This window comes from Tachysurus fulvidraco, chromosome 22, assembly GCF_022655615.1.
Source record: "Tachysurus fulvidraco isolate hzauxx_2018 chromosome 22, HZAU_PFXX_2.0, whole genome shotgun sequence".
Taxonomy (NCBI): domain Eukaryota; kingdom Metazoa; phylum Chordata; class Actinopteri; order Siluriformes; family Bagridae; genus Tachysurus; species Tachysurus fulvidraco.
Window position 1 is genome coordinate 12,163,871 of NC_062539.1, and position 66,748 is coordinate 12,230,618.

The window sequence follows — 66,748 nt, forward strand, 5'->3', positions numbered from 1 at the left end:
CGCCCATTCATGAAATTATTGGATTGATTAATGCGCTTTGTGTACGGAAAGGAAGAGCATGATTTTATCTATGAAAGACCTCATGAAATGTGATGACAATGCTCCACAAGTGCGTTCAATGTTGACATCTTTAAAATATTTAAGGGATGATGTATCTATGTTGCACAAAAAGATACTTGTTTCTCCCTCCTGATGAACTAAATAAACAAACGGATTGGTTTGCATCAATATGTAAGCGCAGTGATGGATTTGTGGAAGATGTGGAACAATGGCTGAATGAAGTGGAGAATACCAGGCAAAGTGCTCAAACTACAGAATCAAGTTCTACTCAAATCTTGGCTCATCACTCTCTGTTCTACATTATACGAAGCCAATGGATAATCTTCTTATACCTCCATCTTCAGTTGAACCAGTTTCACCATCTCACAATATGCATGTTCAAAGTGAATATCAGAACCTTAATGCTGGCTATGATAAAGTACAGAATCAAATGCAACCAACAGACAGGGTGTCTAACGTGAGCAGGAAAATGTCGTCTAGTACGGATCTCAATCCAGTCGATATTCTATTGCATGTGCTCGTCTTAAGACAGAGGCCGAAATGGCAGCCTTGTTGGCACGTCAGAAAATGTTACAGCAAAAACATGCACTGCAGAAAGAAGAGGATGATCTGAGGAAGAAAAAGGAACAAATGGAGCTTGACACTGAAATTGCTGTATCAGTGGCCAAGATGAAAGTAGATAACAACTCGAGATCGAAATCAAGTATATCTACTATGCCTCCTGATACCAATGTTTTAAACAAGAAACAGAATGGAACTGAATCTTTTAATCCTAATGTGGAATATTTTTTTCCTTCAGGTTCATGTGTACTGTCACAACATCCACCTGCATCTTATTCAGAGACTCGTGCTACCCAAGAGGATTTAATGCATTTCCCAACTCAGTCAGTTCAACAACCGCAATATACTGTTCGATCTAATACAAGGCAGACACCTTCTGCATTACCCAGCACCAGTCATGATAATGGACATGTACATGGTCCTAGAGTGCAGGGTGCACATGGATCAAGTTCACATGATGGCTTGGAAGGAGGAAGTGTTTTTTTTTTTTTTTTTAATTGCTGCCCTATTAATTCAGCAACATAATGCGGCTTCGCTTCCACCAAGGGAGGTCTTATTCTTTGATGGTGATCCATTAGTTTACTATGATTTTATACGACATTTGAAGAGGTAGTGGAAAGGAAAGCAGTTGGTGACGCAGATTGTTTACATTTTCTGGAGCAGTTCACTAGAGGACAACCTAAGGAGCTTGTTAGGAGCTGTCAGCACATGATTCCTTCTCAAGGGTACATAAGGGCCAAAGCTTTGCTAAGGATAAGGTAAGGATAACCTCAACTTACATGGAGAAGGCACTCTTATGGAAAACAAAGTCTGAGGATGCTAAAGCTCTGCAGGATTATGGCTTGTTTCTCAGAAGTTGTTGTAATGTTATGCAGAATATTCATTACATGAATGAGTTGAATCTTGCCACCAATATGCGAGTCATTCTTGCGAAACTTCCTTATAAGTTGAGAAAAATGGAGGATAGTGGCATATGATTTACAGGAGACACAATCACCCAGCTTGTTTTTCTGACATTGTGAATTTCATAGAAAGACAAGTGAAAATAGTCACAGATCCAGTATTTGGAAACATTCAAGATGTTCTGCCTAGTGGGGGTAGAAACCTGAATGTAAACTTACCTCGTTCCAAATCTAGAAGCAGTTTTGCCACCACAGTCACTGCAACTGATGTGAAGGACTGTAGTGGGAAGACTGTAAACAGAATCTGTCTTTACTGTGAAGGGCAACACAAATTGGACTTCTGTAAAAGGCTCGCTGAAAAATCTCATGGAGAAAAGATGAATTTTCTGAAGAAGAATGGGATTTGTTTCGGGTGCTTATGTACAGGGCATGTCAGCCATGATTACAAGGAGAGAAGCATATGTAAGATATGTCACCTCAAGTCGTCTTCATATTTCTTCATCAGAGAAAAAGAGCATTCAGTACACTAGGAAAGAAGAATCAAAGCCAACACTGGGTAGTGCTTTGGTCTCGCTTCAATCCAGTGCTCTTACTGGGGCTGGTAAAGACAAGTGTGCATTGTCTGTTATTCCTGTATGTGTAAAATCTAAGAAGGGAAGTAAAGTGGTGATCACCTATGCATTCCTGGATTCTGGAAGTTCTGCAACTTTCTGCACAGAGAGTTTAATGTCAAAGCTCAATCTCTCTGCCAAGAAAATCAACATACTAATAAGAACCATGAATCAGGATAAATCCATCTTTTGTCATGTTCTTAAGGATTTGGAAGTGTCAGGATTGAATCAAGAGCTTTACTGTACTTTGCCAGAAGTATACACTCAGAAGATCATGCCTGTAAACAAAGCTAACATTGCCAAACAAAATGATCTTGCTTGTTGGCCTCATTTAAATCACATCTGTTTGCCGTCAATTGATGCTGGTGTAGAGCTGTTGATTGGAGCTAATGTGCCAGAGGCATTGGAGCCATGGCAGATTATTCGTAGTCAAAATAATATCCCATATGCTACAAAAAGCATGTTTGGGTGGACAGTTATTGGACCAATGAACCTACTTGAGAAGCATGCTGTTGAGGATTATCCTCATACGACTGTTAATAGGATCACAGTTATGAAGTTGGATGAGTTGTGGCAGCGACAGTTCAAGACAGACTTTCCTGAATGCATTCAAGAGGAACAACAAGGATTGTCAAAGGAAGATCATCGATTTATGGATTTTGTTTCTCGATCAGCAAGACTGATGAATGAACATTATTATATTGGTCTTCCACTCAAAAATGAAACTGTTGTCATGCCAAGAAATAGAGCGATAGTGGAACAACGTGCTCTGGATCTCCAAAGAAAGCTTTGAAGAAACGCCTTTTTTCATTCTGATTACGTTAATTTCATGGAGAATGTCATCTCTAACATAGAATCAATGTTTCATCAGGTCAAGGTGCATCCTAATGATTGCGATCTGTTGATTTCTTTGGTGTTCAGGAGGAAACATTGATGGTGATCTGGAAGAATACAGAATGGTTGTGTGTTTGTTTGGAGTGACATCGTCTCCGAGTTGCGCTAGCTAAGCATTGAGAAGGTGTGCAGAGGATCATAAGGATCTGTATGATGCCAAGACTGTAGACGTTGTCTTCAATAACTTTTATGTAGACGATTGTCTTGTATCTTTGCCTACAAATTCAGATGCTTTGCAGCTGTACAAAAGTCTCACCGAAATATGTGCCGAAGGTGGATGTCATTAGTTCTATTTATGATCCTCTTAAGAACCATGAACCTGTGATCTTGCATGGCAAAATTATACTTCAAGATCTGTGTCGAGAGAAAATTGGATGGGACAGCACTATTCCAACAGTGTACATTCAGCGATGGACAAGTTAGTTGGACGAACTTTATGAATTGGATAAATTTAAGGTTCGCAGGTGTTTTAAGCCCGACAATTTTGGAAAAGTTACATTTGCCCAATTACATCACTTTTCAGATGCCAGCGAGAGAGGTTATGGCACTGTATCGTATTTGTTGCTTCACAATGATCAGAGAATTGCCCATTCTACTCTGCTAATGAGTAAAGCAAGAGTGACACCTTTTGAGAGTAATCTCTATCCCTCGTCTGGAGCTCACTGCTGCTACGCTTGCAAGTCGTATGGACAAGTTGTGGAAAAGAGAGCTGAACATAAATCTTCAGGATTCTGTATTCTGGACAGACAGCACCTCTGTTCTTAAATACATCCAAAATGAGACTATTAGGTTCAAATGTTGGGTTAGGGTTAAACCTGGGCTTGGGTTAGGGTTAAACCTGGGCTTGGGTTAGGGTTAAACCTGGGCTTGAATGGAGTCCGGCCGTTCTCATACACATCTGGAGCTACTCATTAGTGACCCTGGAACAATATTTAGATTTGATTATGTTCATTGTAGAGAAAGCTGCCTCGCAGTTGTATGTAGAGCCAAACATGGTCAGGATGTATAGGGCTACTTTCCTCAGACCTGGGAAAGCTCTCAGGGACGCTGTCTTCAGATTTGAGAGGATACAGTATGTTTGTTCAAAACCTGTATGTTTTGTCTCATAATGGCGTTTCACATTGCCACTTTTAATGAGACAAACTGGTTTAGTGGGAAGTGGGAACAGAAATGAGTCTGTCCATTCTGGAGTAAATGTTTTCACTGTCCACTTTTCTTATTTTGGAGAGCGTCATTTGTTCTTTATTCTTTCTTTTTCTCTCTCACTCATCTGTTTCTCTCCCTTTCTCTCTCTCAGTCTCACTCGTCTGTTTCTCTCCCTTCAGGAATGCACAGATTTGATTGGCTGAGTGGTATCACGTGGGATGACTTAACTCGCATGCAATTGGTCTGTGCGTTTCCACTACCACTACCATAAAGATGGCAAAAGCTGCACCGGTTAAAATAGAAGCATCCCGTCAAGTTTTAAAGCATAACCTTTTGTTTTGGCTGTAGGTCCGGGTGCGTATTGGACAGCTTCTGGTTTACGTTATGGAGTAATCTTCACGTGTTTGACCATAAGAGCTGTTCATCTTGAAATATTATCTTCACTTGATACAGACTCTCTTATTCATGGATTAAGACGATTTATTGCACGTCGAGGACAAGTAGTCAAGATACGTTCAGACAATGGTACTAACTTTGTCGGTGCCCAACGTGAGTTGCAGGAAGCCAAAAACAACTGGAATCATAAATCAGTTTCAATCCTCCGTCTGGTTCACACTTTGGAGGAATTTGGGAACGGCTTATAAGGTCTGTAAGAGAGATTCTAAACGCTATCCTTGGAAGACAAAGTTTGGATGAGGAGGGTCTACACACACTAATTTGTGAAATTGAATCAATCCGTAACAATCGCCCTATATCTAGAGCATCAATGGATGTTAATGATTTGGAAGCCCTTACTCCTAACCATCTCCTTTTGCTGAAGACTCAGCCATCTTTACCACCTGGACTGTTTGAGAAGGATGATTTGTATTCACGTCGAAGGTGGCGACAGGTCCAGTACATGGCGGATCTATTTTGGAAAAGGTGGATCAGGGAGTATCTACTGGAACTACAAGAACACCAGAAGTGACTGGTGAAGAAACGCAATTTTCAAGTGGGTGATATTGTGCTTGTAGTGGATGATACTGCAAATGATATGATGATGATGATACGGCAAAATTATTCATGTCATACAAGATATAAAGGGATTGATACGTCAAGTAAAAATCAAGACCAAGAGACCTACCTCACTCACTCACTCATTTTCTACCGCTTTATCCGAACTACCTCGGGTCACGGGGATCCTGTGCCTATCTCAGGCGTCATCGGGCATAAAGGCAGGATACACCCTGGACGGAGTGCAAACCCATCGCAGGGCACACACACTCTCCAGACCTATTACTAAAATTTGCCTTCTCGAAACTGATAACTTTTAGTTGTTTAATGACTGTTTACCTAAACTGAGAGCTCTCAAATGACATTCTGAAGGCTTAGTTGGATTGGGTCGCATGTTCTTTTCAATTACAGTTATTGTTCATACATTGAAGAACTGGACATTTACACCCACACACGCACACATGCACATTTGTGTATACATTGTGTGTCTGTAAAATAAGATTTAATGATTTCATGTGTACAGATAAATCTTCATTGTGTAGTCTGCTGTGATTGTATTGTATTATGATTATTACCTTTTTTCTGGGTGTAATAATCAGGGGCTGGTGTGTAAGTGCCCGGTAAGGTTTTGATGACTTTTTATTTTGAAATTGCCACTTTTCGTTTGTTACTTCAATTGGTGTCCACAGTTGCATATAATCTGTGAGTGTGGATGCAGGTTGGAAGGGGGTGAGTAGCTGGGACGCTCACTTTCTGTTGACCGTTTCGTTTCTTTTGGACGTTTCTTTGGATATACGTTTCCTTTGAACGTTTCTTTTTGATTTACAGTTACTTCTTTTTCCATTTATTGGAGATCATCTTATCTTGCCATCATTCTGCTAAACATTATAATCTGACTTCTAAATAAACCACCTGTATGCAACTGAAACGCGTCATCTTTAACTCCCTCTACTCAGCCTCTTAGCGGCTACTGGTTGCTGCTACAGGGAGTGTGGTGTTTGTATGTGGGATTTAAGTGGCAATAGTTTTTGTGACTTATCTCATTGTATTTGACTATCTATAGATTTGTCAACATTTTATCTAAGATATGAAAATTATTAGCTTTAGATGTTTACAACCTTTAGTGAAAATTCAAGATGGCTTCAAAAATTTAAATCTTAAAATATTTATTTCAGTATTTCTTTTAAAAAGCAAAAAGTTTTTTTAATCAAACCCTGCATGAGTTTCACATGTAGATGAATATATAATGTTTAAAATGGTTAGAAATGTAAATGCAGTTGATGTATTTCTCAATTTAAAAATAAAAAAAATTCATATTTCTATCAGTGTAGTTATAAAATTTTCCCACAATTAACCATGTAGTCTCTAAGCTTTAAATGAATAATTACATATGCGATAGGAAAATGTGTATACACACACACATAATTACAAAAAAACAGTTATTGATAAATATATAAAATGAACGTATAAGTGGGTTCATGGAGAACATCTGATGTGACACAGAGCTTTGTACTGAGCCTCACAGTTCATGTCTTTCCAGCTGTAGCTCTGTGGAACGACGGCACCGCAGTGCTGAGAGAGTTGATGCTCAGGCTGTTTCCCTTCATCCCAGTTGGAGTACGGAAACACAGCTTTCCCATCAGGCCAAATCCAGAACCCGAAGAGCTGGCTCTGTCTAAGCCCCACCCACACAGGCTCAGAGACACGCCTCCTTCTGAGCTCATTCTCCAGATCAGTCTGGTCATGTTCAGACTCAATCTGCAACAATCCAGCTCTGTTCCCTTTATCACAGTAATCCAGCGCTTTCTCCCAGCTCAGAGCCTCTTCACTCACATGGATGTAATCTGATAGAGACACAAAACACCAAAAGGAGGAGGATTGTTTAGAGTGATATCAGAGACAGAGACTCACACCAGCTGTGTTCTAGTCATCATACAGAAGATTGCTGAGATGATTTTACTCTTCAGGAAGTCGACACTTACTGTTGTAGCACAAAGCAGATTGATGATTACTGCAAGGGACTGAGTACCATCTCTCTCCTCTCACTGCTGCACAGTTTTCTTGTGGTTGAGGTTGATTGCGCTCCCAGTTTCTGTAGGCAGAGATTCCTCCGTCACTCCACTGCCAGTTATCACACAGCAGGGTGTGGTGTAGCCTTCACAGTAGCACAGTAGCTTGATGTCCCACAATCTCCTGTCATATTTCTGTATGTTACAGGATCACCATTAGACCATTAAACCATTTGCCCATCACATAATTTTTTATTTTATATTACCTGCTTAAATAACACCTAACCATTCCAAAGAGCAAATGAATGCTGTATTAACCATAACTTTCTTAAGAATAATGTTCAACAGCTTCAGAAATAGTCTGTAGTTCTTCTTTGTCTGCTCCTGTAGACTGAGCAGTAAAACTAAACCTCTCATCACCAGCAGGTGGCAGTGTGAGTCCTCGGAGCTCAGTCGCTGGTACAAGTACAAAACAAATAATCATAATAATAATAATAATAGGGTAACTAGCATGGATTATCTGCGGTCGTTAACCAAGGACTGAAACAAACCAACGTAACAAGAAATATAATTTCCTAACATTCAGTACCATAAAACACATTCTCACTTGTGAAATGTAATCCCTTGCTGTCTGGCTTTTATATCTCGTTCAGCTGAACATCCAAACGCAGCACAGAAGTCCGGCACCTGTACCAAGATGGTGGCGGTTTTGGCATTTTTAGAAACCCCAAGGCTATACGAGATGTTGCCTTGGGGTCCTTTCACATTATGTTCCTCTCAAATTTGTGATTTGCTTCCACCTGCAAATTGCTTTGTGTATCATATTTAATAAACCGATACAATTTAAATGTTTAAATTAACATGTGTAGTCACACCATTGTAGCAGTGTTGCATGCAGTAGGGCTATAAGGTAAGTAGTGATTGTTCATTTAATGTTTACTCAAGGGGAATAATGTAAATAATAAACTTGCACCTACTAGCACTATGCATTATATTTTGAAAAAGTAGATTATCTTAATATCAAAACCCTAAATTGTCTCTGGACTCAAAGAGCCCTCTGGATAAATACATGTCTGACCCTTTGGAACGAACCAAAAAAAATAGAAAATTGCATTCATGACGATTTATGGTGATTTTATTTCTTTGCCAACATTGACGCTGATGCATTAAGAGGAGGGGGTCCCCTGTACCAAGATGGCGGCTCAATTGACGCATTCGTTCCAATGTACTGCCGTACCCAAGGCGACATCTAGTGTATATATCTACAGTGTGGCTCGAAAGTTTGGGCACCCCAGGTAAAAATTTGTATTAATGTGCAAAAAAAAATTCCCATTCTTCCTTACAAAAGTCTTCCAGTTGTTTGAGATTTCTGGGCTGTCTGTCATGCACTGCTCTTTTAAGGTATATCCTTAAAAAAAAGAAAAAAAGATTTTCAATTATGTTGAGGTCAGGAGATTGTGAAGGCCATTGCAAAACCTTTAGTTTATGCCTCTTGATGTAATCCACCGTGGATTTTGAGGTGTGTTTAGGATCATTATCCATTTGTAGAAGCCATCCTATCTTTAACTTTGGCTTCTTCACAGATGGCATCAAGTTAGCGTCCAAAATTTGCTAAAATTTGATTGAATACATTTTTCCTTCTACTCGTGAAATGTTCCCTGTGCCACTGGCTGCAATACAACCCCAAAGCATGATTTATCCACCCCCATGCTTAACAGTTGGACAGAGGTTCTTTTCATTAAGTTCTGTGCCCTTTCTTCTCCAAATGTGACCTTTGCTCATTCCGGCCAACAAGTTCCATTTTAAACTCATCGGTCCACAGAAATTGTTTCCAAAATTTGTAAAAGTATCTCTTTATAGTGGAATGGTGTACCACAACTCCAGTGTCTGCCAGATCTTTCTGGAGGGATCGTGCAGTCAAATGTGGGTTTTGACTTGCTTTTCTCACAATCCTGCGAGCTGTCCTGTCTGATATTTTTCTTGGTCTTCCAGATCTTGCTTTAACTTCCAATGTTCCTGATGACTGCCATTTCTTAATTACATTCCGAACAGAGGACATTGGCATCTGAAAATGCTTTGCTATCTTCTTATAGCCTTCTCCTGCTTTGTGAGCGTCAACTATTTTTAGTTTCAGTTTTTTAGACAACTGCTTATAAGAACCCATGGTGCTGTTTGTTGGGGAAAAGTCAGATGAGTGGGCTTTTAAAACCTTTGAGATTGACAATCCATGACACTGTCAGGTCTCAGCTTTTCAAAGGGGGTGGTGCATGCTATAAACTTTGCAGGGTTCCCAAACTTTTGCAGACACCATTTTTTTGTTTTTTCTTATTTTGAAAGTGTAAATAATGGAAATAAATCTAACTTTTTTTGACAAATTATAGGAACGTTTAATCTGTAATTTGATGCCTTTTGGAGATTTTCCCATCTTTTCTTGGCTTCTTTATGCACATTAATACAAATTTTTACCTGGGGTGCCCAAACTTTCAAGCCCCACTGTATGGGCATCACAAAAATAATGTGTTTCTTTTATTATGTTTTGTTTGCTGATGTATAAGGTTGTGCTCACAGCTGCTACAGCCTGAGTAGGGGCGGAGTTAAGCAGCATTGAGGGTGTGGCTATAAATTGACATGAGTCTCATAAACAACAGCACTTTCCTCAGCCTCAAACAGAGAAAAACATTTCCAGGTGAATGTATAAAATCATACACAATTCTGTCAACAATGAGATACTTAAATACTTTTAAAATACTTTCTCAGTAATCTGTGGTGTTTAATTTGAATGGTTCACTTTTTTGTCCAGTCTCCTCTGTGCTGAGCTACCAAACTCAGTCACGTAGTAAACAGTTCGATATATAGGATAAATATCATCCTGACCACATCATCATAGCCACTGACTTTATTATTTCTATCCATCATAAAGCAGCAATAACTGTGAAGAGTTTATTTATTAAAACAGATGTCAGGGTCTTTCATTCTGTAATCAGATAGTCTCACACATACTGTTTAAAATGATGAGACTTTCACTCTGAATATTTTCACAGTTCAAAATGTACAACAATCATTACATCTGAAATATTTTAACAACGCTTATTAATTATAATAAAACAATTACCTGAGAACAGAAGAAATAGGACTGACATGGTTACCATGGTGACAGCAGTGCTGAGGTGATGCCCTGTGTGTTAAAAAAAATCCAAAATCAGATGATGATAATAATAATAATAATAATAACAATAATAATAATAATAATAATAATAATGATAAAATGCCCTGTACACAGAAGAAGGGTTTTTTGTCAGAGAGCAGCTCGCTGTGTGTTTGTGTGAAGTGTAAATGATAAAAGCCGTGTGTGAATCAGTGAGAAAGAGATCAGGTGAACAGATCCAGGTAAAGTGCTGCAGTCTTACCTGATGAGCTGCTCGCTGCTGAATGGAGGCTTAACGGTCAATTCGAACCCCTTTAACATCCACATGATCACGTGTTCAAGGTCAACAGGAGCTGATGAGCTGATATGTGCATCATTTACAGAAAAAAGGAAGAAAGGTTTAACCTTCTTCAGGTAAAAGATGAAGTGCCCCTGCGTCATGGCGTTATGGTCGCTGCAGACTGGATTAATTATTAAACATAAATATCATCATAAACAACACTGTCCCTTGTCCTGATAAATTCCACAGAAGTGATGAAGAAATAAAACAGGACAGAGAGTTTTATTAACTGTCCTGTCTGCATTTTAACATTTGCATGTGGTTTGTGCTGCAACTTCTGTTTTATCAGAGGCTAGAAAAGTAAGGAATAATTTTTATTTATAATCTCCAGATGAGTCCAACCTGAATGTGTGCGAGCTGTAATAATGTCATCACACAGGTTAAGGCTCGGTTCTTATACAGGTCTAAAGTAAGAAAGAAAAAATAAACCCCACTGTCCCTTGTCCTGATACAACACTGCAGAAATTCCACAGTGGTTCCTGAAAATTTCCTATCATTTAACATTATTAATTCGGTGCATTAAAAAATCAGTAAGCGATGTAATCAGTGGTCTAAACTATTATTAATACAGATATGGATATTGGGAGAATCGGTCAAGTTCTGTTTTTTTTTTTTTTGTTTTAGTCAGTTCTGTCGAAATCTTGCCCACATACAGTATGGCATCTGGATGAGATTAAAGTTGCACATCGTGTGAAAACTGCACAAGATTTTTACATTCACATGAGCACGACTGAGACGTCAGATGAAACCTGTGGCACAAAGAAAGACTATGTTCAATAATATGAACATGAGCCTTAACATGAAGAGAAATAGTAACAATATAGCAGTCATGTGTGATGTTGCTTGATGTCTGATTTCCATGATGTAAATCCCTCTGTGTTTATGATATTCTCTCTCCATCAGTTCATCTGCTTTCATCCAGAAACATTTGCATGTGGTTTGTTCTGCAGCTTCAGTTTTCTCTATAACTTCATTTCCTGTATGTTAGATCTCTGCTGAAGAAATAATCAACATTTATATGTTTTGTAACAGACTTTATGCGTTTCTTGGATTATTGGAGGTATTATCGAGCAGAACAAAGGGTCATACTGTATCTTCTTAATACAGTACAGGATTCAGTGGGAATAACTCAGTGGTTGAATAATTCAGAACTTTTATTAGTTATGTTTGAGGAGATAGACGTGTAATGTCTAGACCCAGATTAAAGTCCAGCTCCACTTGCTTTCAGACAAAATCTGTACACAATTTACTGAACAGAACCGAATTGAATGTAGTTGTGTTTTTAGTATTCTCCTGTCCATTGGTTCATCTACAGAACCATTCTGTTTCTCTGTTTCATACCAGATGAGTGATCAAGCCAACATCCTTGTAGACTTCAGGTGCACAGTTTGCCTAGAAAGCATTTTGATTTAATGTCCCACTAACTGAGTTAACATCAGTTCACTCGATCAGTGTGGCTCTTCCTGCTTCCTGAGCATCACCTCCACACCATTTAATCAGGTGTGTGGAGAAAAAGGCTGTCATATTTTTGAACCATCAGCAAAAACTCCTCTTGACATTATCTTTATCCTCTTGGAAAGGGAATCCTTTATGAAGAAAGCACTGCACTTTGCTCAGGAACGCATTCACTGCAACGAGCTGCACGTTTCACAGCCACGACTACAGACATGACGTGTCTGAGGAACCATCAGCTCTCCTACTGTCCACAACTCCACTATGTTTACGTGTGTGTAAACATAGTGTGTGACAGTATTTACAAACATACGTGTGTGACAGTATTTACATCACATACTACATGTACAGTCACACTGGGAGTTTGTTGAAGATCTCAGTGCTTCTGCTGGTTAGGAGTTAGGAGTTACACACATTCTATCAAACATTATGCTCCAAACCAATCCAAATCTCACTCACATTTACTTTTTCAGTTCTGTTTTCTCTCAGTTTTTTTACTTTAAAAAGATTCACCTTTATTTATCCCTCTAGCATGTGTGTGCACCATTGTTAGTTAGAACAATACTGTTGTGTGCTCGAGCTTTATGTGACTCATTATCAAAGCAGATCTTTCTCCTGTATCAACCTCCACATATTTGTTTATCAGTTCTCATCCATCTTTATCATGTGACATCACCACAGTGACGGACATTAAAGGGGTTCGATGTGAACATTAAGCCTCCATTCAGCAGCGAGCAGCTCATCAGGTAAGAATGCAGCGCTTTACCTGGATCTGTTCACCTGATCTCTTTCTCATATCACTGATTCATTATCTGCACATTCACACTTTTTACTTCTGGGATACTTGTGAGTAAATGATGCTGTGTGTACATTCTTGACACATTTTATGACAATTATAGATAAACTGCTTGCCAGGGTTATAACACCCCAACAGTATGTCTTGAATAAATGTAATTACAGGTGCTGTTTATCTCCTACCATGTCATACTGAGCACAAGGGTCTTCGTTGTAGTAGTAGTAGTAGTAGTAGTAGCAGTAGTAGTAGCAGTAGTAGTAATAGTACAGTAATAGTAGTAGTAGTAGTAGTAGTATTGTTATTATTATTAATGCAGTTTTGTTCCTTAATCACACAGGCACCAATAACACACCTCCTCATTGGCATCACCATGGTAACTGTGCCAGTTCTCCTTCTTTTTGTATAAGTAAATAAATTATATTTAGATTTAAATGATTAAGTAATGTTTAGTTTAAGTTGAAAGTCTCTGTGTTAAAGAGGAGATTCTTAGGATATATCATCAGTCCAGAAATGGATTTATGGACAAAGACCAAAACTCTTGTTTGAACTCCTCAACAAGTAAACATTCTTAATAGTTCATAAGACTTTTTTAGCTTTAGATAAGCTTTTTTAAAGATAGCTTTTTTAAAGTCCCTGATCGTTCGAGCCTCAGAAACATGACACTGAGGTTTGGAGAGGAGCCCAAGTGCCACTCTGCAGCCTTCTTTTCCATAAACCTTTACTTTAGCAACAGATAGCTACTTGCTATGAAATAGGCCTTGCAGAAATGCTGCCACTATTTGGGGGGACCCTCATCCATCCAAAATTTTTACAGATCACAAGAACTAGCGTTGTAGTCTAGTGGATAAGATGTAGAACATCGAAAGGTCATGAGCTTGAATCCCAGGTCCACCAAATTGCCTTGTGCTGAGCCCCTGAGCAAAGCCCTTAACCCTTGATTTAAAATGTAATAAAAATGTAAGTCACTCTGGATAAGGGTGTCTGTCTTGATTTTCTTCCACAGCTTCTATATCTCCAGTCCACAGTCACCTCACTTCATTTCATTTCGTCGCATGAATCAGACTGAGGCTCGACAAGCTTGCAGAGATAATTACACCGACCTCGTCACTGTGTACTCTGATGAAGACAACACTGAACTTGCTAAGCTGGTGATAAAGGCTGGTGTGGGTTCTGGCTGGATCGGACTCTCTCGCAATAATTTAAGTGAGAAATGGTCTAATGGTGATCCTGTAACATACAGAAATCTGACAAGGGATTGTGGGACATCGAGCTGCTGTGCTACTATGAAGGCCGATGGTTCATGGGAAAGTCTTCAGTGCACAGTGACAAGACATTTCATGTGCTATGAACAAGGTAACTTTTGGCCTATTATACATTTATGATGTAGATCTGTACTTATTGTAATATTTCTGTCTGACAGGCTGTGTATTCTTTTATGTCTTTAGATGCTACCTCACCGACTCGTAATTATCATCTTATCCTTGAGAATAAGACCTGGTATGAAGCTCAGCGTTACTGTAGACAGAGATACACTGACCTGGTCAGCATCAGAGATCAGCAGCACAATGAAGAGGTGATGATTAAAGGGTTAAACAGCACCACACCCTTCTGGATCGGCCTGCTGTGTGATGACTGGCAGTGGATTGATGGAAGAATCTCTGCCTATAGAAACTGGCATTGGCAGAGCTGTGAACCTTATCCATCACCATACAACTGTGTAGTACTGAGTGGATTGAGATGGTACTCATGGCTATGCAATAATTCATATCCTGCTTTGTGCTACTACAGTAAGTGTCGACTTCCTGAACAGTAAAATCATCTCAGCAATCTTCTGTATGATGACTAGAGCTGGGAGAAAGCGCTGGATTACTGTGATAAAGGGAACAGAGCTGGAATTCTGATCATCGATTCTCAAGATGAACAGGAACAGTTAGAGTCTGAGGTCATGAGGAGACGTGTCCCTCCAGGGTCTCTGTGGGTGGGGCTTGGACCAAACCGTCTCTCTGAGCTGAAGGTGTCCTCTGGTCCGCTGACCTGCGAGGACATACAGAGACAGAGCGAAGCTGACACACACACTGCAGACGCAGCACCAGATTATGTGATGGACTCCACTGAACTTCGAGTCGTGTGTAAACTGAAGTAAAGTTGTTTCATACATTAATGAAAGTTATTGTGAAATGTTTACTGTTTTAATATTTTTAATCTTATATTACCAACATAAAAACCTTGAATAAACACTACTGTTCTTTAATTAATAATATTTTTTTATTATTTTAAAATAATAACTAAACAATTACTTTGTATTTGGTTAAATTGCGGTCAGCGATCCTTACCAAACACAACAACTCCCCTATTATTTTTATTTATTTATTTTTGTTTTTTTATGGTTAGATGACGCTTGCCTGTCTTTAAAACTTGAGAGCCCTGATAATTACATATGCAAATAATTGTTTTTTTTAAAAAAAAGATTGGTAAATATATAAAATGTATGTATAGTGGGTTCATGGAGAACATCTGATGTGACACAGAGCTTTGTACTGAGCCTCACTGTTGTCTTGTGGTAGAGGTTGATTGCTCTCCCAGTTTCTATAGGCAGAGATTCCTCCATCAACCCACTGCCAGTCATCACACAGCAGGCCGATCCAGAAGGGTGTGCTGCTGTTTAACCCTTTAATCATCACCTCTTCATTGTGCTGCTGATCTCTGATGCTGACCAGGTCAGTGTATCTCTGTCTACAGTAATGCTGAGCTTCATACCAGGTCTTATTCTCAAGGATTAGATGATAATTACGAGTCTGTGAGGAAGCATCTGTGGAAAGTGCAAAAATAAAAATGTCATCTTATTTATCTATATTACATTTATATTTCATAGTTATGCTGTAATGAAGTCACCTTGAGTTACCTTGTTCACAGCATATGAAATGTTTAGTCTCTGTGCACTGCAGACTTTCCCATGAACCATCAGCCTTCATAACAGCACAGTAGCTTTGAAATTAGATTTAAAGTAGATTTTGAATATTTACTTACAAATAAAATAACATGTAAACGTGAATGTGTTTCTCTCTTTCTCACAGCCCAACACACACACACACACACACACACACACACACACACACACACACACACACACACACACAGAGAGAGAGAGAGAGAGAGAGAGAGAGAGAGAGAGAGAGAGAGAGAGAGAGAGAGAGAGAGAGAGAGAGAGAGAGAGATTTTGCAGCTTTATCCTGGCTACTGATTGGAGCTCGATACACTGCAGGAAAAACTGCAGCTTTCGTACTGATTAAACAATAAATAAACACATTTCATTGTATTTTGTTTAACAAATAACTAAAATCATACACAGAGACACACAGACTTGCAATTCTGTTGACAATGAGATACTTAAATACTTTTAAAATACTTTCTCAGTAATCTGTAGTGTTTAATTTGAATGGTTCACTTTTTTGTCCAATCTCCTCTGTGCTGAGCTACCAAACTCAGTCACGTAGTAAACAGTTCGATATATAGGATAAATATCATCCTGACCACATCATCACAGCCACTGACTTTATTATTTCTATCCATCATAAAGCAGCAATAACTGTGAAGAGTTTATTTATTAAAACAGATGTCAGGGTCTTTCATTCTGTAATCACATAGTCTCACACATACTGTTTAAAATGATGAAACTTTCACTCTGAATATTTTCACAGTTCAAAATATACAACAATTATTAAATCTCAAATATTTTAACAACGCTTATTAATTATAATAAAACAATTACCTGAGAGCAGGAAAGCCAGGACTGCCAGAGTTACCATGGTGACAGCAGTGCTGAGGTGATGCCCTGTGTGTTAAAAATCCAACATAATAATAATAATAATAATAATAATAATAATAATAATAATAATAATAATAATAAATAATTCCCTGTACACACAAGAAGGGCTTTTTGTCAGAGAGCAGCTCACTGTGTCTTTGTGTGTGAAGTGTAAATGATAAAAGCCGTGTGTGTGTGAATCAGTGAGAAAGAGATCAGGTGAACAGATCCAGGTAAAATGCTGCAGTTTTACCTGATGAGCTGCTCGCTGCTGAATGGAAGCTTAACGTTTAACTCAACCGTCTTTAACGTCCGTCACTTTGGTGATGTCGTGATGAATTTAGATGATGACTGATAAACAAATATGTGAGGGTTAAAACATATGTGTGAATCAAACTATAAACAGTGTACATTTACACTTCTTTATGTAAAATCTCTATTTTTAGCAGTACTGGCTAAATGATCTGTTATCATACAGACAAAGCACTCAGTTCAATCTATAACACTGACCATAACATAATAATAGCTGTATTGAGAAGCTAATCAGTAGTCAACATTAGAGTTATCGCTAACATTAGCCAGTCTCAGTGTCTTGTGCTAGTGTGTAGGAGTCCAGCACTCAGACAGATAGTGGAATTGTTGACAGTAGGAGAGCTGATGCTTCCTCAGACACGTCATGTCTGTAGCCATGGCTGTGAAACGTGCAGTTCGTTGCAGTGAATGCAGGGCTGTCAAGTGTCATGCAATGAGAGTGACAGTCACTCCTTTCAGTCTTTTGTCACACTCTCCTGCCACACATCGTATTTCGTTTGGAGATGTCACGCTTGCCTGTCTTCAACACTTGAGAGCCCTGGAATGTGTTCCTGAGCAAAGTGCAGTGCTTTCTTCACAAAGGATTCTTGTTGCAAGAGGATTAAGATAATGTCAAGAGGAGTTTTTGCTGATGGTTCAAAAATATGACAGCATTTTTCTTCACACACCTGATTAAATGGTGTGGAGGTGATGCTCAGGAAGCAGGAAGAGCCACACTGATCGAGTGAACTGCTGTTAACTCAGTTAGCAGGACATTAAATCAAAATGCACTTAAATAATAATTTACTACATTAAAGAGTAACAATCTTGAGCATTAAACGGCCAAAGTGCTGATGAGTGTGTTATCACTCTCTCGCCTTTACTTTCACACCTTTTTCTAACACGTAAGCCATGCCTTCTTTTATAGATGAGACAACATCGGTCTGGCTGCCTGTGGGTTCTTTTTTATTTTTGCTTGTTTTTTTGGGTGGAAGAGGAAATGTTTGCAAACCAAATGCAAAAGTGCGTGTTGTGACATCCTCACAATGTGGCCCACACACACCTTGTGATTTCAGCCCCTATACTTTTATAATTAGCGCTGTGCGCACTGCACTATGGGGTTTGAAATTTGACAAGGTGTGTAAATAAGCATCTCCTTTGATTTGATTTATTCTGTCAATCCTATGTGTTTATCACTTACATCCAGTCCCCTTGGTCACATGGTTACAGATGTACGTGTGCTGATAGTCGTGCTGATAGATGACATGCAGTCGAGCTCCATTCACGTCCACTTTAGTTTCAGACCAGTTTAACAAAGCGCATCTTAGGGCTCTTATTAAAGTCATTTTAAATCACAGCAGTCAGAGTCAGTCACAGAGTCAGTCACGGCATAGAGCCGTGATATCAGCACGTGTTTGTGGAGTTTCCAGGATTTACACCAGAAAGGAGAATGTGAACACAGTCAGTGACTTACAGTAGCTTTGTGGCAGACGATGCAGAGGAAGGTGTATGGAGATGAGGCGCAGGAGTGTTGAGCATCTCAATGGTTTAAGATGAAATGTATTAGTGCAGTGTGGATCATCACAGGTTTAGATGTCAGTTCAAATACAATCACAATCCCATCACATCCTTTCACAGCTTTAACTTTCCACAGTAATGATAATTGTAGAGTATCGTGATTTATATCGTATAGGCCAGTAGGAAAGTGCAAGTTTAAAAAAAGGTTGCTTTTAAAGTTTTAGACTTTTACACAGACACAAGCTACATTTTCATAGCAGAACCCTGATATTATGCTTTTTTTCCCCTCTTACAGTAGATTTTAAGTAGCTTTGTGTATCCAGGAGTCAGTTCTTTGCTCTGCAAACTCACATTTGAATACACACACACACACACACACACACACACACACACACACACACACACACACACACACACAGACACATATATATATACATTGAGGAAAATAAGTATTTGAACACCCTGCTATTTTACAAGTTCTCCCACTTGGAAATCATGGAGGGGTCTGAAATTGTCATCGTAGGTGCATGTCCACTGTGAGAGACATAATCTAAAAAAATAAAATCCAGAAATCACAATATATGATATGAACTATTTATTTATATGATACAGCTGTGAATACGTATTTGAACACCTGTCTATCAGCTAGAATTCTGACCCTCAAAGACCTGTTAGTCTGCCTTTAAAATGTCCACCTCCACTCCATTTATTATCCTAAATTAGATGCACCTGTTTGAGGTCGTTAGCCCTATAAAGACACCTGTCCACTCCATACAATCAGTAAGAATCCAACTACTAACATGGCCAAGACTAAAGAGCTGTCCAAAGACACTAGAGACAAAATTGTACACCTCCAAAAGGCTGGAAAGGGCTACGGGGAAATTGCCAAGCAGCTTGGTGAAAAAAGGTCCACTGTTGGAGCAATCATTAGAAAATGGAAGAAGCTAAACATGACTGTCAATCCCCCTCATATATTTAATAAGCCGCAGCACCCAAAATGTATATATATATCAGCATATATATATATATATATATATATATATATATATATATATATATATATATATATATACACAGTGGTGTAGTCTAATTTTTTGTAGTGAGTATACTGTGATTTTTTTCCCCCTCCCAGCCTCATACGCACCCATCCTAGAGCGACACCCCATATGCACCACCACACTCACTAATGCGTAAATTATGCATCTACATGTAATTGAGAGCATTATTAAAGACTGCTTATGTGTTATCAACATTCCAATTTATTGTAAGCAACAAAAGACAGAGCTGATAAAAACCTGTGCTCCATGTCCCATATTCATATAACATTTAAGGCTAAATGTAATCAGACAGTTGGCAGCACCCATTGACTTTCACAGTAGGAAAAAATATAGACTATGAAAGTCAGTGGGTGCTGCCAACTGTCTGATTACCAACATTTTTCAAAATATCATCTTTTGTGTTAAACAGAAGAAAGAAACATACAGTTTTGGAACAAATTGAGTGTGAGGAAATAACACAATTATCATTTTTGGGTGAACTGTACCTTTAAGAGCTACATTTAGCCTTAAATGTTATATGAATATGGGACCTGGAGCACAGGTTTTATCAGCTGTCAATTTTCAATTACATTTAAGAGTGAACAATAAACATTTGTTCAGTTCTATCACCAAAACTCTTTCATTGCAGAATATTATGAACTGAATGAACTGGTAGTTTACAAAGCTTTCCAAATACATTTGTATTCGGGCTGTGGGTGAAATGTCACCCGAAGCTGCTGTAGCTTTAGGCGCAGGCTTCCGAAAACACTCAGAGTGTAGTTTGTGTCTGCTTTTGTTTCAGATCTTCTTTTACATTAGTTAGTTAATTTCAAATTTTCGCCACAAAACACTGCCAAGCAACTCATTTTCCTCCTTGGTAGGTGACGTCAGATCAGGTCACAGGCCACAGAAGCCCCAATGGTCCAAAAACGTTAGTGATTCGCAATCGCAACCAAAGTCTGTGTTCGCGGGGTGAATTTATGACTGAAAGTTCTGTCACAAAACGATATTGTTACGTATCCTCATGCTTTTTAAGTGGGTATACGGAAATCCTTGGCATTTCCTAGTGGGTATACGGCGTATACCTGCGTGTCACGTAGACTACACCACTGTGTATATATATATATATATATATATATATATATATATATATATATATATATATATATATATATATATATATATATACACACACGTATATATGCATATATACGTGTATATGTATATATATATATATATATATGTGTTTTAGTATTTTTGTTTTAATGTTTATTTGCTGTGTGTGTATAAAAGTACACACACACACACACACACACAAACACACACACAGCAGTGTGTCTCTGGACATTCCCTGATAATTGACGTTGAATTTTTACATCTTTTAAATCTTTTAATGTCTGTTGTGTTCTCATTACATTGCTAATTAATAGATGTACACTAGATGGAGCTAGTGTGTGATAGCTAGAAGGGTAGCAGGAGAAAAGAAGTGAAGTTGCACATGTAAAGAAACCTGTTTGGTACTCGGTGTATGGCCTTATTATCTCACGCGAATACACAACAAATTGGCGACGAGGATGGTGGTTCATCTTCCTCCTACATACTTACAGTGTCCGGGTGAGCCTGCAGTTCCGTTTGGGATATGGACGCAAATATTTGAGAACTACTTGTTGGCGATTCATGCCGAGGGAGATGACTGGCCTGATACTCGCAAGCGTGCTATACTACTTCACTGCCTGGGCACAGAAGCACAGAGAATTTTCTACACTCTTCCTAATACGGGTACGACCTATGATTATGCTCTTACTGCTCTCAGAACGCATTTTGTACCAAAAGTAAATGCCATTGCTGAGCGACATAAATTTCGTCAAAGGGAGCAAAGACATGACGAAAATATACTCCAGTATGTTGCTGCGCTTCGTGATATGGTGTCATTATGTGCATTTGGTGACAAAGAGGATGAAATGCTAAGAGATCAAATCGTAGAGAAAGTACACAGCAGTCGAATTCGTGAACGCTTACTACTGGAGGCGGATTTGACGTTAGACAGAGCAGTACAAGTGGCTGTTCAAGTGGAAAATGCCATGGCTAATGCAAGTGAATTTACAAAACCTGCCAACTTACCAATTCAACGGCTATATGTTAGAAAAAAAGAAACCACCATGCGTGGGACCTCACAAGGTAAAACTCAGAGCCATTCTGCACGCAAATGTTATCACTGTGATTCCAGTTGCCATTTAGCAAATTCCAAGCAGTGCCCTGCTTTAAATAAGACGTGTAAATCATGTGGTAAAATGGGACATTTTGCAAAAGTGTGCCGCTCTGGACGGAGACAGGACGTTAGAGAAATCGAAGTTCCTGAACTGACTGTTTTGTACATGACTAACACGTTGGCTGCAAACAAAATTGTATGTGACATTGAAATGGGTACATATGCTGGTACTACAATGCAAGAACTAATTGTTGATACTGGATCATCCGTGTCTTTGCTTCCAGAGCATATATATAAGCAATACTTTTCTGAACAACCTTTGGAACAATCAGATGTGCGTCTTGTCACATATTCAAAGGATGACCTTCCAGTGCTGGGATGTATTAAGACGTCTGCGCGACATGGTGCACATTCAGTACCTGCCACATTCTATATTGTGAAAAGTGGAAATGCACTTATGGGTATGGACTTAATATATTCCTTAAATCTGTGCATAACGGGAAATAAAGTACTCACCTCCAAACAGCGACTGCAACAAGTGTCTCATACTGCTATGCCATCCAGTGGCTGTGCAAGGAACTTTGTACACAAAGTAAAAATGCATGAAAATTTTATTCCTGTGCAACAGAAGCTACGCAGACTACCTTTTGCTGTACGTGATGCTGTGTCTACAGAGCTGAACCGCCTACTAGCAGCCAATATTATTGAAAGAGTGGATGCTTCGCCTTGGGTTTCACCCATCGTAGTTACTCAAAAGAAATCCGGTGACATCAGAATGTGTGTGGATCTCAGGGAGCCCAACAAAGCAATCGTTGTGGACAGCTACCCCATTCCACACATTGAAGAACTCTTTTCACAGTTGAGAGGTGCTGTTATGTTTTCTACAATCGATCTGGCAAATGCTTACCATCAGGTACCACTACATGAGGACAGTAGGGACCTCACTGCCTTTATAACACATGATGGTTTGTTTCGTTTCAAAAGAGTTTGCTACGGATTTGCTACGGATTAAACTCTTTCAAAAGAGTTTGCTACGGATTAGCATCGGCTCCAGAGGCGTTTCAAAAATTGATGTCTACTATTCTCAGGGGTGTTACAGGTGTTCAGTGTTATCTGGACGACATAATTGTGTTTGGTGACTCTGTTACTAGCCATGATGCTCATCTAAAAATAGTGCTGCACAAACTACAGAAGCAGGTCTGCATTTAAATGAGAAGAAATGTACATTTCGCCAGGAGAAGCTCACATTTCTGGGACATACTATCTCCAAAGAAGGATTGATGCCAGATCACAGTCACTTGGAAGCAATACGTAATGCTCCACTACCTTCGGATGCGTCCACAGTCAGATCATTTCTGGGTCTCACCGCTTGGTATGCTAAATTCATTCCAAACTACGCAGCAGTTGTTGAGCCTATGAGAGACGCTCTTAGAGGAAATTCTAATTTTGCATGGAATAATAAAGCACACAAAAGTTTCCAGGAAGTGAAAGAACTGATTGCACAGAGCCCTGCATTGGCTTTATTTGATCCTGCTTTGCCCACAATTGTTACAACAGATGACATTGATTCTAACTTCTGAACCTGAAACCGTTGCTGCTATCACTACACTTCTGTCAGCTGTTCCTGTGGCTGTGTTCGCAGCTGAAAGTGCCGCATGTCCTGAGCTTGCCAAACTTCGTCATTATATCGAGCATGGTTGGCCCACTACATCCAAAGCCCTGCAACCTGACGTGTTCAGTTACTTTCCAATACGAGATGAACTGTCTATTTTGGACTCGTATGTGCTAAGAGGACCACACAGACTGATTGTGCCACATAATCTACGTTCACGTTTGGTCACCCTTGCTCATGATGGCCATAAAGGTATTGTGAGAACCAAGCAACGGCTTAGGGAGTTATACTGGTGGCCTAAGATGGATTCGCAGGTACAGTCCACAATTGCAACCTGTGTCACATGCCAACTTAAATGATAAAACTGCTAAAACAACACATGCACCACTTACCCCAGTCGACTATCCAGTAGGTCCGTGGCAGAAACTGGGTATTGACGTGGTGGGTCCGTTTGACATTGGCCCTGCTAGTTGTAGATACGCCATCACATTGATTGACTACCATTCAAAATGGCCAGAGGTTGCTTTTGCACCTCATGTGACTGCATCTACCATTAATTGTTTTCTGAGTTCAGTGTTCAGCCAAAAATGTAACCCTCTGGAGATTGTTACCGATAATGGATCTCAGTTCCTGTCAACAGAGTTCAAACTATTTTTACAAGAAAGAGATTTAAAGCACATCCGTACTTCTATATATCACCCGGAAGGAAATGGAGCTGTGGAGCGTTGGAACAAGGTACTAAAGGAGACGATTCTGACTGCAGAAAGAGAGAGAGCTCAGTGGACATCGTTCATTGCGGACTTTCTACAAACGTATCGAGCTACACCTCACGCTGCTACAGGAATTTCTCCTTTTGAGCTGATGTTCGGAAGGAAAATGAGAACGAAATTGACAATTCTTCCAAAGGGCAATGTGAATCCTGCTATGGAAAAGGTGAAAACAAAAGTGATGCAACACCAGTGGAAAATGAAAGCGTACGTGGATACAAAGCGCAATGCAACGACTCCGGGACTCAAGGAAGGTGATTTTGTACGGGTGAGAAAACCTGTGCGTGTGAGAAAAGGGAAATAAAAATTCAGCAACCCCATGCAGATTGTTAGACGGAAGGGGACATATAGTTTTGAGCTGAGTGATGGACGAACTTGGGACATATCTCATCTGGCACCACTGAACACAGAATTTGCTCAGGTTCCTGAACACTCTGAACAATCCACTACTGCACCACCTGGACGTAGTAACAACCAGTTGGAAGGGCATTGTAGAAGGAAACCAGCATGGTTGAAAGACTATGTAACTTAAACTGCCATAGTAGGAAAAAGAAGAGAGTGATGGTGAAAAGGAATGATACAGAAGTTGAATTTGGACAAGTTGTTGTTTTAAATTGAAAGGATGTTCACGTAACTATTCATGCTATATGTGGTTGTCAATAGACATTGGTAGAAATTGTTTTTCTTAATCTGAGTAAAAATTACTGTTAAGCAACTGTAACTGCTGAGGAAAAACAAATTAAGTAAGGGGGGGATGTTGTGTTCTCATTACATTGCTAATTAATAGATGTACACTAGATGGAGCTAGTGTGTGATAGCTAGAAGGGTAGCAGGAGAGAAGAAGTGAAGTTGCACATGTTGCTAATGTTCAGTAAAAGAAACCTGTTTGGTACTCGGTGTATGGCCTTATTATTTCATGCGAATACACAACAATGTCTCACTTTAGGAGAATAAATAAAAAGAAACAAAACCCATTTTATTGTAATTGGTATGTTATAAAAAATTTTTTAAAAGGACTGCCTAATTTGGCTTATACAATACATACCCCCCCCCCTTAACCCCCAAAACTGTGTGTTTCTTTTCTTGAAATAATTACTGTGTGTATTATATAGTTTGAGTAATTAGTGTGTGATGTGCTGCTGTTCCTCGGGGAAGTGGAAGATGGTAGAAGTGTTGAATTCTCAGCTGAACCGGATGAACACCTAAACTCACGTCACTGGATTTTTTTCTTTTAATATTCCTTATGTTTACCTTCTGCTCTATGTTTATGTTCTGTAAAACTGTTTTGAGACAATGTCTATTGTAAAAAGCGCTATACGAATAAACTTGAATTGAATAAGTCTCAGAGTTTAGTGACCTCTGTGGTGCAGGGCCAAGTACACTCTCATGTAGTGAATAAAGTTTATACGATAGATTATCTGTACAGTCCTCACTGTCAGCTACAGAATCTTAGAGTCATAAATGCTGTCATTTCTAAAGCAGGCAGTGATCCAGCTGCTCTAGATGCTTGTTTGGCAATAAATATAGAAACCTGTTCTGTATCCAGGGCAGACTGTTTATTTGGGTTTAATGGGTGGGTATTTTTTACTTTTCGTTTGTTACGTCACTTGGTGTCCACAGGTGCATATAATCTGTGAGTTTGCGTGTGGATGCAGGTTGGAAGGGGGTGAGTAGCTGGGACGCTCACTTTCTGTTGATCGTTTCATTTCTTTTGGACATTTCTTTGGATATACGTTTCCTTTGAACGTTTCTTTTTGATTTACAGTTACATCTTTTTCCATTTATTGGAGATCATCTTATCTTGCCATCATTGCCATCATACCAATGTTTTAAACAAGAAACAGCCAGGAATTGAATCTTTTATTCCTAATGTGGAATATTTTTTTCCTTCAGGTTCATGTGTACTGTCACAACATCCACCTGCATCTTATTCAGAGACTCATGCTACCCAAGAGGATTTAATGCATTTCCCAACTCAGTCAGTTCAACAACCACAATATACTGTTCGATCTAATACAAGGCAGACACCTTCTGCATTACCCAGCACTAGTCATGATAATGGACATGTACATGGACCTAGAGTGCAGGGTGCACATGGATCAAGTTCACATGATGGCTTGGAAGGAGGAAGTGTTTTTTTTTTTTTTAATTGCTGCCCTATTAATTCAGCAACATAATGCGGCTTCGCTTCCACCAAGGGAGGTCTCATTCGTTGATGGTGATCCATTAGTTTACTATGATTTTATACGGACATTTGAAGATGTAGTGGAAAGGAAAGCAGTTGGTGATGCAGATTGTTTACATTTTCTGGAGCAGTACACTAGAGGACAACCTAAGGAGCTTGTTAGGAGCTGTCAGCACATGATTCCTTCTCAAGGGTACATAAGGGCCAAAGCTTTGCTAAGGATAAGGTAAGGATAACCTCAACTTACATGGAGAAGGCACTCTTATGGAAAACAAAGTCTGAGGATGCTAAAGCTCTGCAGGATTATGGCTTGTTTCTCAGAAGTTGTTGTAATGTTATGCAGAATATTCATTACATGAATGAGTTGAATCTTGCCACCAATATGCGAGTCATTCTTGCGAAACTTCCTTATAAGTTGAGAAAAATGGAGGATAGTGGCATATGATTTACAGGAGAGATGTAATCACCCAGCTTGTTTTTCTGACATTGTGAATTTCATAGAAAGACAAGTGAAAATAGTCACAGATCCAGTATTTGGAAACATTCAAGATGTTCTGCCTAGTGGGGGTAGAAACCTGAATGTAAAGTTACCTCGTTCCAAATCTAGAAGCAGTTTTGCCACCACAGTCACTGCAACTGATGTGAAGGACTGTAGTGGGAAGACTGTAAACAGAATCTGTCTTTACTGTGAAGGGCAACACAAATTGGACTTCTGTAAAAGGCTCGCTGAAAAATCTCATGGAGAAAAGATGAATTTTCTGAAGAAGAATGGGATTTGTTTCGGTTGCTTATGTACAGGGCATGTCAGCCATGATTACAAGGAGAGAAGCATATGTAAGAGATGTCACCTCAAGCACCCAAGTCTTCTTCATATTTCTTCATCAGAGAAAAAGAGCATTCAGTACACTAGGAAAGAAGAATCAAAGCCACTGGGTAGTGCTTTGGTCTCGCTTTAATCCAGTGCTCTTACTGGGGCTGGTAAAGACAAGTGTGCCTTGTCTGTTGTTCCTGTATGTGTAAAATCTAAGAAGGGAAGTAAAGTGGTGATCACCTATGCATTCCTGGATTCTGGAAGTTCTGCAACTTTCTGCACAGCTCAATCTCTCTGCCAAGAAAATCAACATACTAATAAGAACCATGAACCTGTGATCTTGCATGGCAAAATTATACTTCAAGATCTGTGTCGAGAGAAAATTGGATGGGACAGCACTATTCCAACAGTGTACATTCAGCGATGGACAAGTTAGTTGGACGAACTTTATGAATTGGATAAATTTAAGGTTCGCAGGTGTTTTAAGCCCGACAATTTTGGAAAAGTTACATTTGCCCAATTACATCACTTTTCAGATGCCAGCGAGAAAGGTTATGGCACTGTATCGTATTTGTTGCCTCTCAATGATCAGAGAATTGCCCATTCTACTCTGCTAATGAGTAAAGCAAGAGTGACACCTTTTGAGAGTAATCTCTATCCCTCGTCTGGAGCACACTACTGCTATGCTTGCAAGTCGTATGGACAAGTTGTGGAAAAGAGAGCTGAACATAAATCTTCAGGATTCTGTATTCTGGACAGACAGAACCTCTGTTCTTAAATACATCCAAAATGAGACTATTTGGTTCAAATGTTGGGTTAGGGTTAAACCTGGGCTTGGGTTAGGGTTAGGGTTAAACCTGGGCTTGGGTTATTGTTAAACCTGGGCTTGAATGGAGTCAGGGCCGTTCTCATACACATCTGGAGCTACTCATTAGTGACTCTGGAACAATATTTAGATTTGATTATGTTCATTGTAGAGAAAGCTGCCTCGCAGTTGTATGTAGAGCCAAACATGGTCAGGATGTATAGGGCTACCTTCCTCAGACCTGGGAAAGCTCTCAGGGACGCTGTCTTCAGATTTGAGTGGATACAGTATGTTTGTTCAAAACCTGTATGTTTTGTCTCATAATGGCGTTTCACATTGCCACTTTTAATGAGACAAACTGGTTTAGTGGGAAGTGGGAACAGAAATGAGTCTGTCCATTCTGGAGTAAATGTTTTCGCTGTCCACTTTTCTTATTTTGGAGAGCGTCATTTGTTTGTTTATTCTTTCTTTTTCTCTCTCACTCGTCTGTTTCTCTCCCTTTTTCTCTCTCAGTCTCACTCGTCTGTTTCTCTCCCTTCAGGAATGCACAGATTTGATTGGCTGAGTGGTATCACGTGGGATGACTTAACTCGCATGCAATTGGTCTGTGCGTTTCCACTACCACTACCATAAAGATGGCAAAAGCTGCACCGGTTAAAATAGAAGCATCCCGTCAAGTTTTAAAGCATAACCTTTTGTTTTGGCTGTAGGTCCGGGTGCGTATTGGACAGCTTCTGGTTTACGTTATGGAGTAATCTTCACGTGTTTGACCATAAGAGCTGTTCATCTTGAAATATTATCTTCACTTGATACAGACTCTCTTATTCATGGATTAAGACGATTTATTGCACGTCGAGGACAAGTAGTTAAGATACGTTCAGACAATGGTACTAACATTGTCGGTGCCCAACGTGAGTTGCAGGAAGCCAAAAACAACTGGAATCATAAATCAATTTCAATCCTCCGTCTGGTTCACACTTTGGAGGAATTTGGGAGCGGCTTATAAGGTCTGTAAGAGAGATTCTAAACGCTTTCCTTGGAAGACAAAGTTTGGATGAGGAGGGTCTACACATACTAATTTGTGAAATTGAATCAATCCTTAACAGTCGCCCTGTATCTAGAGCATCAATGGATGTTAATGATTTGGAAGCCCTTACTCCTAACCATCTCCTTTTGCTGAAGACTCAGCCATCTTTACCACCTGGACTGTTTGAGAAGGATGATTTGTATTCACGTCGAAGGTGGCGACAGGTCCAGTACATGGAGGATCTATTTTGGAAAAGGTGGATCGGGGAGTATCTACTGGAACTACAAGAACACCAGAAGTGACTGGTGAAGAAAGACTGCTCTTTGGAATGGTTAGGTGTTATATATGCAGGTAATATATAGTATACAATGATGTGATGGGCAAATCATGTTATTTTTTGTTCATTTAAAGATTTATATTCATTTATAGAACACTTTTTTAAATGAACCCCATTATTTGATAAATGATTAATGTCATTAATCAAATATACATATAAACAAATTAATGATACATCAAAAGATTAATGTCTGCATTCATCACATCACATTTTAGTCCTTTTATCTCTGTCCTGCTACATTAACAGGAGAAATTTCTTCCACAGCTTTTACTCCTCCAGTCCAGAGTCAAATCACTTCTCTCCATATCATTCCGGGTGACATGAATCAGACTGAGGCTCGACAAGCTTGCAGAGAAAATTACACCGACCTCATCACTGTGTACTCTGATGAAAACAACACTGAACTTGCTAAACTGGTGATAAAGGATGGTGTGGGTTCTGGCTGGATCGGACTCTCTCGCAATAATTTAAGTGAGAAATGGTCTAATGGTGATCCTGTAACATTCAGAAATCTGACAGGGGATTGTGGGACATCGAGCTGCTGTGCTACTATGAAGGCCGATGGTTCATGGGAAAGTCTTCAGTGCACAGTGACAAGATATTTCATGTGCTATGAACAAGGTAACTTTTGACCTATTATACATTTATGATGTAGATCTGTACTTATTGTAATATTTCTGTCTGACAGGCTGTGTATTCTTTTATGTCTTTAGATGCTACCTCACCGACTCGTAATTATCATCTAATCCTTGAGAATAAGACCTGGTATGAAGCTCAGCATTACTGTAGACAGAGATACACTGACCTGGTCAGCATCAGAGATCAGCAGCACAATGAAGAGGTGATGATTAAAGGGTTAAACAGCAGCACACCCTTCTGGATCGGCCTGCTGTGTGATGACTGGCAGTGGATTGATGGAGGAATCTCTGCCTATAGAAACTGGCATTGGCAGAGCTGTGAACCTTATCCATCACCACACAACTGTGTAGTACTGAGTGGAGAGAGATGGTACTCATGGCTATGCAATAATTCATATCCTGCTTTGTGCTACTATAGTAAGTGTCGACTTCCTGAAGAGTAAAATCATCTCAGCAATCTTCTGTATGATGACTAGAACACCGCTGGTGTGAGTCTCTGTCTCTGATATCACTCTAAACAATCCTCCTCCTTTTGGTGTTTTGTGTCTCTATCAGGTTACATCCATGTGAGTGAAGAGGCTCTGAGCTGGGAGGAAGCGCTGGATTACTGTGATAAAGAGAACAGAACTGGATTGTTGCAGATTGAGTCCGAACATGACCAGACTGATGTGGAGAATGAGCTCAGAAGGAGGCGTGTCTCTGAGCCTGTGTGGGTGGGGCTTAGACAGAGCCAGCTCTTCGGGTTCTGGATTTGGCCCGATGGGAAAGCTGTGTTTCCGTACTCCAACTGGGATGAAGGGAAACAGCCTGAGCATCAACTCTCTCAGCACTGCGGTGCCGTCGTTCCACAGAGCTACAGATGGAAAGACATGAACTGTGAGGCTCAGTACAAAGCTCTGTGTCACATCAGATGTTCTCCATGAACCCACTATACATTCATTTTATATATTTATCAATAGTTTTTTTTTATATTTGAATGCATTCTTTATATATATTTATTGGGGTTTTTTTTCTATCCCATCACATACGTAATTATTCATAATAATGAATTTAATTTAAAGCTTAGAGACAACATGGTTATTTGTGGGAAAATTTTAATATAACTACGCTGATAGAAATATGAATTCTTGGAAAAAAAATGAGATCCAATGCATTTACATTTCTAACCATTTTAAACATTATATATTAACTTACATGTGAAACTCACATAGTGTAATGAGTCTGTCTGTTTTCCTTTGTTTCTGTCTGCTGTCATTCCCTGCTGTTAATTGTTGGCCCCACCCACTTATTTGTTACCATGGACATTAATTGCACTCAATCTCTTCCCCAGGTGTTTTGTCCTAGTCTTTGATTGTCTCCGCCTTGTGATTGGTTCTTGTTCACTATATCTACTCTGTTTGTCCACTTCCCTGGTGTTAGTTGTTGTTGGTGTAGTATGTTATCTGGTTATGTCCCTGTTCCTGTGCCGCTCAGTGTTCTGCCCTGTTTTTGCCTGCCTATCTGTTTGTTTCTTATTTTGGTTTAGTAAAAGTTCAAACTGCACTTGGATCCTCACTCGCCTTTGTCTCTTCATGACACATAGGGTTTGATTATTTTTAATCACCTTTTTTTTTGCTTTTTAAAAGTAATACTGAAATAAATGTTTTAAAAAGATTATGTATTTTTGAAGCCATTTTGAATTTTCACTAAAGGTTGTAAACATCTATAGCTATTTATATATCTAAATTCCACATACAAACACCACACTCCCATTAAACCCAAATAATCAGTCTGCCCTGGATACAGAACAGGTTTCTAGATTTATTGCCAAACAAGCTGTAAGATTCTGCAGCTGACAGTGAGGACTTTAAATCATTTAAACTTTAGTCTCTACAAGAGTGTGTACTGCTCGGTCCTGCATCACAGAGGTCACGAAACTCAGACTTTAAACAAACCAGTGACGTGAGTTTAGGTGTTCATCCGGTTCAGCTGAGAATTCAACACTTCTACCATCTTCCACTTCCCCAAGGAACAGCAGCACATCACACACTAATTACTCAAACTATATAATACACATAGTAATTATTTCAAGAAAAGAAACACACAGGTTTGGGGGTTAAAAGGGGGATTTGTTTATTATTTTAAACCAAATTAGGCAGTGCTTAAAAAACAATTTATTAACATACCAATTACAATAAAATGGGCTTTGTTTTTTTTTTTTTAATTCTGTTAAAGTGACATTAAAGGTTTGGGACAAATTCAACACCAATTATCAGGGAATGTCCAGAGACTTTTATACACACAGCAAATAAACATTGAAACAAAAATACTAAAAAATAATTTGTATTCAAATGTGAGTCTGTAGAGGAAAGAACTCACTCCTGGATACACAAAGCTACTTAAAATCTACTGTAAGAGGGGAAAAAAGCATAAAATCAGGGTTCTGCTTTGAAAATGGAGCTGATGTGTGTGTAAAAGTCTGAAACTTAAAAAAAAAAAAACATTTTTTTAAACTTGCACTTAAAGCTTTTCTCCTCTGCACTGTGCCTTGTATAAAATAAAATCATGTGCAGGATCACTGGCAGAAACACGGCACCGTGCAGAGGGACTTTCACACGCTACAGTACAAATATATATATACATATATTTTTTAACAAAAATAATTTCAGCATTTCAAATCAAGCCACATCATCTGCATGACTTACATTCAGTGTTGTTACTAAAAATACTTTATCAGCAGGTTTAAAACAACCCTGCGTTCCATGTACAATATGCTACAAGGTTTTATACAGCTCATTATTTACACGGCTCCGGGGCGCTATCCAGAGTCGCCTTCCTGTTGGCCGTTAATGCGCCCGTGTGCAGAACAGAACACTGTGTTCAGGCATGTGGCGATAATCAGCTATACGATATAAATCACGATACTTTACAATTATCATTATTGTGGAAAGTTAAAGCTGTGAAAGGATGTGATGGGATTGTGATTGTATTTGAACTGACATCTAAACCTGTGATGATCCACACTGCACTAATACATTTCATCTTAAACCATTTACTATTATTTTAAGTACAATATCAGACTTAGAAGACTGGGCAGTTAAATGATATGGCACACGCCTGAACATGTTAAACGAAAAGGAAATAAAAATAAAACCAACTCACAACATGGACACACAGTGCAAGTCAAAGAACGAGTCAGCTGTGTCTAAAACTTTGGCCCCTGTAAACTATTAACTGCTACAACACGACTTTAACGACATGCTGCATGACAAACAGGTGAATGAAGTTAGACAGCGAGATGCTCAACACTTCTGCGCCTCATCTCCATACACCTTCCTCTGCATCGTCTGCCACAAAGCTGCTGTAAGTCACTGACTGCGTTCACATCCTCCTTTCTGGTGTAAATCCTGGAAACTCCACAAACGTGCTGATATCACGGCTCTATGTCGTGACTGACTCCGGTGCTGCTGTGATTTAAAATGACTTTAATAAGAGCCCTAAGATGCGCTCTGTTAAACTGGTCTGAAACTAAAGTGGACGTGAATGGAGCTCGACTGCACGTCGTCCACGCCTAACAGTGAGGTATAGCGTTCTACAGACTATCAGCACACGTACATCTGTAACCATGTGACCAAGGGGACTCGGTGTAAGTAATAAACTGCAACACATAGGATTGACAGAATAAAGCAAATCAAAGGAGATGCTTATTTACACACCTTGTCGAATTTCAACCCCCATAGTGCAGTGCGCACAGCACTAATTATAAAAGTATAGGGGCTGAAAACACAAGGTGTGTGTGGGCCACATTGTGAGGATGTCACAACACACACTTTTGCATTTGGTTTGCATCAAACATTTCCTCTTCCACAAAAAATAAAACAAGCAAAAACCCAGAAACCACAGGGAGCCAGATCGATGTTATCTGATCTATAAAAGAAGACATGGCTTGCATGTGAGAAAAAGGTGTGAAAGTAAAGGCGAGAGAGTGATAACACTCTTCAGCAATTTGGCTGTTTAATGCTCAAGATTGTTACTCTAATGTAGTAAATTATTACTTAAGGACATTAAAATATTAGTAAGCGATGTAATCAGTGGTCTAAACTGTTATTAGTACAGATATGAACATTAGGAGAGTTTTTTGTTTTAAGTCATTTCTGTCGAAATCTTGCCCACATATGGCATCTGGACGAGATTAAAGTTGCACATCATGTGAAAACTGCACAAGATTTTTACTTTCACATGAGCACGACTGAGACGTCAGATGAAACCTGTGGCACAAAGAAAGACTATGTTCAATAATATAAACATGAGTGTTAACATGATATTAACAAGTACATGTATAGCGCTTGCTCATATTCATGAAGTCTACTAGTGTGTATACATTTTGGGAAATAAAACCAGGTAGAATGCTAATAAAATACTGAAGGTACAGAGAAATAAAACTAATAAGATTGAGATCAAAAGAGGGATTATATAAAAAAAAGTCTCCTGAACCTCAGCTTTATTTTAGAGTTTTGTAGCTGAGGTTGGAGGATTATCTGTAAGGTTTGGATAATCAATACTCTTACGGGTCGCCGTGCCGTGCACGGCACGGAAGTAGCAGTGACCACTAGGGGATGACCCAGAAACAAGCTTCAATTCTTTAAACTTTCAAAACTTTAAAGCATCAAATCCTCCAAAAACACGAAAAAACCTATTTACCTAGTAAAGTTTATACTCTCAATATTTTTTTAAGCCCACACACAAAGCACAATATGATTCACAGCCTTCATACAATTAGAAAAAAATTTCGGACAAAACTGACCTAGGTGGCGCTAGACCGGTTTTTCCCTTACCTTTAGACGCGTCTCTTTCTTCACTGGGGTAATATATTCCAACACAAATAATCCACAAAAATCCACACAGGTCCAAGGAATTGAAATCTTTTAATCCAAAACGCTCTGGTCGCGCCGCAAATATTCCGGTAGTGTTCTGAAATCTGGAAACAGAAGTGCGCCATCATCTCGTTTTGCCGCTCTAACTCCTAATTGGGGAGTTAAAAGTCTACGTCATATTTATAGCCCAGGTCCTAACGAATCAAATAAGCCCTCATTTGAGCCAATCGGTGCTGGTATGGCAGAGATAGACGGCTGGGAAGCCAATGGTGGCATGACCTCATTTTTGGGAACCCGCCTTTGACTGACAATTACTCCTTCCAATAGCAATGAAATGGGCTGGGACCTTTACAGCCGTTTAGCCAATAAGCAGACGATTCCAACGGTATATGACATGCCGTATGTTCTTTGCCTGTGTCTGCGTGAACTGGATGCGCAGAAGAATTCTTGCGTAATCCCTGACCTTTTGTCCCTCTCACAGCTCAGGGTGTCAAGTTACAGGCCTGTTTTCACACCAGAGAGATAGAGAGAGAGTCTAGGCTTGTTTATGGTTTGTCAGACTGAGCCTGCAGCCTTTTATTTCAAAGTTATATAGTAAACAAGTACACAAAAACGCTGCACCCGACGACCAGGGCCGTAGAAAAATATTCATATAAAATCCATTTTTGGGTCTTTTGACTTGAATTTTTTTTGGTGAAAGCCAAGACATGTGCCTATGACTCTCAGTTGTTGGTTTGTCCCTAACATGTTCCAGAAAAATAAGATTAATCAGTTTATCAGAAAAACAACCCAAACGGACAGGAAAATCTGCATTAAAACCCCTGTAACTTTGTGCCAGTAAGGCCTAGAATCAATCTGAAACTAGTTTCTGAAACTAGAGAATCTCTTCTTTCAAATGAGACCAGTGTGTGTCAAAGTATGTGGGAGCTGTACAACTTTTTGTTGGGCAATGCATATAGGCGGAGGTCCATAAGAGGTGACCGTGTTGGTTTGAAGAGTAACTCAACAGTCCATCACGACTGTCACCAGTCTTATTTCATCATAAGATATATATTTATATTTATTTATAAATATTATAATTATTTTTTATATTCTATAGAATATTATAGCACAGCACAGCACAGCTGAACGTCTCAGACATATTACTGATTGGACATTGGCTCTGACTGTAACTTAAACGACTGGTTTATATTAATATTAATGCTCATTAGGTTTCCCAGGTCAGGAATGTTCGATACTGGTAGTGAGTGTTTATCACAGCTGTAATATCAGTGAGAACCGAACCTCAGGACCTAACACCTCCCTCAAAACTATAAAGTGTTAGCATGTGATATTAATGTCATTCCTTCATAAATGAATTGAATTGAATGAATTATTGGTAAATCTCTGTGGTATAAGTGGAATATTAACACACTCCTGATCGCACTGATAAACAAACATAATCTACATTAAGGGGGGAAAAACCACACTTATTTCCCCTTTTGTGCATTATTTTCATACGTTCTTTTTTTTTTCTTTTTTTCTTTTTTCTGAGTTTTTTCTTTCTTACTTTAGACCTGTATAAGAACCGGCTCGGAGCCTTATATAAGAGCCTTAACCTGTGTGATGACATTATTACAGCGCGCACACATTCAGGTTGGACTCATCTGGAGATTATAAATAAAAATCATTCCTTAATTTTCTAGTCACTCTATCTTGTACTGTTTAAATTAAGTTTCACAAGGGAGCATAAATGTGGATTATTTCCTCAGCAGAGATCCAACATGTGGGAAATGATGTCATGGAGAAAACAGAAGCTGCAGCACAAACCACATGCAAATGTTAAAATGCAGACAGGACAGTTAATAAAACTCTCTGTCCTGTTTTATTTCTTCATCACTTCAGTGGAATGTATCAGGACAAGGGACAGTGTTGTTTATGATGATATTCAAGTTTAATAATTAATCCAGTCTGCAGCGGCCATAACGCCATGACGCAGGAGCACTTCATCTCATTTACCTGAGGAAGGTTAAACCTTTCTTCCTTTTTTCTGTAAATGATGCACATATCAGCTCATCAGCTCCTGTTGACCTTAAACACGTGATCATGTGGATGTTAAAGGGGTTTGAGTTGAACGTTAAGCCTCCATTCAGCAGCGAGCAGCTCATCAGGTAAGACTGCAGCACTTTACCTGGATCTGTTCACCTGATCTCTTTCTCACTGATTCACACACGGCTTTTATCATTTACACTTCACACAAACACACAGCGAGCTTCTGTACAGGCCATTTTATCATTATTATTATTATTATTATTATTATTATTATTACTATTACTATTATTATTATTATTATTATTATTATTATTATTATTATTATTATTTTAACACCCAGGGCATCACCTCAGCACTGCTGTCACCATGGTAACCGTGTCAGCCCTACTTCTCCTGCTCTCTGGTAAATATTTCATTATAGTCTATAAACTGTAAAGAATCTTAAACAGCTTTAAAACCTCTTATGGACGTCCGCCTATATCCATTGTCCAACAAAAAGTGGTACAGCTCCCACATACTTTGACACACAGGGGTGAAGTAAAACTGCAACCCAGTAGAACATAAGTGCATGACCTTTTTTTACTGGTTATTGTTTCATTCATGGGTTTTTTGTGCATCCTTTTAAGTCTGCACTGTACTGGATTTCCCAATAACAATGTGTGACCTCTGATAGTTTATCAATGGAATGTAAAGATTTTAAAAATATAGAAAAGATTAGAATTGCATGCAAGTAATTTATTTAAAAAATTAAACAAACTAAATAGAGAAACAATCACATAAATAAACAAACAAACAAACAAACACAAGAGCACCATCTCTATCTGAGAATCATTTCTGCAGCTGAGGTCAAGTGACTTTTGAGTAAAAGCCAAAGTAATCAAATCTGAATTTAGAATTTTACACAACTACTACTACAGGTGATGGGGTTTGTAGCTCAAGCACACATTCAACATTCAATATATTTAATCAGAAAATCATCACATCACATTTCAGTCCTTTTATCTCTGTCCTGCTACATTAACAGGAGAAATATCTTCCACAGCTTTTACTCCTCCAGTCCAGAACCAACTCACTTCATTTCATATCATTCTGCGTGACAAGAATCATACTGAGGCTCAGAAAGCTTGCAGAGAAAATTACACCGACCTCGTCACTGTGTACTCTGATGAAGACAACACTAAACTGGCTGAACTGGTGATAAAGGCTGGTGTGGATTCTGGCTGGATCGGACTCTATCGCAGTGATTTTAGTGAGAAATGGTCTAATGGTGATCCTGTAACATTCAGAAATCTGGCAGGGGATTGTGGGACATCGAGCTACTGTGTTAGTATGAGGGTTGATGGTTCATGGGAAAGTCTTCAGTGTACAGAGACTAAACATTTCATGTGCTATGAACAAGGTAACTCCAGGTGACTTCATTACAGTATAACTATGAAATATAAATATAATATAGATAAATAAGATAATTGACATTTTTATTTTTGCAATTTCCACAGATGCTTCCTCAAAGACTCGTAATTATCATCTAATCCTTGAGAATAAGACCTGGTATGAAGCTCAGTGTTACTGTAGACAGAGATACACTGACCTGGTCAGCATCAGAGATCAGCAGCACAATGAAGAGGTGAGGATTAAAGGGTTAAACAGCATCACACCCTTCTGGATCGGCCTGCTGTGTGATGACTGGCAGTGGATTGATGAAGGAATCTCTGCCTATAGAAACTGGGATAGCAATCAACCTCTACCACAAGGCAACTGTGTAGCAGTGATAGAAGGGAGATGGTACTCAGCCCCATGCAGTAATCATCGATTTGCTTTGTGCTACTACAGTAAGTGTCGACTTCCTGAACAGTAAAATCATCTCAGCAATCTTCTGTATGATGACTAGAACACAGCTGGTGTGAGTCTCTGTCTCTGATATCACTCTAAACAATCCTCCTCCTTTTGGTGTTTTGTGTCTCTATCAGATTCCATCCATGTGAGTGAAGAGGCTCTGAGCTGGGAGAAAGCGCTGGATTACTGTGATAAAGAGAACAGAGCTGGAATTCTGATCATCGATTCTCAAGCTGAACAGGAACAGTTAGAGTCTGAGCTCATGAGGAGACGTGTCCCTCCAGGGTCTCTGTGGGTGGGGCTTGGACCAAACCGTCTCTTTGAGCTGAAGGTGTCCTCTGGTCCGCTGACCTGCGAGGACATACAGAGACAGAGCGAAGCTGACACACACACTGCAGACGCAGCACCAGATTATGTGATGGACTCCACTGAACTTCGAGTCGTGTGTAAACTGAAGTAAAGTTGTTTCATACATTAATGAAAGTTATTGTGAAATGTTTACTGTTTTAATATTTTTAATCTTATATTACCAACATAAAAACCTTGAATAAACACTACTGTTCTTTAATTATCAGTAAACATTCTGTTATATAATAAGAAGTATATATTGATTCTGAAATGTAACCTGGTGTTCTGATAGCAAAAAGGTATCTGCATTAATTTTACTCTCAGGCTTATGTTTTAAATAATTTCTTTTTGTTCTTTTTAAATAATTTCATATGTTTAGCTAATAAATATTATAATAAAAAATTGTTTCCCTGTTGGTCAAGCGTGTCATTGTTGCCTCATTCACTGCCATTTTATGGCTTTTATTTTGAAAATATGTGCCTCCCCCCCACACACACACACAAAGAGAGAGCGAGAGACACACACAAATAAATAAATGGAAATTAAACAATTCGTATTTGGTTAAATTGCGGTCAGTGATCCTTACCAAACACAACAACTCCCCCATTATTGTTTTTTTTTTTTTTTTGTTTTTTTTTTTTTTTATGGTTTAGATGTCACACTTGCCTGTCTTTAAGACTTGAGAGCCCTGATAATTACATATGCAAATAAAATTGTTTTAAAAAAAAAAGATTGGTAAATATATAAAATGAATGTATAGTGGGTTCATGGAGAACATCTGATGTGACACAGAGCTTTGTGCTGAGCCTCACTGGTTTCTGTAGGCAGAGATTCCTCCTCCATGCTACAGTCATCACACAGCAGGCCGATCCAGAAGGGTGTGCTGCTGTTTAACCCTTTAATCCACACCTCTTCATTGTGCTGCTGATCTCTGATGCTGACCAGGTCAGTGTATCTCTGTCTACAGTAATGCTGAGCTTCATACCAGGTCTTAGTCTCAAGGATTAGATGATAATTACGAGTCTGTGAGGAAGCATCTGTGGAAAGTGCAAAAATAAAAATGTCTATTTATCTTATTTATCTATATTATATTTATATTTCATAGTTATACTATAATGAAGTCACGTAGAGTTACCTTGTTCATAGCACATGAAATGTTTAGTCTCTGTACACTGAAGACTTTCCCATGAACCATCAGCCTTCATAACAGCACAGTAGCTTTGAGAGAGAGAGAGAGAGAGAGAGAGAGAGAGAGAGATTTTGCAGCTTTATCCTGGCTACTGATTGGAGCTCGATACACTGCAGGAAAAACTGCAGCTTTCGTCCTGATTAAACAATAAATGAACACATTTCATTGTATTTTGTTTAACAAATGACTAAAATCATACACATAGACTTGCAATTCTGTTGACAATGAGATACTTAAATACTTTTAAAATACTTTCTCAGTAATCTGTAGTGTTTAATTTGAATGGTTCACTTTTTTGTCCAGTCTCCTCTGTGCTGAGCTACCAAACTCAGTCACGTAGTAAACAGTTCGATATATAGGATAAATATCATCCTGACCACATCATCACAGCCACTGACTTTATTATTTCTATCCATCATAAAGCAGCAATAACTGTGAAGAGTTTATTTATTAAAACAGATGTCAGGGACTTTTATTCTGTAATCACATAGTCTCACACACATACTGTTTAAAATGATGAAACTTTCACTCTGAATATTTTCATACTTCATAATATACAACAATCATTACATCTGAAATATTTTAACAACGCTTATTAATTATAATAAAGCAGGTAAAACCAGGACTTACCATGGTGACAGCAGTGCTGAGGTGATGCCCTGTGTGTTAAAAATCAAACATAATAATAATAATAATAATAATAATAATAATAATAATAATAATAATAATATAATGTACTGCACCCAGAAGAAGGGCTTTTGTCAGAGAGCAGTGTGTTTGTGTGAAGTGTAAATGATAAAAGCCGTGTGTGTGTAAATCAGTGAGAAAGAGATCAGGTAAACAAATCCAGGTAAAGTGCTGCAGTCTTACCTGGACCTTGTTTCAGTATATTGTTATATTATATATATTATATATTGTTATATTGTTTTAGTATTTTTGTTTTAATGTTTATTTGCTGTGTGTATGTGTGTGTAAAAGTCTCTGGACATTCCCTGATAACTGACGTTGAATTTGCCCCAATCCTTTAATGTGTCACCTTAGGAGAATAAATAAAAAGAAACAAAACCCTTTTTATTGTAATTGGTATGTTATGAAAATTTTTTTAAAACACCGCCTAATTTGGTATAAAAAAATAAATAGCCCCCCCCCCCCCCCCCAACCAATTAACGCTCAAATTTGTGTGTTTCTTTTCTTGAAATAATGTGTATTATATAGTTTGAGTAATTAGTGTGTGATGTGCTGCTGTTCCTCAGGGAAGTGGAAGATGGTAGAAGTGTTGAATTCTCAGCTGAACCGGATGAACACCTAAACTCACGTCACTGGTTTGTTTAAAGTCTCAGAGTTCAGTATCCCACAATATCCCACAATATGCATGTTCCAAGTGAATATCAGAACCTTAATGCTGGCTATGAGGAAGTACAGAATCAAATACAACCAACAGACAGTGTTTCTTTTTTTTTTATTATTATTGGTCGGTTACTCAGATGTACATAAACATAGCGATACAGTCTCAAGTATACAATAAAAAAAAAAATTAAAAGTGGACGATCAGGTGAAAAAGATAGCACATTCAGGCAAATAACAAAATGTTCACTAACACAGAGGATCAAGAGAGGTTGTTAATGTGGCACCAGAGAGGTGTCCATATCTGCCAAAAGTCATTAGTCATTTGTATGTCATAAGTGAGCTTCTCAAGTGGAAGTAATATGGACATTTGAGACAACCACATTTTAACAGAAGCTACCTGAGGAGAAGACCACAATAACAATATACATTTCTTTGCCAGGTATACCAAATTTAAAAACAGTTGTCTTGTGTGGAAGTCAAACACAGTCTCAATTCCACTATACAGCAGATATAATTCCAACGAGAAACAAAATTTCAACTTAAGGAGCCTTTGTAAAAAATGATGTACTTTAGTCCGAAAAGAAAAGATTTTGTCACAATACCAGAAGCAGTGAAGGAATGTTCCTTTGTGTTTCTTGCAATTAAAACAGAGATCGGAAGAGTCTTTGTAAATCTTTCTTAGACGTGAAGGTGTAAGGTAAACTCTGTTAAAAACTCTGTAGTTGAGTTCGTGAATCCCCAAAGATGTACATTTAGGGAACAAATTGTTACATATGGTGGACCAATCCATATCGGTAATTCCGTGGCCTAGGTCTTTTTCCCACACCTTTTCAAGCTCTCTAAGGAGGAAGTACACAAATCAACCATTATATATTTTAGATATTAACCCCTTAGAGAGATTGTTTTTTATTAGAACTTGTTCTATGTCAGTAAGATCATGTATCAGCTTACCATTATCAGACAGAGGTTTTATGAAATGACGCAGCTGAAGGTATTTGAAGAAATGGGACTGTGGTATACTATATTGGTGCAATATTTCTTGTAAGGATTTCAATGCCTCGCCTGAATAGAGACAAGATAATTGCGAGATCCCTAACTTAGACCAGACTGAAAGGCCGATATTTTGCAGAGTTATAGGGAAGTCAGGGTTAAAAGCAATAGGTGAGAAAAGTGTGAGTTCAGCTGGAATCTTAAGATACAGTTTAACGTCTCGCCATATCCGAAGGGTGTTCGAAATGGTGAAACTTGTTGAGGCACGCTTAAGCTTTTTGGTATTTGCAATAAAAGGCAGAAATTTTATTGGGAGAGGAGCACAAGCCCTTGCTTCCAGATTAAGCCATCTAGAGTCGGTCCTTTCATTGTACCAACTAACCATATGCTTCACCTGTGCTGACCAGTAGTACAGACGAAAGTTCGGTAAGGCAACTCCTCCCTTATCCTTTAGTTTCATTAATTTGTTAAAACTAATTCGAGGCATTTTGTGGTTCCAGATGAATTTAGAAAAGTGCTTATTGATGTCTTTAAAGAAAACATTTGGTAAATGACAAGGTAGGGATTGAAATAAATATAGAAACTTAGGTAGAATATTCATTCTGGTCACGTTAATCCTGCCCAGAAAAGAAATAGGGAGTGTCTGCCAGGTGTTAAGGTCTTTTTTAATGGAATTTAGAAGAGGGGCATAATTTGTTCTAAATAAATCTGTAAATAGTGGTGTGATGAATATGCCGAGATATTTAAAACCAACAGTAGTTATTTTGAAGGGTGAGAGAGATGAAAGATTTTTAAGAGAAAGCGCCATGGATTTTGACAAATTAATTTTATATCCAGATAAGCTACTATATTCTGAAATACACTTTAATATTCCTGGAACGGACTTCTCTGGTTCAGAAATATACAGCAGTACGTCGTCTGCATATAAAGAAATCTGATGTTCCTCATCTCCCACCGTTATACCAGAAAGGTGTTGGCACTGCCTTATAGATTCAGCCAGTGGTTCGATTACAAGGGCAAAAAGCAGGGGTGAAAGAGGACACCCCTGCCTCGTACCTCTTTCTATGACAAAGGGTTTTGAGATCAAACCATTCATAGTGACTGTAGCTCGTGGATTAGTATAAAGCAATTTAATCAAATCGATGAATTTAGGACCTAAATTAAATTAAATTTCTTGAGAGTGGCAAAAAGAAATTCCCATTCGACTCTATCGAAGGCTTTTTCTGCATCCAGGGAGATAATAAGGGCTGGGAGTTTACGTGCTTGTATTGAATCTATGATGTTCAAGAGCGAATATTATCTGTGCCAAAACGTGATTTTATGAATCCTGTCTGGTCCGGCTTAATGATATATGGCAATACTGTTTCGAGCCTGCGAGCAAGGACCTTAGCAACTATTTTATAATCGGTATTCAGGAGACTTATTGGCCTGTAAGAGGCACATTCTTGAAGGTCTTTTCCTTTTTTTGGAATTAAACAAATTGATGCCGTTTTCCACGACTCGGGGGCCACTCCACGGTCAAGTACATCTTGAAGAGCGGGCATTAAGATAGGAGAGAGTTCTGGCCAAAACTTTTTGTATCCAAAAATACTCTGTCATCTTCAGAAATGGTCATAAGAGGGATTCCGTCTAAAAATTTGGTAATATCAAATTGTTTAGCCGTGACTTGGAATTTATATAACGTTTTGTAGAAATCTCTAAATAAATCGTTAATCGAAGTAGCATTGTATGTAGTTGAGCCATCCGGGGACTTCATTGACTTAATTGTTCTTTCACTTTGTGTTTTTTGGGGGCGGTGCTAAGATGGCGGGTTGAGCAGTCGTGTTTTCCAAGGCTTGTGATAGTTGTTCCCAAAAGTTTGACTAAATAGAGTATTTCCAACAACTTATGCCAAGATGTCTGCACAAAAACTGATTAAACCTGCCAAGTTTTAGACCCCAAAGGTAAAGTTCTGACACCTAATATCGAAAAGAAAGATGAGGCCAGAGAAACGGAGCATGACTACACGATGGAGGTTACTGTGCTAAATAAAAGAGAACGAGGTGCTGGTTCCCTTCCTTCAACGCCTTGTAAAACGCGGGCGGAAAAAAGAGTGAAGCCAACGGTCGAAAGTGAGAAGGTTGAGATTTCTAATGAAAATATTCTGGAGGCAATTTTAAATCTGGAAAAGAGGGTGGACGAGAAGTTGGCGGATTTAAGTGAACAAGCCAAGCAGAGTAGCGCCATGATTGTAAGCTTAACGAAGGCGATTCAGTTCAACACGGAAGAGGTAAATGAGTGCAAGAAAAGAGTTAAGGACTTGGAGACACAGAATGAACATCTACACAAGGACAATTGTGTTCTTAAGGAGAGAGTGAGAGAACAAGAAAGATATAGAATGAAGTGGTGTCTCCGTATCAAAGGCATAGAAGAGAGAAAAGACGAAGATATCAGGTTGCATGTCATCCAGTTACTCAGTAAAATTGCACCTGAGATGGACGTAAAAATGGATGAGGCTGTTGACATTGTCCAAAGGCTGGGCAGAAGGATGGACAATAAAAACAGAAATGTCATTGTGCTGTTCACTCAAAGATGAAATCTGGCGTCACACCAAAACTTCTCTTATCTGCAAGATGGAAGGAGTTCGATTTGCCGAGATGCTTCCGAGGGAGGATTTGGAAGACCGACGAAAGCTGTGGCCTCAAATTGATCAAGCAAGGCGGGCAGGGAAACTTGCCTTTTTCGTTCCATACGGTTTCATAGATGGACGACGGATCGAAGTTGACGGATGAAGTGATACGTTTCAAATTGTCAGGTAGTTGATAACTTTTCAATGGGACACGGGAGCTCTATCTAAGGCTTCGGTTCACACAGAGACTGAGTTACTAGTAGTAGTTCAATTTGTGTTTTACTAGTTCTCTTCGTCTGTGTTGTTATTTTTTTTTGGTTTGTTTTAAGTTGATGATTAAGGACAAAATTATTTTTAGTTCAGTGAATGTTCGGGGCTTAAAGGACACTGTTAAAAGAAAAGATGTTTTTTTATTTTGTAAAGGGCAAAAGGCGAACTGTGTGTTTCTACAAGAGACTCATTCTTCAGATTTGGATGCTTCTTTTTGGACTGATCAATGGGGTGACAAGATATTTTTCAGTCATGGTTCAAATCGTTCCGGAGGAGTGGCAATATGTTTCAATAAATGTCCTGGAGAAGTCATCACTTATAAAGCCGATGAAGGCGGTCACTGGTTGATGGTGGTACTTAAAATTGATGTTCTTTTTTTTATTTTAATTAATATTTATGGCTTTAACAATGCAGCCCAAAACCAAAAATTAGTTGAAGACATTTCAATGATAATTTCAGAAACCAAAGTTTTGTACCCATCTGATAATGTTTTAGTTGGAGGGGATTGGAATATGGTTCCAGACGAATGGAAAGATAGATGGCCTCCTAGACTCGACAAGGGACGGTTCAATATAAGTGTGGATTTTTTGAAAACAGGAAAAAAAAAACAGATAAAAGATTTTTAGACAATTTGAGGCCTATCACTTTGCTTAACACAGATTATAAAATTATTTCTGGGGCTATTGCTGCGAGGCTAAAAAAGGGTATTGCTACTATAATTAGTGAGACACAATCTGGGTTTATGGGAGGAAGGTCAATCCATAATAATATTAGATTGGTGTTAGATCTAATTGACTATAGTGATGTGGTTCAAGGCAGTGGGTTTCTTATTTTCTTAGATTTTTACAAAGCATTTGATGTGGTGGAACATCCATTTATTTTGAAAACTTTGCAGCATTTTGGTTTTGGAATAAGATTTATAAATGTAATTAAAATGTTATACAACAGAATAAATAGCTCTGTAGCTCTTGGTCATGGAACCTGTATAAGATTCCCAGTTAAAAGGGGGATTCGTCAAGGATGTGGTAGCTCACCATTGCTATTCATTATGGTTGCAGAGCTTTTATCTATATTGATAAAAAATAATGGTATTGAAGGTTTAACAGTGTTGAATAGACAAATAATTATAAGTCAGTTTGCTGACGACACAACGTTGTTTTTAAAAGATGAACACCAAATTCCACTAGCCTTACATGCTGTTAGTCAGTTTGCTAAAGCCTCAGGGTTACATTTGAATCTTAAAAAATGTGAAATGTTAACATTACATGACTTCCCGTTACAGTCATTATGTGATATTCAAATTAAGAGGGAAGTTAAATATTTAGGGATAATTATTTCTAAAGATAGAGAAACAATGGAGAGTAAAAATGTGTTGCATACCATAGATAAATGTAAATCTATACTAAATAGATGGCTACAGAGGGATCTTTCAATTTTTGTCTAAAATGGATGGTTTGTCCAGATTAATCTACCCAGCCTTCTCCTTGCCCATATCGACACGAATGATTAAATTAATAAATAGGGTGAATTTCAATTTTATTTGGAGGAATAAATGTCATTATATTAGAAAGGATGATATGATTAAAAATTATGAAGAAGGTGGTGTGAATGCGATTGATTTTGACATTATGAATGGGGTTTTGAAATTGAAGTGGTTAAAGTCCTTTATTCAAAATAGTCACTCCTTTTGGTTTATTGTCCCCAATGCAAATTTTAGCAAATTGGGTGGAATACAATTTTTTTTTATGCTGCGACTTTGAGTGTACCTCGCTACCAGTTAAACTTTCAACCTTTCATCAGCAAGTGCTCCTGTATTGGAGAATATTGTTTAAACATAACTTCACTCCTCACAACACTCCAGTTTGGAATAACAGATATATAAGGTTCGGCAGAAAATCTGTATATTTTGAGGAATGGAAAGCCAAAGGGATTTGGGCGGTGGCCTATTTCTTAGATGATAATGGAAATGTGTTACTGTACACAGAATTTTGTGAGAAATACCAACTGCAGTGCTCTGTTAATGTTTACAATAGAATGATTAGAGCTATTCCAATTGTTGTAAGATTAATGGTTAGAGAAGACATTTTGTTCTCCAAGATCTCCCCAGAATTGAGGCAGCTCTCCTTAGAAGGTTGTGAATTTTGTGACAAAAAATGCACAAACAGAGTCATTAGAAAACTAATTTTACATGCTTATTATCCAAACCCTATTAATCGGGACTACATGCTTATGGATTTTGATACCTCTGAAATTAAAAAAATAAGAAAAAAATATTTGTCTTTCCCCCTCCCTCCTAAAGCTAAAGAGGTGAATTTCAAAATTTTAAATGAGATTTATCCCACCAACGAATTTTTAAGATTGAAATTTAATCTGGATGTGAATAATTGTGTTTTTTGTGAAACAAATATTGAAAATTTAGAGCATGTGTTCTTCTTTTGTGATATGGTGCAACCTTTTTGGAGAGATATGCAAAACTGGTTATGGTCTAGGGAGGTTGAACTCCCTCCCCTTAATGTAAAGATTATTAGGTTTGGTATCTTTTTGGAAAACAAAGAGTTTGATTATATTTGTAATTTTTTGTTATGTCTTGGGAAGTTTTTCATTCATAAGTGCAGATGGTTTAAATCTAGACCTAACTTTAACCAGTGGATGAATGAGTTTAAACTCTTATGTGAAGCCTTAAGATTAGTTAAACACACAAAAGCCCTCAAATTGGCAAATCTCTGTTAAACAAAAATAAACTAATTTAAAATAAAGCTCTTTTTTGATTTATTTTGATACATATATTTATTTACTCATTAGTATTATTTTGTTTCATTTATTTTATTTTTGTCTATTTTTCATTTTCTTATTTTTTTGTCTGTTTGTTTTATTGTGATCTATGTTTGTTATTGGTTATGCTCAACCTATGGCTGATTATTGTAATGTTCCTTGTGATTTGATTATGTGCCTTGTTTGTTTGTTTGCTTATAATTATAAATAAACTTTGTGTTTTTTTATTTGGTGGGCCAGTAATCTGTTAGGTTTATTTGCATATTCATAATATTTTTGTTTAGAAAGGAATATAAGCTTTTTAACATGATTTGTGTAATCCAGATTAAGTTCAGCTCTGACTCGACATAGTTGGGCCCAATTTGTCTGAGTAGGGACTGTACTGTGTAGACACTCCAATCTTTTTACTTCTCTTTCAAGGTTCTGTCTTTTTTTGGACCAAGCCTGTCTGCGTGCCGAATTATAAGATATAATATGCCCTCTAATAGTAGCCTTCACAGCATCCCAAATAGTTGCAGATGATACAGGTGAATTCTCATTATCTGTCCAATATTTTTTTAATCCATCTCGAACCAATTCACAAAATGCCAAATTGTTCAGCGTGGAGGAATTCAATCTCCAGACCTTTGTAGTCCTGTGTTCGCTTAGCGTCATATCCAGCTCGACTGGAGCATGATCGGACAGAACGATTGGACCAATTTGGCAGGCAGACACTGCGTGAAGATATTGGGTATGAATCAGAATGTAGTCTAATCTTGAATAGGATCCAGGGGGGTTAGAGTAAAAAGTGTATTCTTTACGCCCCCTGTTAAATTCTCGCCAGACATCGATAATGCCAGACTCATTGCAAAGTTCTCTAAGGACCAGGGATGATCTAAGATTAGTGGCTGAGTCTAAGGTAGACTTATCCATGTTTTGGTCCATAACACAGTTAAAATCACCGGCGCAAACTCCCAAGCCCTTACAGTACTGGTTAAACAAAAGTATGGTTTAGACATGAATTCAGGTGAGTCTTCGTTTGGAGTGTAAACATTCAGTATGACAATAGGTTGACCATACGCTGTAGCTGTAATTAAAACATATCTTCCGTCCGGGTCGTTAATCTGTTGGTCTAAAATAAAGGGGAAGTGTTTACTAATTAAAATAATTGTGCCCCTCTTCCTGGTATTTGCTTTACAGGATGAAAAAAATCTGTCCTACCCAATCTTGTTTTAGTTTTAAATGTTCTGAATCAGATAAATGTGTCTCTTGAAGCATGGCAATTGTAGTTTTCTGCTTTTTAAGATAGGTTAGTATCTTTCTGCTCTTAATCACATGTCCTAACCCTTTAACATTCCATGTGACAAACCTGGCTGTATTGTGCGTAGTTATAGAATAACCAAAAGTAATAAAGACTGAACACTTAAGACTGTATTAAATCTGAAACATGTGTAGAACCGACCAAGGAAGTTTTTGCATTTATATACACAAAACAAAACATACAGAACCCAAAACCTCCTCCCCCCGCCCTCCAGCCTCGTCCCCAAACAACGAGGCACAGCTATAGAAATGAAACTGTACCCGACTGGTACCGAGCATAGGATAATAATACCCCATACCCAGTATTGAAACAGAGTGGTGCCCATAGGGGGCGCGCGGGTGCTAAAGACCAGTTCCCTTCTCCAAAGTTCAATGTCCCAGGCGTGAGCATAGGGCTGGGCAATTAATCGAAAAGTAATCGAAATCGACATTCAGAACCTATAATTGATCAAATTTTTTCAGGTCGATTATTTCAATTACTTTTCCATTAAAAACACTACCACGTGTGGAGTCACGTGACCCCGCTCCGTTACGTTATTCCGCCGACATGTCGAGCATGGAGAGCTTAAACACTCAGACAACTGAGCAACAAGAGCAGCTTGTACCAAAGAAAAACGCAGTCTCCGTCGTTTGGACACATTTTGGCTTCAGTAAGGATGACATCGAACAAAATAAGGTCAGATGTAGACACTGTAGAAAAACAGTTTCGACGCCCAAAGGTAACACCACCAATTTGTTTCAACACTTGGAGCGCAATCATGTTACTGAATATGAACAGAGCATGGCTCAAAAAAAACAAAAAGAGACTGAGAAGCACCCAGCAATAAGTGCAGCAAAAGCAGATGTCGATAACAAATGCATTCACAAATGCCACACAGTATGAGAAGAGTTCAAGAAGATTTAAAGAATTAACTGATGCTGTTATTACATCGCAAAGGATATGACTCCCTTGGCTTCAGTGGAGAGAAGCGTGTTTAAACACCTCGTTAAAACTCTCGACAGAAGATACACTGTGCCATCGCGATCACATTTTTCTAAAACTGTGCTGCCAGACATGTATAAGACATGTTGTAAAAATGTAGCTGCTGAACTGAAAAATGTTCAACACTTTGCAGCCACATCTGATCTCTGGTCAAGTAGGACGATGGACCCATTCTTGAGCCTAACTTTGCACTACATTGACGACGATTGGAAGCTGCGCCAGAGATGCCTTGAGACGGCATATTTTCCAGCCGATCACACGGCAGATATGATTGCTCAAGGTCTGAAAGATATGCTTTCTGAATGGGACCTCACGGAAGAAAAACTTTCAGCCATTATGACAGACAACGGTGCTAATGTTGTCAAAGCTGCTGCGCTTAATGGATGGATATGGCAGCAGTGTCTTGGACACCAACTACACCTTGCAATTGGTAAGTACACATCAGCTTAATTAAATATAATAGCATTGGGATGTTATCTAATTGGGCATATCAGTCGTTTACTATATTCTGGCTACGCTAAATTTGTTCATAAAGCACCTTTATAAATGTTACAATATGCTTATTACAATTACAATGTTAAGTTCACATTACAATGTAACAGAACACTACATCATTAAAGTAAAAATCATTGTGTTGTAAAAATGTGTTGTTAATCTGATATTATTTAAGAAATATAAGAGGCTCATTAATTTTGGTACTTTTAAAGCTTCAGGTATAAATAAAATATTGTCAATAATAATAAAAAATTATTAATTTTGTGTGTTTCAGAAAATGGATTGAAAGATCAACGTGTGACACGTGCAGTGAGGGTGTGCAAAAACATAGTCAGTGCTTTTTCCTATAGCTGGAAAAAAAAGAATGCATTAATGAAGGTGAAACAAGAACTGAACCTGCCACAACACAAGCTAAAAACAGCATGCGTTTACCAGATGGGGATCGATGCAAGTGATGATTGCAAGAGTCCTCCAACAAAGGAAAGCTATTACACAGGTCCTTTCTGAAGACAAAAAATCCAGGCACCTTGTTCCATCGTGGGCTGACCTGGATGTCTTAGAGGCTGTCAGCAAGGCTCTTTCCCCTTTGATGGAGTTCACAGACGCCTTATCAGGGGAAGAGTATGTGACCAATTTCATTTGTAAAGCCCGTACTGCACATCCTCAATTCACGAGTGCTTGCTGAGGAGAAGGATGATGTGGAGCTGACTAAAACTATCAAAACCAGCATCCTCAGGTACCTTAAGGAGAAGTAATCAGATCCTATCACAGAAGAGCTACTGGACATAGCCAGTTTTGTTGATCCCAGATTTAAAGCTACCTACATTTCTGCTGACAATGTCCCCACCATTCAGGAGAAAGTGAAAACAGAGATGGAGAAGATGTCAGAAGCTGAAGTCTGCTGAGGTTACTGTGGTGCATAAAGCGAATTACCCCTCCCACTTCTGCTAGTTTTACTAAGATGTCTTGTCCCGTGCGAATTGGCCAATTAATATTACAGACGTCCTGAGGTAAAATTGCATTACTCCACGTCCCCACGTAAAACTAGTCCTGTCCGTATAGTGCTTAAGTAAGGTGGCAAAAACGTATCTCTGCATACCAGCTACTAGCTCCCCATCAGAGCGGGTTTTCAGTTCAGGCGGAAACATTGTTACATGCTTCAGGTCCTGCCTGAAACCTGAAAAGGTTAAGATGCTCGTGTTTCTTAGTAAGAACTTAGAGTAAATTCAAGATCACTAAGATCACCTCATGCAACAGTGTTTAAGAGAGTTCTATTTTCATTACAACAATCTGTTGTTTACATTGATACATTGCACATTAAAATATTTGTTTGCAGAAGATGCAAGAAATGCATCGTTTAAAATATTATTTAAAGTATATACAAGAGTTATTTTATTTAGAAGAGATACTGCTTATTTTCTACTTTTAATATGAAAAACATTGAAAATTATTTATTTTGTTTCCAAAAGTGCAAGTTATTTATTTTTAATACTTTTTTTATAAGAACAAAGTGACTGTTTTTTTTAGGCAATGTGTGCCTTAATTTCAGTTGTTCAACACTGATGTTCAATAAATAATCATAGATAGTAGGTAGTGTGTGTTTCCTTCAATTATTTTAAAATCAACCCTTCATTCAAAAATCTCTCACTTGTAATATGTGAGCATATTTACTAAACAAAACTTGTCAGTGAACTATGAGGGCAAAAAAAATAAAATAAAGCAATCGTTCAATAATCGTAATGGAGTTAAAATGTTCAATTGATCGAGATTTTGATTTTAGGTCATATCGCCCAGCCCTACGTGAGCATTTAACTAATAGTGCGTGACCTCACCAAAAGCGATTTTCTTGTAGTTATTATAAAATAAAGATGTCAGTAAGATAAAGAAATAAAGTCCTGATAACAAAATAACTTATAAAATAACTTCAAAATAAGTGATCCTTGGATTACTAAAAGTCAATACAATAAGACACTCGAGTGTCTTTCAGCTTAATAAACTTATGCCTATGTTGCAGTATCCGAACATTACTTATCCTCTAAAACCTTCAGAAACTCCGTGACGTCCGCTGTGGAGGAAAAAAGATGCATCTGTGTTCCGTGAAGGCAGCGAAGTTTAGCAGGATAAGCAAAACCTCTGAACATATCACGGGCGGACAGCGTTCTCCTAACATCGTCAAACTCCCGACGTTTCCTCAACATCTCAGCAGATACATCCTGAAAGAAACGCAGCTGCGACCCTTCGTGGCTGATGTTGCGTTTTTTCCGCGCTGCTTGCAGTATTATCTCCTTATCCGCGTAATGTTAGAAGCAAACCAGAACACTCGTGGAAAGCGGTTCACTCCTGAGGCAGAGCCAAGAGATCTATGAGCTCTTTCGATCTCAAAATGTGGATCGGCTGTGAGGTCTAGCCACTTCGGCAACATCCTGGTAAGAAACTGCGCGATAGGTTCAGAGCCCTCAGCCTTCTCAGGGAGGCCGACGACTCTCAAGTTTTTGCGCCTGCCTCGGTTCTCCAGGTCGTCTACTTTATCTCGGAGTAATGCTAATTCTTTGACTTGAGATGTGATTTTTCTCTCATGTGTTAGCATACTCTCCTCAGCAGCGGAGATTCTCGCCTCAGCCTCGGTTAAACGCGACTCGTTTGACGCCACCGTGCCAGATAAGTTAGAAAGGGCTTCCTGTATTGAGGTAACTGAAATATTGTCCAAACGGTTGTCAATTGTACTTAGTCTACCGTCAATATTGCCCAAACTGGTTCCCAGCGAGCGAACTTTGGCCAACATGGCATCCATTGGGTCTGACGAGGCCTCCTCCGGCTCAGCTGGTTTTTTCTTAACGCTTCTGGAGGGCCGGGAGGACGTGAAAAGTGGAAAATGACGCGTTTCTTCGTTCTTCGACATTAATGTTCGATGTTGGTACAACCCACTTCGAGCAAAAAACGGATTAACCAAAGATAAATAAAAAAGAAAAGGGAACCAGCACAGAGCTACCGAATTAATCTTCAGCGAGGTCCCACTAGCGCCCCCTACAGACAGTGTTTCTAATGTGAGCAGGAAAACATTGTCTAGTAACACAACTCATGGATCTGAATCCAGTCGATCTTCTATTGCATCTGCTCGTCTTAAGACAGAGGCCGAAATGGCAGCCTTGTTGGCACATCAGAAAATGTTACAGCAAAAACAAAGAAGAGGATGATCTGAGGAAGAAAAAGGAACAAATGGAGCTTGACACTGAAATTGCTGTATCAGTGGCCAAGATGAAAGTATATAACGACTCGAGATCGAAATCAAGTATATCTACTACGCCTCCTGATACCAATGTTTTAAACAAGAAACAGACTGGAACTGAATCTTTTAATCCTAATGTGGAATCATTTTTTCCTTCAGGTTCATGTGCACTGTCACAACATCCACCTGCATCTTATTCAGAGACTCATGCTACCCAAGAGGATTTAATGCATTTCCCAACTCAGTCAGTTCAACAACCGCAATATAGTGTTCGATCTAATACAAGGCAGACACCTTCTGCATTACCCAGCACTAGTCATGATAATGGACATGTACATGGACCTAGAGTGCAGGGTGCACATGGATCAAGTTCACATGATGGCTTGGAAGGAGGAAGTGTTTTTTTTTTGTTTTGTTTTTTTAAATTGCTGCCCTATTAATTCAGCAACGTAATGCAGCTTCACTTCCACCAAGGGAGGTCTCATTCTTTGATGGTGATCCATTAGTTTACTATGATTTTATACAGACATTTGAAGAGGTAGTGGAAAGGAAAGCAGTTGGTGATGCAGATTGTTTACATTTTCTGGAGCAGTACACTAGAGGACAACCTAAGGAGCTTGTTAGGAGCTGTCAGCACATGATTCCTTCTCAAGGGTACATAAGGGCCAAAGCTTTGCTTAAAGAGTATTTCGGCAATGAGGTAAGGATAGCCTCAGCTTACATGGAGAAGGCACTCTTATGGAAAACAAAGTCTGAGGATGCTAAAGCTCTGCAGGATTATGGCTTGTTTCTCAGAAGTTGTTGTAATGTTATGCAGAATATTCATTACATGAATGAGTTGAATCTTGCCACCAATATGCGAGTCTTTCTTGCGAAACTTCCTTATAAGTTGAGAAAAATGGAGGATAGTGGCATATGATTTACAGGAGAGACTTAATCGCCCAGCTTGTTTTTCTGACATTGTGAATTTCATAGAAAGACAAGTGAAAATAGTCACAGATCCAGTATTTGGAAACATTCAAGATGTTCTGCCTAGTGGGGGTAGAAACCTGAATGTAAAGTTACCTTGTTCCAAATCTAGAAGCAGTTTTGCCACCACAGTCACTGCAACTGATGTGAAGGACTGTAGTGGGAAGACTGTACATTCAGTACACTAGGAAAGAAGAATCAAAGCCAACACTGGGTAGTGCTTTGGTCTCGCTTCAATCCAGTGCTCTTACTGGGGCTGGTAAAGACAAGTGTGCATTGTCTGTTGTTCCTGTATGTGTAAAATCTAAGGAGGGAAGTAAAGTGGTGATCACCTATGCATTCCTGGATTCTGGAAGTTCTGCAACTTTCTGCACAGAGAGTTTAATGTCAAAGCTCAATCTCTCTGCCAAGAAAATCAACATACTAATGAGAACCATGAATCAGGATAAATCCATCTTTTGTCATGTTCTTAAGGATTTGGAAGTGTCAGGATTGAATCAAGAGCTTTACTGTACTTTGCCAGAAGTATACACTCAGAAGATCATGCCTGTAAACAAAGCTAACATTGCCAAACAAAATGATCTTGCTTGTTGGCCTCATTTAAATCACATCTGTTTGCCGTCAATTGATACTGGTGTAGAGCTGTTGATTGGAGCTAATGTACCAGAGGCATTGGAGCCATGGCAGATTATTCGTAGTCAAAATAATATCCCATATGCTACAAAGACCGTGTTTGGGTGGACAGTTATTGGACCAATGAACCTACTGGAGAAGCATGCTGTTGAGGATTATCCTCATACGACTGTTAATAGGATCACAGTTATGAAGTTGGATGAGTTGTGGCAGCGACAGTTCAAGACAGACTTTCCTGAATGCATTCAAGAGGAACAACAAGGATTGTCAAAGGAAGATCATCGATTTATGGATTTTGTTTCTCGATCAGCAAGACTGATGAATGAACATTATTATATTGGTCTTCCACTCAAAAATGAAACTGTTGTCATGCCAAGAAATAGAGCGATAGTGGAACAACGTGCTCTGGATCTCCAAAGAAAGCTTTGAAGAAACGCCTTTTTTCATTCTGATTACGTTAATTTCATGGAGAATGTCATCTCTAACATAGAATCAATGTTTCATCAGGTCAAGGTGCATCCTAATGATTGTGATCTGTTGATTTCTTTGGTGTTCAGGAGGAAACATTGATGGTGATCTGGAAGAATACAGAATGGTTGTGTGTTTGTTTGGAGTGACATCGTCTCCGAGTTGCGCTAGCTAAGCATTGAGAAGGTGTGCAGAGGATCATAAGGATCTGTATGATGCCAAGACTGTAGACGTTGTCTTCAATAACTTTTATGTAGACGATTGTCTTGTATCTTTGCCTACAAATTCAGATGCTTTGCAGCTGTACAAAAGTCTCACCGAAATATGTGCCGAAGGTGGATGTCATTAGTTCTATTTATGATCCTCTTGGTTTTCTGTCTCCTGTGATCTTGCGTGGCAAAATTATACTTCAAGATCTGTGTCGAGAGAAAATTGGATGGGACAGAACTATTCCAACAGTGTATGTTCAGCGATGGACAAGTTGGTTGGACGAACTTTATGAATTGGATAAATTTAAGGTTTGCAGGTGTTTTAAGCCTGACCACTTTGGAGAAGTTACATTTGCCCAATTACATCACTTTTCAGATGCCAGCGAGAAAGGTTATGGCACTGTATCGTATTTGTTGCTTCACAATGATCAGAGAATTGCCCATTCTACTCTGCTAATGAGTAAAGCAAGAGTGACACCTTTTGAGAGTAATCTCTATCCCTCGTCTGGAGCTCACTGCTGCTACGCTTGCAAGTCGTATGGACAAGTTGTGGAAAAGAGAGCTGAACATAAATCTTCAGGATTCTGTATTCTGGACAGACAGCACCTCTGTTCTTAAATACATCCAAATGTTGGGTTAGGGTTAAACCTGGGCTTGGGTTAGGGTTAAACCTGGGCTTGGGTTAGGGTTAAACCTGGGCTTGGGTTAGGGTTAGGGTTAAACCTGGGCTTGGGTTAGGGTTAGGGTTAAACCTGGGCTTGGGTTAGGGTTAAACCTGGGCTTAGGTTAGGGTTAAACCTGGGCTTAGGTTAGGGTTAAACCTGGGCTTGGGTTAGGGTTAAACCTGGGCTTGGGTTAGGGTTAAACCTGGGCTTGGGTTAGGGTTAAACCTGGGCTTGGGTTAGGGTTAAACCTGGGCTTGGGTTAGGGTTAAACCTGGGCTTGGGTTAGGGTTAATCCTGGGCTTGAATGGAGTCAGGGCCGTTCTCATACACATGTGGAGCTGCTCATTAGTGACTCTGGAACAATATTTAGATTTGATTATGTTCATTGTAGAGAAAGCTGCCTCGCAGTTGTATGTAGAGCCAAACATGGTCAGGATGTATAGGGCAACTTTCCTCAGACCTGGGAAAGCTCTCAGGGACGCTGTCTTCAGATTTGAGTGGATACAGTATGTTTGTTCAAAACCTGTATGTTTTGTCTCATAATGGCGTTTCACATTGCCACTTTTAATGAGACAAACTGGTTTAGTGGGAAGTGGGAACAGAAATGAGTCTGTCCATTCTGGAGTAAATGTTTTCACTGTCCACTTTTCTTATTTTGGAGAGCGTCATTTGTTCTTTATTCTTTCTTTCTCTCTCTCACTCGTCTGTTTCTCTCCCTTTCTCTCTCTCTCACTCGTCTGTTTCTCTCCCTTTCTCTCTCTCTCACTCGTCTGTTTCTCTCCCTTTCTCCGTCTCACTTGTCTGTTTCTCTCCCTTTCTCCGTCTCACTCGTCTGTTTCTCTCCCTTTCTCCATCTCACTCGTCTGTTTCTCTCCCTTTCTCTCTCTCTCACTCGTCTGTTTCTCTCCCTTTCTCTCTCTCTCACTCGTCTGTTTCTCTCCCTTTCTCTCTCTCACTCGTCTGTTTCTCTCCCTTTCTCTGTCTCACTCGTCTGTTTCTCTCCCTTTCTCTCTCTCTCTCACTCGTCTGTTTCTCTCCCTTTCTCTCTCTCACTCGTCTGTTTCTCTCCTTTCTCCGTCTCACTCGTCTGTTTCTCTCCTTTCTCCGTCTCACTCGTCTGTTTCTCTCCCTTCTCTCTCTCACTCGTCTGTTTCTCTCTCATCTGTCTTGCGCTGTTGAGTTACAGTGTGTACTTCAGGAATGCACAGATTTGATTGGCTGAGTGGTATCACGTGGGATGACTTAACTCGCATGCAATTGGTCTGTGCGTTTCCACTACCACTACCGTAAAGATTGCAAAAGCTGCGCCGGTTAAAATAGAAGCATCCCGTCAAGTTTTAAAGCATAAGCTTTTGTTTTGGCTGTAGGTCCGGGTGCGTATTGGACAGCTTCTGGTTTACGTTATGGAGTAATCTTCACGTGTTTGACCATAAGAGCTGTTCATCTCGAAATATTATCTTCACTTGATACAGACTCTCTTATTCATGGATTAAGACGATTTATTGCACGTCGAGGACAAGTAGTCAAGATACGTTCAGACAATGGTACTAACTTTGTCGGTGCCCAACGTGAGTTGCAGGAAGCCAAAAACAACTGGAATCATAAATCAATTTCAATCCTCTTTCTGGTTCAGTGGGTAGCACGTTTGCCTCACACCTCCAGGGTCGGGATTCGATTCCCGCCTCCGCCTTGTGTGTGCGGAGTTTGCATGTTCTCCCCGTGCCTAGGGGGTTTCCTCCCCCAGTCCAAAGACATGCATGGTAGGTTGATTGGCATCTCTGGAAAATTGTCCGTAGTGTGTGAGTGTGTGAGTGAATGAGAGTGTGTTTGTGCCCTGTGATGGGTTGGCACTCCGTCCAGGGTTTATCCTGCCTCGATGCCCGATGACGCCTGGGTTAGGCACAGGCTCCCCGTGACCCGAGTAGTTCGGAAAAAGCGGTAGAAAATGAAATGAGTGTCAAGACTTGGAAGACAACGTTTGGATGAGGAGGGTCTACACACACTAATTTGTGAAATTGAATCAATCCTTAACAGTCGCCCTGTATCTAGAGCATCAATGGATGTTAATGATTTGGAAGCCCTTACTCCTAACCATCTCCTTTTGCTGAAGACTCAGCCATCTTTACCACCTGGACTGTTTGAGAAGGATGATTTGTAGTCACGTCGAAGGTGGCGACAGGTCCAGTACATGGCGGATCTATTTTGGAAAAGGTGGATCGGGGAGAATCTACTGGAACTACAAGAACGCAGAAGTGGCTGGTGAAGAAATGCAGTTTTCAAGTGGGTGATATTGTGCTTGTAGTGGATGATACTGCTCCAAGAAGTCCATGTATTATGGGCAAAATTATTCATATCTCACAAGGTTAAAAGGGATTGATATGTCAAGTAAAAATCAAGACCAAGAGACCTACCTGACCAGACCTATTACTAAAATTTGCCTTCTCGAAACTGATAACTTTTAGTTGTTTAATGACTGTTTACCTAAACTGAGAGCTCTCAAATGACCTTCTGAAGGCTTAGTTGGATTGGGTCGCATGTTCTTTTCAATTACAGATATTGTTCACACATTGAAGAACTGGACATTAAACCCACGCACGCACACATGCACATTTGTGTATACATTGTGTGTCTGTAAAATAAGATTTAATGATTTCATGTGTACAGATAAATATTCATTGTGTAGTCTGCTGTGATTGTATTGTATTATGATTATTACCTTTTTTCTGGGTGTAATAATCAGGGGCTGGTGTGTAAGTGCCCGGTAAGGTTTTGATGACTTTTTATTTTGAAATTGCCACTTTTCGTTTGTTACGTCACTTGGTGTTCACAGTTGCATATAATCTGTGAGTGTGGATGCAGGTTGGAAGGGGGTGAGTAGCTGGGACGCTCACTTTCTGTTGACCGTTTCGTTTCTTTTGGACGTTTCTTTGGATATACGTTTCCTTTGAACGTTTCTTTTTGATTTACAGTTACTTTTTCCATTTATTGGAGATCATCTTATCTTGCCATCATTCTGCTAAACATTATAATCTGACTTCTAAATAAACCACCTGTATGCAACTGAAACGCGTCATCTTTAACTCCCTCTACTCAGCCTCTTAGCGGCTACTGGTTGCTGCTACAGGGAGTGTGGTGTTTGTATGTGGGATTTAAGTGGCAATAGTTTTTGTGACTTATCTCATTGTATTTGACTATCTATAGATTTGTCATCATTTTATCTAAGATATGAAAATGATTAGCTTTAGATGTTTACAACCTTTAGTGAAAATTCAAGATGGCTTCAAAAATTTAAATCTTAAAATATTTATTTCAGTATTTCTTTTAAAAAACAAAACGTTTTTTTAATCATACTCTACGTGAGTTTCACATGTAGATGAATATATAATGTTTAATATGGTTAGAAATGTAAATGCAGTTGATGTATTTCTCAATTTTTTTTTAAAAAAATTCATATTTCTATCAGTGTAGTTATAAAATTTTCCCACAAATAACCATGTAGTCTCTAAGCTTTAAATGAATAATTACATATGCGATAGGAAAATGTGTGTACACACACACACACACAAACACATATATATAATTACATAAAAACAGTTTTTGATAAATGAATGTATAGTGGGTTCATGGAGAACATCTGATGTGACACAGAGCTTTGTACTGAGCCTCACAGTTCATGTCTTTCCATCTGTAGCTCTTTGGAACGACGGCACCGCAGTGCTGAGAGAGTTGATGCTCAGGCTGTTTCCCTTCATCCCAGTTGGAGTACGGAAACACAGCTTTCCCATCAGGCCAAATCCAGAACCCGAAGAGCTGGCTCTGTCTAAGCCCCACCCACACAGGCTCAGAGACACGCCTCCTTCTGAGCTCATTCTCCACATCAGTCTGGTCATGTTCAGACTCAATCTGCAACAATCCAGCTCTGTTCCCTTTATCACAGTAATCCAGCGCTTTCTCCCAGCTCAGAGCCTCTTCACTCACATGGATGTAATCTGATAGAGACACAAAACACCAAAAGGAGGAGGATTGTTTAGAGTGATATCAGAGACAGAGACTCACACCAGCTGTGTTCTAGTCATCATACAGAAGATTGCTGAGATGATTTTACTCTTCAGGAAGTCGACACTTACTGTAGTAGCACAAAGCAGATTGATGATTTCTGCACGGGACTGAGTACCATCTCTCTCCTATCACTCTTGCACAGTTGTTATCTTGTGGTTGAGGTGGATTGCTATCCCAGTTTCTATAGGCAGAGATTCCTCCATCAATCCACTGCCAGTCATCACACAGTAGGCCGATCCAGAAGGGTGTGCTGCTGTTTAACCCTTTAATCCACACCTCTTCATTGTGCTGCTGATCTCTGATGCTGACCAGGTCAGTGTATCTCTGTCTACAGTAACGCTGAGCTTCATACCAGGTCTTAGTCTCAAGGATTAGATGATAATTACGAGTCTGTGAGGAAGCTTCTGTGGAAAGTGCAAAAATAAAAATGTCTTATTTATCTTATTTATCTATATTATATTTATATTTCATAGTTATACTGTAATGAAGTCACGTAGAGTTACCTTGTTCATAGCACATGAAATGTTTAGTCTCTGTGCACTGAAGATTTTCCCATGAACCATCAGCCCTCACAGTAGCACAGTAGCTCGATGTCCCACAATTCCCTGTCAGATTTCTGTATGTTACAGGATCACCATTAGACCATTTCTCACTAAAATCACTGCGATAGAGTCCGATCCAGCCAGAAACGTTACCAGCCTTTATCACCAGTTCAGCCAGTTTAGTGTTGTCTTCATCAGAGTACACAGTGACGAGGTCGGTGTAATTTTCTCTGCAAGCTTTCTGAGCCTCAGTCTGATTCATGTCACCCGGAATGATATGGAGTGAAGTGAGTTGACTCTGGACTGGAGGAGTAAAAGCTGTGGAAGAAATTTCTCCTGTTAATGTAGCAGGACAGAGATAAAAGGGCTGAAATGTGATGTGATGAATGCAGACATGAATCTTTTGATGTATCATTAATTTGTTTATATGTATATTTGATTAATGACATAAATCATTCATCAAATAATGGGGTTCATTTGAAAATAGTGTTCTATGAATGAAGATAATTCGAGATGATTTCCAGAAACTTTTTATTTTAATGTTTTTTTTTTTTTATGTTTATCATGGAATCCTGTATAAAGGTTGGTGATTTAACGCCGTTTTCTGACCTGATCACCGCAGATTGTACATTTTTTAACACGCCTCGTCTGAGCAGACGCTGAGGGGGCATAGTTACCTCCGTGAAGTTGGTACCCCATAAAATAGTAGAAATAGTAGTAGAAATAATGCCATTTGTTTGTGCTACGTTTGTGCTGATTTGTGCCGCAAAAACGAACGTTTGTTCTGGTTTGGTGTTTGAGATATTAACCATTATTTTTTTTGACCATGTGACATCACTTTCCACCCCACATCGCCCAAATCGCTCAAAACCGGCTTAGTTTGTTTGTGCTCGATTTGTACCCATTTGTGCCATTAAAACAAACACTCTGTTTTCCTTCCTGAGATATAACCAAAATATTTTCGGGAACTGTGACGTCACTCTCCACCCCAGTTCGTCTAAATCACACACAACTGGTGTCCTTCGTTTGTGCCGGTTTGTGCTGTTGAAGTGGGCGTCAAGTACATTTCCCCTTCTTAGAAATGACAAACAATTTGGAGCTGTGACGTCACTCTCCATCCCGTGCTGTTCAAATCTCTCCAAACCGGTGGCGTTCGTTTGTGCTCAATTTGTGCCGATTGCTGTCTGTGAAGGCTTCTTAATATTCTTTAGTGACAAAATCACTATTTCTTCCCTAATCACGTCAAAGGCCTCTGCATTCTTCATAGCTTTTGAGCTCATCAACCTCCAGCAACTGAAGAAGGTGTTTGACAAGCTCAAACCCTCATTTTGTCCCAGTGACATAATTCACCCAACATTTGTAAAACAAATCTTTCACACAATCGGTCCAGACCTGCTGTCTCTGATCAACAAGAGCCTGCAAACTGACTCAGTCCCTGCCAACCTTAAAGTTGCTTTCTATGCTTCCTCGCTCAAGAAGCCTTCACTGGACCCCTCCATTCAAAAAAAAAAAACTTCGACCTATCTCTGTCTTGCCTTTCATGTCAAATTCAGGAGAAAATTGTGCTAAATCATCTTCAAAGTTTTCTGAATAACAATTGTATGTATGAGGTTTTTCAATTGTGTTTTAATTCTGCCCACAGTACTGAGTTTGTCCTTTTCAGAGTTTTAAATGACATTTATCTTTCTACTGACTCTACGAAGATTCTGTGGTTCTTATTCTTCTAGATTTATCACTGAGGTTATAATGTTTAGCCCAAATGAGAACTCTCAGTCCTCAAGCATCAACCTAGAGTTTATCTGTCTTTATCTCTTCACGAGTGCAGAATCTTGGCATCTTTATTGATCAGCACTTACAATTTGACAAACACATCTCGTCTGTTATTGGGTCTAGCTTTTACCTACTGCGGATTCTCTCCATAATTAAACACCTTCTTACCCCTAAGACCTTAGAAATGGCTGTTCAAAAACTCTTTATATTGCAGTATATCTAAAACTCAGATTACGCGTCTCCAGCTCGTTCAAAATGCTGCAGCCAGATTTCTCTCTAGTTGTCGCAAACATGAACACATCACTCCCAATCCCATCACTTCTTATTCCCATATTTATATCACTGTCTTTTAAACTGGATATTTTATTTTGTCTACTTTTTTAATAATTCTTATTTTAGCTTTTCGAACTCTATTTGTGTGTGTGTGTGTATTTTTAAGTGTATGTGTAATGTCAAACTCAGTGTGAAGCACTTTGGTCAGCCGTGTGGCTGTTTGTAAATGTGATATATAAATACAGTTGAACTTGAACTTTTCTGTGACATGTTTATAATCCAAATAAACAAAATTCACATTCACATAGTTTTATCTGCTTCCAGTCTCCATATCTGAGACCTACAGAGTGTACAGGAACTTCACAACAACACCATGTGAGATATCAGCAGCCATGTTTGAAATTAGATTTAAAGTAGATTTTGAATATTTACTTACAAATAAAATAACATGTGAATGTGAACGTGTTTCTCTCAAACTCACAGTGTAACACACACACACACACACACACACACACACACACACACACACACACACACACACACACAGATGCTAAACAGCATTATTCCATGAGCTCCAAACTGTTGAACCATTAAAAACAAACTGCAGCTTTCATCCTGATTAAACAATAAATAAACACATTTCATTGTATTTTGTTTAACAAATAACTAAAATCATACATAGAGACTTGCAATTGTGTTGACAATGAGAGACTTAAATACTTTTAAAATACTTTGTCAGTAATCTGTGGTGTTGAATTTGAATGGTTCACTTCTTTGTCCAGTCTCCTCTGTGCTGAGCTACCAAACTCAGTCACGTAGTAAACAGTTCGATATATAGGATAAATATCATCCTGACCACATCATCACAGCCACTGACTTTATTATGTCTATCCATCATAAAGCAGCAATAACTGTGAAGAGTGTATTTATTAAAACAGATGTCAGAGTCTTTCATTCTTTAATCACATAGTCTCACACATACTGTTTAACATGATGAAACTTTCACTCTGAATATTTTCACAGTTCAAAATATACAACAATCATTACATCTGGAATATTTTAACAACGCTTATTAATTATAATAAAACAATTACCTGAGAGCAGGAGGAACAGGACTGACATGGTTACCATGGTGACAGCAGTGCTGAGGTGATGCCCTGTGTTAAAAAAATCCAAAATCAGATGATAATAATAATAATAAAATGCCCTATACATCATGTTTGTGTGAAGTGTAAATGATAAAAGCCGTGTGTGAATCAGTGAGAAAGAGATCAGGTGAACAGATCCAGGTAAAGTGCTGCAGTCTTACCTGATGAGCTGCTCGCTGCTGAATGGAGGCTTAACGTTCAACTCGAACCCCTTTAACATCCACATGATCACGTGTATAAGGTCAACAGGAGCTGATGAGCTGATATGTGCATCATTTACAGAAAAAAGGAAGAAAGGTTTAACCTTCCTCAGGTAAATGAGCTGAAGTGCTCCTGCGTCATGGCGTTATGGCCGCTGCAGATTAATTATTAAACATAAATATCATCATAAACAACACTGTCCCTTGTCCTGATACATTCCACAGAATTGATGAAGAAATAAAACAGGACAGAGAGTTTTATTAACTGTCCTGTCTGCATTTTAACATTTGCATGTGGTTTGTGCTGCAGCTTCTGTTTTATCAGAGGCTAGAAAATTAAGGAATGATTTTTATTTATAATCTCCAGATGAGTCCAACCTGAATGTGTGCGAGCTGTAATAATGTCTTCACACAGGTTAAGGCTCGGTTCTCTTACAGGTCTAAAGTAAGCAAGAAAAAATAAACCCCACTGTCCCTTGTCCTACAACACTGCAGAAATTGGACACTGGACGACATCGTGTGAAAACTGCACAAGATTTTTACTTTCACATGAGCACGACTGAGACGTCAGATGAAACCTGTGGCACAAAGAAAGACTATGTTCAATAATATGAACACGAGCGTTAACATGAAGAGAAATATTAACAATATAGCAGTCATGTGTGGTGTTGCTTGATGTCTGATTTCCATGATGTAAATCCCTCTGTGTTTATGATATTCTCTCTCCATCAGTTCATCTGCTTTCATCCAGAAACATTTGCATGTGGTTTGTTCTGCAGCTTCAGTTCTCTCTATAACTTCATTTCCTGTATGTTGGATCTCTGCTGAAGAAATAATCAACATTTATATGTTTTGTAACAGACTTTATGTGTTTCTTGAATTATTGGAGGTATTATCGAGCAGAACAGAGGGTCATACTGTATCTTCTTTATACAGTACAGGATTCAGTGGGAATAACACAGAGAAAGGCTGAATAATTCAGAACTTTTATTAGTTATGTTTGAGGAGATAGACGTGTAATGTCTAGACCCAGATTAAAGTCCAGCTCCACTTGCTTTCAGACAAAATCTGTACACAATGAACAGAAGTGAACTGAATTGAATGTAGTCATGTTTTTAGTATTCTCCTGTCCATTGGTTCATCTACAGAACCATTCTGTTACTCTGTTTCATACCAGATGAGTGATCAAGCCAACATCCTTGTAGACTTCAGGTGCACAGTTTGCCTAGAAAGCATTTTGATTTAATGTCCCACTAACTGAGTTAACATCAGTTCACTCGATCAGTGTGGCTCTTCCTGCTTCCTGAGCATCACCTCCACACCATTTAATCAGGTGTGTGGAGAAAAATGCTGTCATATTTTTGAACCATCAGCAAAAACTGCTCTTGACATTATCTTTATCCTCTTGCAACAAGAATCCTTTGTGAAGAAAGCACTGCACTTTGCTCAGGAACGCATTCACTGCAACGAGCTGCATGTTTCACAGCCATGATTACAGACATGACGTGTCTGAGGAAGCATTGTCGTAACTCAGAGCCGCCTCCAAGTCGACACATCGCAGGGTGATCTCCACACTTAGACTTTTGGTTAATGAAGACTGTTTTAGTTAGACTTAACT

At 39.0% G+C, this 66,748-nt stretch overlaps 4 protein-coding genes and 1 long non-coding RNA gene across 5 annotated transcripts; 2 read left to right on the forward strand and 3 right to left on the reverse strand.

The window, feature by feature from the left end:
- Positions 1-6,643: 6,643 nt before the first annotated feature.
- Positions 6,644-16,715, reverse strand: LOC125139909 (C-type mannose receptor 2-like). The gene is made up of 6 exons (XM_047806040.1): positions 16,679-16,715; positions 15,420-15,748; positions 14,838-14,943; positions 10,584-10,782; positions 7,150-7,322; positions 6,644-7,011 (listed from the first exon to the last, which is right to left on the reverse strand). Exons 1-6 carry the CDS (start codon positions 16,713-16,715, stop codon positions 6,644-6,646), a joined length of 1,212 nt encoding a protein of 403 aa, XP_047661996.1.
- A 12,878-nt stretch (positions 16,716-29,593) lies between these two features.
- On the forward strand, positions 29,594-31,521 carry LOC125139969 (lymphocyte antigen 75-like). The gene is made up of 2 exons (XM_047806710.1): positions 29,594-30,368; positions 30,507-31,521. The coding sequence occupies exons 1-2, from the start codon at positions 30,017-30,019 to the stop codon at positions 30,872-30,874; spliced, it is 720 nt and encodes a 239-aa protein (XP_047662666.1). The 5' UTR covers positions 29,594-30,016; the 3' UTR covers positions 30,875-31,521.
- Positions 31,522-34,072: 2,551 nt separating this feature from the next.
- On the reverse strand, positions 34,073-34,825 carry LOC125139977. The gene is made up of 2 exons (XR_007139162.1): positions 34,766-34,825; positions 34,073-34,198 (listed from the first exon to the last, which is right to left on the reverse strand). It is a non-coding gene; the product is annotated as an uncharacterized LOC125139977 (long non-coding RNA).
- A 1,963-nt stretch (positions 34,826-36,788) lies between these two features.
- Positions 36,789-39,356, forward strand: LOC125139966 (secretory phospholipase A2 receptor-like). The gene is made up of 5 exons (XM_047806706.1): positions 36,789-36,954; positions 37,176-37,238; positions 37,878-38,234; positions 38,332-38,664; positions 38,803-39,356. Exons 2-5 carry the CDS (start codon positions 37,202-37,204, stop codon positions 39,126-39,128), a joined length of 1,053 nt encoding a protein of 350 aa, XP_047662662.1. The 5' UTR covers positions 36,789-36,954; positions 37,176-37,201; the 3' UTR covers positions 39,129-39,356.
- A 21,069-nt stretch (positions 39,357-60,425) lies between these two features.
- On the reverse strand, positions 60,426-65,234 carry LOC113640243 (lymphocyte antigen 75-like). Its single transcript, XM_047806699.1, has 5 exons — positions 65,092-65,234; positions 64,877-64,939; positions 61,701-62,057; positions 61,266-61,601; positions 60,426-61,127 (listed from the first exon to the last, which is right to left on the reverse strand). The coding sequence occupies exons 2-5, from the start codon at positions 64,911-64,913 to the stop codon at positions 60,760-60,762; spliced, it is 1,098 nt and encodes a 365-aa protein (XP_047662655.1). The 5' UTR covers positions 64,914-64,939; positions 65,092-65,234; the 3' UTR covers positions 60,426-60,759.
- Between the last annotated feature and the right edge of the window lie 1,514 nt (positions 65,235-66,748).

Excerpts from the sequence above, each read along its gene's own strand:
- LOC125139966 (XM_047806706.1), top strand. The coding sequence starts at position 37,202 with ATGGTAACCGTGTCAGCCCTACTTCTCCTGCTCTCTG. Across the intron at positions 37,239-37,877 it reads CCTACTTCTCCTGCTCTCTG|CTTTTACTCCTCCAGTCCAG; the intron begins GTAAATATTTCA and ends TATCTTCCACAG. Across the intron at positions 38,665-38,802 it reads ATTTGCTTTGTGCTACTACA|ATTCCATCCATGTGAGTGAA; the intron begins GTAAGTGTCGAC and ends TGTCTCTATCAG.
- LOC125139909 (XM_047806040.1), bottom strand. The coding sequence starts at position 16,715 with ATGGTAACTCTGGCAGTCCTGGCTTTCCTGCTCTCAG. Across the intron at positions 15,749-16,678 it reads CCTGGCTTTCCTGCTCTCAG|ATGACATTTTTATTTTTGCA; the intron begins GTAATTGTTTTA and ends TAGATAAATAAG. Across the intron at positions 7,012-7,149 it reads ATCTGCTTTGTGCTACAACA|ATTACATCCATGTGAGTGAA; the intron begins GTAAGTGTCGAC and ends TGTCTCTATCAG.
- LOC125139969 (XM_047806710.1), top strand. The coding sequence starts at position 30,017 with ATGTCTTTAGATGCTACCTCACCGACTCGTAATTATCATCTAATCCTT. Across the intron at positions 30,369-30,506 it reads TCCTGCTTTGTGCTACTATA|GTTACATCCATGTGAGTGAA; the intron begins GTAAGTGTCGAC and ends TGTCTCTATCAG.
- LOC113640243 (XM_047806699.1), bottom strand. The coding sequence starts at position 64,913 with ATGGTAACCATGTCAGTCCTGTTCCTCCTGCTCTCAG. Across the intron at positions 62,058-64,876 it reads CCTGTTCCTCCTGCTCTCAG|CTTTTACTCCTCCAGTCCAG; the intron begins GTAATTGTTTTA and ends TTTCTTCCACAG. Across the intron at positions 61,128-61,265 it reads ATCTGCTTTGTGCTACTACA|ATTACATCCATGTGAGTGAA; the intron begins GTAAGTGTCGAC and ends TGTCTCTATCAG.